Source organism: Apodemus sylvaticus, chromosome 1, assembly GCF_947179515.1.
Source record: "Apodemus sylvaticus chromosome 1, mApoSyl1.1, whole genome shotgun sequence".
NCBI classification, from domain to species: Eukaryota; Metazoa; Chordata; class Mammalia; order Rodentia; family Muridae; genus Apodemus; species Apodemus sylvaticus.
Window position 1 is genome coordinate 164737467 of NC_067472.1, and position 70759 is coordinate 164808225.

At 46.6% G+C, this 70759-nt stretch overlaps 3 protein-coding genes and 2 pseudogenes across 14 annotated transcripts in view; 2 read left to right on the top strand and 3 right to left on the bottom strand.

Moving 5' to 3' along the window:
- Window positions 1–5458: 5458 nt before the first annotated feature.
- On the top strand, window positions 5459–9768 carry Dbx1 (developing brain homeobox 1). Its single transcript, XM_052178580.1, has 4 exons — window positions 5459–5825; window positions 6409–6510; window positions 8506–8708; window positions 9433–9768. The coding sequence occupies exons 1-4, from the start codon at window positions 5459–5461 to the stop codon at window positions 9766–9768; spliced, it is 1008 nt and encodes a 335-aa protein (XP_052034540.1).
- Window positions 9769–17077: 7309 nt separating this feature from the next.
- On the bottom strand, window positions 17078–46951 carry LOC127668369 (natural cytotoxicity triggering receptor 3 ligand 1-like). Of its 10 annotated transcripts, XM_052161932.1 has the most exons (7): window positions 46601–46951; window positions 36058–36396; window positions 34045–34392; window positions 32750–33070; window positions 31834–31962; window positions 30934–31067; window positions 29497–30829 (listed from the first exon to the last, which is right to left on the bottom strand). In XM_052161932.1, exons 2-6 carry the CDS (start codon window positions 36245–36247, stop codon window positions 30964–30966), a joined length of 1092 nt encoding a protein of 363 aa, XP_052017892.1. In that variant the 5' UTR covers window positions 36248–36396; window positions 46601–46951; the 3' UTR covers window positions 29497–30829; window positions 30934–30963. The 10 variants fall into 10 exon arrangements, with proteins under 10 accessions (XP_052017911.1, XP_052017932.1, XP_052017901.1 ...); XM_052161951.1 differs by lacking the exons at window positions 29497–30829; window positions 30934–31067 and adding an exon at window positions 17078–17156; XM_052161972.1 differs by lacking the exons at window positions 29497–30829; window positions 30934–31067 and adding an exon at window positions 21519–22539 and having other exon boundaries at window positions 32953–33070.
- On the bottom strand, window positions 38923–40904 carry LOC127690404 (heterogeneous nuclear ribonucleoprotein A1-like; annotated as a pseudogene).
- Window positions 46952–56677: 9726 nt separating the features above from the next.
- On the top strand, window positions 56678–58779 carry LOC127690499 (uncharacterized; annotated as a pseudogene).
- An 8735-nt stretch (window positions 58780–67514) lies between these two features.
- The window catches only part of Nav2 (neuron navigator 2), a 364636-nt gene continuing 361391 nt past the window's right edge, over window positions 67515–70759 (bottom strand). For all 3 annotated transcript variants that reach the window (XM_052162012.1, XM_052162003.1, XM_052162022.1), the window contains one exon: window positions 67515–70759. This exon is cut by the window's right edge and continues 72 nt beyond it. In XM_052162012.1, coding sequence (XP_052017972.1) covers window positions 70706–70759 — 54 coding nt within the window. In that variant the 3' untranslated portion in view covers window positions 67515–70705.

The following is a 70759-nucleotide window of genomic DNA, read 5'->3' on the forward strand; positions in this document are numbered from 1 at the left end:
TTCTCGCCCAGCCAACTTCACCTTCACCTAAGCTTCTCTGACCAGAATGAGGAAGAGACAGAAAATCAATAGGTCACACTTGGGATGAGAAAGGGGAAGTTGGGGAGGGGGGGGAGTGAGACTTGGAAAGGATGAAGCTGCAGTGTGACTGAAGAACTGAGGCCCATAACAAGGACAATGGTGATGGTGAGGGAGGAGACCCTCCTTTCTTCCACTGGGGTCCAACCAATACCTCCTGGTGGAGGAAGAGCCTAAGAGTAGTTTCAACAGTGCAGAAAGGGTCAGGATAGAACCTGAGGATGTGTTGATCTCTGAGACCTGGGAGCATTGGCCAATTTACAGGGAAGCAGGTTTTGTTTCCCTCTTCCTGAAACACTTCTTTCTGGTACTCATTCTAGGCCCAAAGGCTCAGCCGCTGGGGCCCCAGAGCCAGCTGTGGCAACAGCAGGAGTGTTTTCTATTCCAAGAAGCTCAAGGCAGCGGAAAGGTTTCTAAAAGAGCTCTATGAAGCAACCTTTCATTTCACCCATGGATCCACTGAGGCCCAGGGGAGGAGGACTCTCTTTACAGACACACCATAAGTGAACTGGATGCAAACATAAGTTAAAAAGGCTAGAACTGGGCTGGTGAGATGGCTCAGAGCATAAAGCACTTGCCCCCAAGCCAGATAACCTGAGCTCAATTCTCAGGACCCACCCACCCACCTGGTAGAAGGACAGAACCAACTTCTGTGACCTCTCTCTCTCTCTCTCTCTCTCTCTCACACACACACACACACACCCCACACTTTTTTTGTTTTAATTTAAAAATTAGAAGTAGGTAATCGAGGAAAAGAGAAGGGAGTTTATCTTCTCGACTAAGAGTGTAAACTCTGAACTTCTCAAATAAGGTGGTTGGGAGGGTTAATAGAAAGACACTGAAGCCCCACCAAGGTTTAATTTTGATCATTTCCAATGGGCTCTGAGGTACTGCCTAGCACTCTGGGGCTCTGCATCCTGGGGAGGGAGGAGGACCAGGCGGGGGAGGGAGGAGGATGGGGGGGAGGACTACCAAGCCAGCACTACTGCACTAGGCTGCCCTGCAGAGAGCCTTTTTCTTTGAATTAAAAAAAAAAATTAAAAGGGAAGAGAAAAGAAAACACAAAAAACTCACAAAAAAACACAACACACAGTTAACCACCTGTCAGGGCTGAGGATACAATAAGGGCCTTGGAAAAAGAGCTTTTCATGCATGCGTAATATATTTGTTCAGCTATTCACTTAATGAAACTGATCAATGTGATGGGAGACAATGGTCAAGTTAATCTATTTAGTAAAATGTTTTGAGACTTTCAGGCTACGAGAAGGAGGGGAGCCTTTGGCGACATTTTCATTTAAATAACACTCCTCTCTTTGGCTGCACAAGGGGGTTCGGGCAATCTATGTGAATATAATTTCTTATAAACGTGTCTTTAATGGGTTTAATTCACCCTTGCCAGCTGTTTTGGGAGCTATTTTGTAAGAGCAAAACAAACGTTGCAGGCCTGGAAAGCTAGTTAAAATTAGTTTCGGTCAGCGAGGCCAAGCTATATTTTCTAGAAACCATCTGCTTGATTGGCACAATAGGAGGATTTTCGAGGAAAAAGAGGGGAGCGAGTGTGAAAGGGAGGGGGGCGCTAGAAACGGCTGGGGCCCGCTGGTAGCTCCTTGGGCCTATTCTGAAGGTGAGCCCCTTAGAGTTATCTTAAAGAGGCTGGGGCTGCAGAAAAGCTTGCTGGCTACGCCCAGAGCACTCCAGGCTAGTGTAGTCTAGGCAGCATTCTCATTCTGACCCGGAGAAGCCTGGGGTGAGGACGGTGAACGTCCCGGTAGCGTCCCACCCAGGGAACTGCCTGCCTCTCTCTGAGTGTCCTTTCTCCTTGGTGCGGAGGACCAAAGCCTGTGGTGTCAGCAGCTTGCAAAAGGCAGCTTCAGCATCCCGCATCCAGCAACCCCGAGGCTGCCACCATTTTCTTTGCCAGAGAGCTGTGAAGCTCCTCGCTAGAAGGCCCAAGCTTCCTTAGTCTGGGCACTCCCCGGTCGTAGAAATCTGTTCAGAGCCAGGAGGTCCTCAAAGCCCTTGCCTAACAGAAAGGGGCACTGAGCTTTGCAGGCTAGGGGCTGGGGCTAAATCCACAGCAGCCTGTTGCTGCAAAACAGCATAGGGCCTGCCCCAAGCCCGAGGCCCAACTCGTTTTCCCCTCTTACTTTTTTCTTTGGTTTTGCTTTTTGAGATAGGGCCTTACTTTGCAGACTTGGTCAGCCTGGAACTCACTGCATAGACTAGGTTGGTCTCGAACGCCCAGAGATCCTCTTACCTTTACCAGTCGGGTACTGGGATTAAAGGTATGCATATTCTTCCCTGGAAAGAGAAACAGGGTAAAAAACTCAACTGCGGTTTAAGAATGGGTATGTTTTCTGAGACATAAACTTGAAAGATAACAACGTTACAGTGAGTGTCAGGATTCACAAAACCCCTTGAGCTCAGGTCAAATGGCATTAGTCACAGGACTTAGGCGCGGCCGCCATGCGAGTGGCCCTCCGTGGCCACGAGTTTGAAAAGATGCGTTCACAAATCACTTTAAATTAAGATCCTTTCCTGATTTTTTTTTTCTTCCTTAGGATTTAATTTTGCTCTTTCCATGGCAGCCAGTCTTGCTCTTCCCCACCCCCACCCCACCCCACGACTCTCCACTTTCTCTCTTTGCCACCAGAAGAACTCTTAAGAGGTCTATATGGATCAGGAAAGGGTAGACCTACCTTATAGTGAGTCAGGGTGGCCACGTAAAAGCAGAGCTTTAGTTATGTTTGGATTATGGAGAGGCAAAACTGCCTGAGGTTGAGAAGGGAGCTAACCTGCCAGGGCTGCAAAAAACACACCTCAGCGGACGAAACCTCGGGAAGCGGGACCTGGGAAGACCCAGACTGCTGTCCGGTCCTTTCTTCCTCGGCAGAAACCTAGCGAATTCTAAAGGTAGAGGTTGAACTCCGATCATCCGAAGAGGAGGACGAAGAAGAGGACGTGCCTGAAGGATAGGAATTCCGGCACCTGTAGTCACAAGTATCTTCAGAATTTCTGAGCTGCCTCGGATGTGCAGATGGGGGGAGGGGAGGGGGTAAATGAAAGGGGTAGGAAATAAGAAGGGGGTGGGAGAGAAGGAGGAGAGGAGGAGATTGGAGAGGAAAAACAGGAAATGAAGAAAGCGGGGGGGGGGGGGGGGAGAAGGAGGAGAGGAGAAAAGGGGTTTTGGTCTATTTTGCTGAAGAACTTTTAAAAAGAATTTTCAAAACTCCTCAACAGATCTTGCATGTACCGGATCCTGCCGTGCCGTGTCTATACTTAAATGGCCACTTATTTGATCTGGTCATTCTAGACAGCTTTTCCTCCTGATACAGGAACAGTCCTGGGTCTAGAAACTCCAATCTTCAAGCATGACTTCACCCCCAGAGTCTGGCCCTAAATAACTTTTTAATTTGAATCAAGGGAGAGCATTAGTGAGCTTCGCTTCTGGTTTAATGTGATATAAATCGCAGATGCGCTTTCATGAATGGTTAAAGCAGCGACATGGCCATCAGCAGCACAAAACACCCTGAACAAAACCATCGAGAGAAATAGGCTGGTTAATAAGATTTTTTTTTTTTTTGAGAAAGCTTTGTGTTAAAAAGCAAAAAAGAAAACCAGCTGAAAGTGACAGTTAGTTCATGGCTAATAGGATCAGGGCGGCCTGGCAGGGCTGCACACTTCTCTTTGGGGAGGGCTCAATCGCACTAAAGAAATGAATGGGACATTTAACACATCTGTCATCTCGCGAAGTCAGAAACCAGGCAGTGGAGGCTCAGAGCCACTTCAGCCCCGTCCAGGAAAGCCAAGGAAGACTCACTCTCCAGGATTCCGGTTGCAGATACTAAACTCAGGAGACCCTCCCTTTTCCCTGTGTGAAATTAGTTCTTCCTCCTAGTTTTTACACATTTCTCCCTTGCAGAGAACCCAGAAGCTGGCACAAATAAATGTGCGGGAGTTAAGTGCCTCGAAATACCTCGAAATACCCTGAGTGTGTCTGAACTTTCAAGGGCTCTCTGGCTTAGGGTGGTGAACTTCAATGCTCCTAAAGGTTGGGCAAAAGAGATCCTGACAGGTTTGTACTACCAGAGGAAGAATGCTCTAGAGGGTTTGAGCCTTTCCCAAGTGGACTTCCCAGTCCCATTAGGTTAGGTTCTGGGCTCTGCTAGGCTCCTTCAAGGAATGTCCTTGCACTCTGGGCAGAGTCCCAGAAAAGTCCTGTAAAATATTCTCTCTCTCTCTCTCTCTCTCTCTCTCTCTCTCTCTCTCTCTCTCTCTCTCTCTTTCTCTCTCTCTCTCCTTCCTTCCTCCCCTACCTCTTTCTCCCTCTCCCCTCCCCCCTCTCTCTCCCTTCCCCTCTTTCTCCCTCTCTCCCTTCCCCTCTTCCTCCCTCTCTTCCTCCCTCCCCCTCTGTTCCTCTCTCCCCCTCTCTTTCTTCCTCCCTCTCCCCCTCCCCTGCTCCCTTCCTCCCTCCCCCTCTTCCTCCCACTTTCCAGGTTATTGGGAATTAGAAGTGAATAGTTTTCCCACCAACTTTGGAAATCAACTATTCTCCAAACAAAACAAAACAAAACAACATCCCTCAAATCTTGCCAAACCTGACGGGCTGTCGTCGGATGGCACTGGGGTTTCGGTCTCCAAGTCTCCCTGGGTGTGAGAGAGGGACTTCTAACCCATCCCTCGCATCTGCTCTAGCGTCCCATTGAGGGAGAAATAGCTGGAGACCAGTATGTTTTCATGCTTAAGGGCTTGAAATTTTCCACACGGCCCCTCACACACAAGGGAGAGTTATTTTACCGATAGCCTGGAGATGTAGTTCTATGAATATTTATTGATTTATTTTCTAGGCTCAGCAGGGGGCCGCAAATAAATTTAGTGCATTCTTTAAATAATTCCTTTTCTATGAGGCAAGATGTCATCTGAAACTTCTAAATAGGCATTTAATTAGCCCGGGTGTTGCTTCAGAACAAAAAACTCCAGCAAGAGCTTTGGGGGCTCACTGTATAGTAGAGAGGCCGTCGATGCACAGCGTTGATGCGCGCCGGCCTTTGTTGCCGCCCCATTGTGAGGGCCATGCTTATGAAGACTAATCCAATCATAAATTGCATCTCTGAACCAATCAGAGAGCCGCGAATGAAGCCCGAGTGGAGAACTTTGTTGAACTTCATTGTCAGAGCTGTCAGTTTTCAAAGCACTGGAGCGGGCGGGCCACTATAAAACCATCTCCTGGACCGGAGAGCCACAGAAGACTCAGCAGACGCCCAAGTAGGACCGTTACCAGGATACTGAACCGAAGAGGGCACAGCGGGAGGGGCGGGAAGCCAGGCGCTTGCCCTCCGGCCAAGGGAAAGGGGGCTTCTGCACCAGCCCTGCTCTGACCATGATGTTCCCCGGCCTCCTTGCGCCCCCCGCGGGATACCCTAGCCTCCTGCGACCCACGCCCACCTTAACACTGCCCCAATCCCTTCAATCCGCATTTTCCGGCCACTCTAGTTTTCTAGTAGAAGATTTGATCCGCATCAGCCGGCCTCCCACCTACCTGCCCCGCAGCATAGCCGCCGCCAGCCTGTCACCCCCGAGGCAGGAGGCGCCCACAGCCCTCGCCGACTCGGGGACCTCAGACCTGGGCTCTCCTGGGCCCGGGAGCCGGCGGGGCAGTTCTCCACAGACCGCCCTCTCCCCTGCCAGCGAGCCCACGTTTCTGAAATTTGGGGTGAATGCCATCCTTTCATCGGCGCCCAGAAGAGGTAAGTAACAGCCGTGCCCTCGACGTACGTCCAGCGGCCGGACAGCCACTCAACCCTCACAACCTAGTTCCTCCGCGCTTGTTAGTGCGCAGTTCCACGCAGGAACTCAGACCTCAAGAGCCAGGTCACTGATGATGAAACTTAGGCACTGAGAATTTAGGGGGAAGAAAAGTCTCAGGCCTTAAGGGTATCCTCAAAATGAACTTGAGCCCAGGGACCATTGAGGGCAGTTCCCTAGTTAGGCAGCTTAGCGCACGCGCTTTGGCGTCTGCGTTCCCGCCCCCAAGACTAGGAAAGAGACTTTTTTTTGCTTTAAACTCAACACGTACGTTTATTATATTGGTTTGTACTATTATGGATAGTTCTGTGACACCCCACGCCTCCCTATTTTCCTAAGTCTCAGGAATGGTGATGGGATGGGGACACACAAATGAGACAACGTTATGCAGCTTTATTTTACTCAGTGAATGCGTTTTAAAGATGCCTCTGATATCCGGTGCAGTGTTAATTAGATCGTGTACGTGACGCGCCACGCAGTGATCAAGCACATGACCAAATTCTCTCTCCTCCCTCGCTCTACTAGAAACTTCGCCGGCTTTGCTGCAGAGCCCTCCTCCCAAGACGTTCGCCTTTCCATACTTCGAAGGCTCGTTCCAACCCTTCATCAGATCCTCCTATTTCCCAGGTAAGTCTCTTTCGTGTTTTCCCTCTCAGGGCCGCACGCCGCTCCCTACCCCGAAGTCGTATTTCTCCGTCCACCCCTCGGGGTTACGCTCTGGTTCAGAGGTTGCGAGGCGTACAACATTCACGAATCCGTCGCGCCAATTTGATACCCCATTTAGCACAAGCAGTGACTGCTTGACACTACGCGCCAATTCCCTGCTCTACAAATTAGCAAGAATTGTCATGGTCTGCATTTGAGGCGGTTCCCTTCCCGGCGAGGAGCTGTTGGCATCCCTTCACGCCGCCGTTTCCCACAGAGTTGGTGCACTTGGCCACCATTCGCCACAAAGGTCTCAGCACCGTGACCAATTGGCCAGCTCCTCCGGGCAGCCACACGCAGACCGGCCCTCGCCCCTCCACGCCGCCGAAAAACACCTACCAGCCGCAGCTAATTTCCTGTTAACATTCATTCAGGGCTGCTTTTTTTTTTCCTCCACAAGACCGCATGGGGTGCCCTCTTGTGTGGGATGCTTGGGGTTGCCTAAAGGTAGGAAGCCTGGATCCTCACGTGATCCCAACCTTCTCTTGCCAGTTTGATTTCCCAACTCTATATCTTGCCCGTGGGCTCTTTTTGTAAAAGAAGAAAGAGTTGGCAGAATCCGGCTCTGGGTCCTAATCTACAGGCGAAACACCCCCAAGAGTTTTCATTCTGAGAATTACTAGTGTTCAAACATTGCCTCGAATACTTTACAGCTTTGGCAGAATCCGGCTCTGGGTCCTAATCTACAGGCAAAACACCCCCAAAAGTTTTCATTCTGAGAATTACTAGTGTTCAAACATTGCCTCGAATACTTTACAGCTGCTTAAAAAGCAGGGAAGCCCGCTAAACAAGAAGGGACCAGAGCCTGGGTGCAGTGGGTGGGGGCAGGGCAGGACCAGGACAGCACTCCCAACATCAGCAAAAGAAACTAGCGTCGCTTTTTTTTTTTTTAAGGGAGAGAAGAAACTCCACCACCACCATTCAGGCTTTTGCCCACAATGGAATTTGCTCCTTTCTCCCGCATCTCAATGGTCTAACAAAAACAACCCGAGCTTTATAAATAGCTTTTCGTGTCCATTTAATGTGAAAGATTGGGGGGTAGAGAAGCCTCTGCCATCACAGTTCTCCCAATGGTCTCCGCCTGCAGTTGTGTTTAGCCTGAGTGTAAATCTCTTTTGTCCCCGTAATATATGGCTCTCGCTGCTTGTCCATAGCCTTTTGCGGTTAGTTCATTACTACACAATTACCATTCACGCTTCGTTAGCGTCTCTGTTTCTTTTTGTTTTTCTTTTTCTCTCCCTTAAAGCGAAACTCTCCCCCTTTTCATAGTGCCAATTCCCAGTGGGAAGCGGTCAATGTGCTAATTAGACGCCACTTTCCCTGCATTCAAACCGATTTCTTTACGTGGTGGAGGAGGCAGAAAAATCATATGTAATTTTTAAAACGATGAATGACTGGATTTTTTTTTAAAGCCAAAGCGGATTTTTCCCTGTCTGCCAAGCCAACAAAGTACCTTGTTTTAAAAGGTACGGACGGCATCATGTCCGTGGGTCTTGGAGGGAAAGTAGAGGTGTGCTGAGTGGTCTCTGTGAGATTATTTTTATTTCTATAATTTAATTTATTCTGTTAATATTTAAGCTGGTTGGTGCGGATTGTCTCTCTAAGACCATTGAATGGAAGTTGGGGGGGGGGGGGAGGGAGAGCAACAGGCAGTTGTGGCTGCTGTTTTCGTGGTTTTTTCCTAATCCGGGTTTGCACGGTTGAAAGGAAAAGTTATTTGTGCGGAAAGCGCCTTTCACTCAGACAGGTTGTAGGTTCTCGGTCTATTCTCTACCGGGAGAAAAGGGAGTGCTTTAAAGAGATGAAGGGACCCGAGGGAATAAAGGAGGGAGAAAGCTGGCGAAAATAACCTGGGAGAGGCGGATGCTCGGCTCTGCAGGACACCCGGTTCATTCTTTACCTCCCTCACCCCCGCAGCCTCCTCCAGCGTCGTGCCTATCCCCGGGACCTTCTCCTGGCCCCTGGCCGCTCGGGGCAAGCCTCGCCGGGGTATGCTGCGCAGAGCCGTGTTCTCTGATGTGCAGCGAAAAGCCCTGGAGAAGACGTTCCAGAAACAGAAGTACATCAGCAAGCCAGACCGGAAAAAGCTGGCCTCCAAGCTGGGCTTGAAGGACTCGCAGGTGCGCGCAGCCTCCCCCCCTTCGCCCCCGCCGCCCCACCCTCACGCGACACCCGAGCCCATGCCAATCAATTGCAAGAGCTCTCTGATGCCTCTTAGGCTAACGGAACAGCTGGGGAAACCCAGGCCTAGCGAGGGACTAAGCACGGATGCCACGTTATTTGAGGTTTCCCCAGAGCAGCCTCCTTTTCCACCCCACCCCACCCCTTTCATCTTACTAGGCCCACCCACCCCCTCTCGCCCAGCTGAGTCAGGTGGCGAAGTTCTCGAGAAGAGGATGCATGATGTAAGGGTACATGGGTAGATATATGGAGAGATAGATGTGTACGCATGGATGGGTATGTTTGGAGGTGCATGTGTACATGGATACGGTTGTATGCATACATAGGGGTAGGGGGATGGTACATGAATGGACACATGAATTGGATAGATGAATGAATGGGTGGGCGGGCCATGGCTATGGGGGCAAGTGGATGAATGCACGAATTCGAATTCGATCGAACTTGCCTGCACGGGCAGGTAGGTGGCTGAGAGGAACAGGAGTAAAGAGGGTCGACAGGCTGGTGGGAAACAACTCCGCACAAATCACCATTAAGGCAGGAAAGACAGCGCCCTCCTCCGTGAGTCCCAACCATCAATCACCTTCTCCGCCGCCACCACCTCCACCACCACTACCCCCTCACTGTGAGCAGTCACTAACTGGTTTCCCGGTTCTTCCCTCACAGGTGAAAATCTGGTTCCAGAATCGACGCATGAAGTGGCGGAACTCCAAAGAGCGGGAGCTCCTGTCTAGCGGGGGCTGCCGAGAGCAGACCCTTCCCACCAAACTAAACCCTCATCCAGACCTCAGTGATGTGGGTCAGAAGGGCCCTGGGGATGAGGAGGAAGACAGTCCGGGTGCCCGCCTGGCCTACCACGCGCCCCCGGACTCTCGACACCTGCTAGAAGGGCCACTGCCTGCCTCGCCAGCGCACTCGAGCAGCCCGGGGAAAGCCTCAGACTTCTCTGATTCCGATGAGGATGAGGAGGGAGAGGAGGATGAGGAAATCACCGTGTCCTAGGAGCCCGCCCCCCACCCCAGCGGCTCTGGGGCTGTTGCAATCGGAAACTGGAGAGGGAACGCCCATGTAGCCACCTCTGTACAGGATACTGGATCCTGGATCCTGTCTCTTCTCACAACAGATCCACCATCTTCTCAGGGGTGGTGACACCTTTTCTGGTGTCCCAGAGACATTCCCTTGCTCGGTGCTGCCACCTCTAAACACCTCTAAACGGGGGTGGGGAGTGTGGGTCTTTTCCACAAGGGCAACATTGCATCTATTTATTGCAAATTATTTTAGACACCACGTGCAGGATGTTTGTGTGTGTGTAGAGGGGTGTCTCCAGACCCACTGTCCGTACTTACTGTGAGCCAGGTCCTGTCAGACGCCACACCTCTAACCCCTAACTTCCTGGATGGCCACCTTTCTGCAGTCAGCCATCCTGTCTTCTCAAGGTCAGAGTAGAGAGCACAAGAGATTCCAAAAGAGAATAAGGGCACAGCCTCTGTGCCTAAGGGGAAGGGGAACGCACTAGCTAGCCAGCTTCTCAATCCTTGATGCTCCTTTGTGGGGAGGAAGTGGTTCTCTCTGTAGAAATGAGCACACCTCTATTCCTACACTACTCTGAAACATTTAACCTTTCTCTACACATAGAACATGTGCACCCAGCACTCTGCTGTGTGTCCCTCTGCTACTTCAAGGGGAGCCCTTTGCAGAGCTGCCAGCTCCTGGCCCTGGGGTGTGGACTCCTCTGCCTCTCTGGCATGCTTCACCCAGCTTTGCTGTTTGCATGGCCTTCGTGAGCTGTGCTGTACCGTGTATCTGTATATTGTATGGATATTTTATACTGAGGTTATTGTGAATGACCATAGGGAAGGGCTGCCTGCCTCCCTCTCGTTATTTTTCTCTGCAATGGTCTTTAAAGCTTAAAAGGTAGCTATGTAACTTCATAATTTATAAGGAGATGCTTATTTTGTATTTTTTATCATGTACAGACTTTTTATATATGTATATATGTATCAAATGGACAAATGCCAAATAAAAAGTAGAATGAATTTGATAGCTAAAGGACATCATTAATTCTCCAAAAATGTGATGGCTGAAAGAAATGGGATTGGTCACATTGATACCCAGAAGGCAAATGTCTTAGTTAGGGTTTTATTGCTGTGACCGAGGCAACTCTTAGAAGGGCATCATTTAGTTGGGGCTGGCTTACAGGTTCAGAGGTTCAGTCCAGTATCATCAAGGCGGGAACATGGCAGCATCCAAGCAGGCATAGTGCAGGACGAGTTGAGAGTTCTACATCTTCATCTGAAGGCTGCTAGCAGAATACTGACTTCCAGGCAGCTAGGGTGAGAGTCTTAAAACCCACATCCACAGTGCACACCTACTCCAACAGGGCCACACCTTCTAATAGTGCCACTCCCTGGGCCAAGCATACACAAACCATCACAGCAAACTATAACAGCTGTATATGCTAATTGACAAGTGGCAACTCCAGTAAGAAGATACCAAGAAGCGAGACTCCCAAGTCACCTCCCATTCTCCCAGACCAAAGTGATGGGCTGCAAGGGGCCAGGGCAGGGCACTCTGGTCTTTCAGGCCTGCAGTAACCAGTTTGCATGTTCCCCTGGGAGCTTTTTCTAGCGTTATGGAAGGCTTGGGGGAGTGATCCGGATACTTCTGCAAATGGCCTGATTGTTACTGAAATGTCCAGTCCACAGTCAAAACCAGTGAGTCCAGATGCGAGTTCCAGTCTCCAGAGTCTGCAGGCTTTTTCAAGCTATGGCCCTGATGACTCCGTTTGGCAGCAGTGACTCTTAGCCATTGCCTAAAAAAAACAATCCCAGAGGGGGCTTTTGTGTTCTGTGAGAGACTGGTCTCTGTCCCATGCACCTCACACCTACGGTTCTTTGTGAACTCCTAACTCAAATCCCTATAGTGAGAGAAGTTGCCAAGCTTCAGTGAGGCTGAGGCGGTGTGTTTGGTAATTAAAATGTGAGTCCATTCTCTCTTCCCTTCAATAACACACACCCTTGTGCTGACGTCTCCCAACCTTGTGACCAGGTTAGTTTATACTGAGAACTTGGAGAAAAGAACTCGTGTTTGTTCTAGTAATGATTCTAACTCAAGAAGCCTCCCCAGGTCTCCTCAACATGTGGTCAGTGGTCTACATAAGCTCCTCTGAGGAAGGGATTTCTCTACTGGAACCTACACATTCAGAGAGGAGAGTTTAGCCAAAAGTGGATGACTTCTTCCTCCATGTCAGTTTAGTGGCTGGAATCCAAGGACCCTAGAATACCCCATGCTCACACCACAAAACACAGCAATACTCTAAGGCCAGGGTAGCAGCTCAGGTGCCCATCAGTGCAAGCATTGCTAAACGCCATGTATGGTACATAGAGCGTTGGAATATTACTCACCCTTTAAAAGGGAGTTCTGGCTGGGCAGTGGTGGTGCATGCCTTTAATCCCAGCATTTGGGAGACAGAGGCAGGCAGATCCCTGAGTTCCAGGCCAGCCTGGTCTACAGAGTGAGTTCCAGAATAGCCAGGGCTACACAGAGAAACCCTGTCTCAAAAAAACAGGAGGGGGGGGGAGGGAAGAGGGAGAGGGAAGTGGAGGGGGAGGGGAGCGGGAGAGGAGGGGGAAGGAGAGGGGGAGAGGGAGAGGGAGAGGTGGAGAGGAAGGGAGAGAGAGTTCTGTTAACCTGTTTCAGTACCAATAAACCTCAAGGGCATTATGCTAAATCACAGCTATTACAAAGTAACAGATGCTAGGACTGCATTATATGAGGTTTGCAAAGCAAACCAAATGTAAAAGCTACTGAAAGGGGTACCCTTCAACCAGTCCATCATGGTCCAGTTTCACAACACCAAAAAGCTTTAAAGACCTGTTGCATGTCAATAAGTGTAATTGACACTACTTGATTGTATCCCTAAACTTGGTTGACACAGAGATACAATGATGGCTCAAGCAGTAAGGTACCTGTCCTACAAGCAAGCACCAGGCACTCAGTTTGGGTCTCCAGAACCCACATAAAAGATCAGACATAGGGTGCAAGCCTGCAACCCCAGCCTTGGGCCATGGAGACACTCAGACCCCTGAAGTTCGTTGGCCAGAAACATATCCATGAGCTTTAGGTTTAGTGATAAAGTCTGTCTGAAAAATAAAGCTACTAGGTGACAGTGGTGCCTGCCTTTAATCACAGCACTCAGGAGGCAGAGCAAACAGATGTCTGAGTTCAAGGCCAGCCTGGTCTACAGAGTGAGTTCTGGGACAGCCAGGGCTACTCAGAGAAAACTTGTCTCCAACAAACAAACAAACAAACAAATAAACAGAAAATAAAAGTGAACAGAGATTGAAAAATGACAGACATTGTGACCTCAGGCCTCCATACACATGTGTACACACATATATCTCACAAATGAAAAGAGAGAGAGAAAGGGAAAGGCATGTTTAACATGAAGCATGGCAGCGGGTACGAGGTAGCAACAGTGTAATCCCAGCAGGGAGGAGGCTAAGGCGGGAAGATGGCCAAAGAGAGCCAAAGAGAGCAAGCAGGCAACCAGCAAAACTTTTTTCCGAGTCCTTAGATGGGCTTCAAACAGAAAGTGTGGCCCGCATTAAAAGTGTGTCTTCCAACCTCAAGATCCGAATCAAAGGTGTGTGTGTCTTTCTACCTCAAAGGTCAGGACTGGAAATGGGTGCACCCACTTTAAACCAACCCTTGCCCCCCCCCCCCCCACAAAAACTCTCACAGGTATGTCCTCTAATTTTGGATTGTAGTTCATTTCAGATGTAGCCAAAGAGATAACCAAGAATAGGCATCACAAATGATATCAAAATTATGACTGCAAATAATATTATCACAAGGACACATAGAACTGAAGCAAGAGACATTACAAGAGACAGAATTATTTTTTTAAATATCAACAAATCATACTGTGATCTAAGTGTTAATAATAAGTGCTTTAAAAGTCCAGAAAAGAAAAAGGAAATGCTCCAGAGATCTTATGAACGTGTGGATTCTTCCTGCACGCACAGAGCCCTATTTATTGAGAAATACAAGTGGCTTATTTTATGTTGTTTCAGTGTCTCCAATGACTGAGCATCTCAAGGGAGCAAGCCAGCTTCATACGCCCAACCTGGTGTCATTGATCCCCCCTCATACACACTAGGAACTTGCTATGTGCCCAGTGTGTAAATGGAAATAAAGGGACAGACACACAGGAACCCAAACCTTGGGCCTGGGCATTACAAGGCTTTGAGGTCAGTGGAAGGATTAGTTACGTTAGTAAAGAAAACCGGGAGTTATGGAGATGGCTGGGTGACTCAGAGAGCCCACTCCTCTTGCAGAGGACCCAGATTAGATTCCCAGAATCCAGAAGGCAGCTCACAATGGTATATAACTCCAGTCTCAGGGGATCCTCTGCTCTACCCTCTTCTGGTTCTGAAGGCACCAGGTGCCTATGGTACACATGCAGGCAAAACATTATACAGTAAAACACACGTAAAATAAATCTTAAAAACAAAAAGAATGATAATAAATAAGGGGGAAGGTTTTTTGTTATTTTGTTTTGAGTCAGGGTCTCATTCTATAGGCCAGGCTAGCCTCAATTTCACAAGATGCTTTGCCTTGGCCTCCGGAGTGCTGTGGTTGTTTGTTTTGGAATAAGGTCTCACTGTGTAGCCCGGGCTGGTTTCCACCCTCCTTCCTCTGCCTTCCAGTGCTTGGGTTACAGGTCTTTGCCACAATAGCCATACTTAAGTCAGCTATGTTTTCATGACAAGCATGCATCCCACTAGCTGCTGTCAGAAGACCACACAGAGTCTCTGGGAGACTCCACTGTGTGTATGGGAAAGGATGTTGAGAACTAGCTTCCTGGAGCTCCCATTCCATTGCCCAGGTCTATGTCACTCCTTGGCCAGGGTGCCCAGCCTTAGCCTTGACTCCTGACTCCCTAGTTCCAGTATCTCTTCACAGCCCTTGCTGTCTCTTTCCTTGGGAGTTGTTAGTTAGCAGCCTCCTCTTCTCTCTGGTTTCAGGCAGAACTGGATGTTGATGAGCCACCATCTGCCCACTCAGAGATCTCGCTCCTCAGCCCCAGTCAGAGATAGCCGACAATCTCCTCTGGGCCTCCCCCTAAACTTATCGTCTTTGTTCACCTGACTGGACATCTAGGAGATACACTTCTGAGCCTGTCTAGAGGACACTTCTAGAGAGGACTGACTGAGAGGGGAGATCTGTTCAGAATGTGGGTGGCACCACCGCATGTCTGGGGGAGTCCGGGTTAAGTGAGAAGTTGGAAGGACGAAGCAGAGTGGAGCTCCTCTTGCTATTTGATCTGCTGAGGCAGGAGCTAGCAGCCTCCTATAGCCTGCCTTCTCTGCCACTGCAGCCCTGTGTCCCCCAAGTACGCATCAAAATGAACTTTCCTCCCTCAAGTTGCTTCCTGTGTGACATGCAAGTAACATCTTCTAGTTGCCTCGAGCACTCAAACAAAGCAAAGAGAACTCTCCCTAAAGCTCAGCAATGTGGGTGCCACTCCTGACTCTCACTGGCTGCCAAATGTCTCACTGCCACCAGCCAGCCTCCCTAAGACCTGCCTGTGCTATAAACAATAACCTCATCTTTATAAAGGCCATCTTTAGCCGGGCGGTGGTGGTGCATGCCTATAATCCCAGCACTTGGGAGGCAGAGGCAGGTGGATTTCTGAGTTCAAGGCCAGCCTGGTCTACAAAGTGAGTTCAGGACAGCCAGGGCTACACAGAGAAACCCTGTCTCGAAAAACAAAACAAAACAAACAAACAAACAAACAAAAAAGGCCATCTTTATTGATTCCTCGTCCTTCCCAATCTCACACCCCACAGCCACAAAGAAAAGCTGCCATTATTATTTGTGTGTAAAAACATAGTTCAGGCACAACGCACTGGTCAGTGTCTCTCACACGCCATTTACTGCGATTCACACTCTGGCTATCTTCAGTCCCATTTTACAGATGAGAAGTTGAGTTTGTAGATCAGTCTGGTTTTCTCTGGCTCACCCATCTCCCTTCCGCAGAATAATGAGATCAGCGAGAAAGACCTTGCGGAGCAATTGCCGAAGACGAGGAATGCTGTTCTGAGACTGAGAAAAGCGCGCGCTTCCGGGTGTGCGCGCGGTGGTGTCCTAGATGCTTTTACTAGTGGATCGACTGCAGACTGGAACAAAGAGGTTCTACCTAAGACGTTTCTAAATGATGCTTCTCTCGGATGTGAACTATAATCTACCGTTTATCATAATCTTTCAGGACAGCTGCGGAGTCGGAGTGCACCACAGCACCACCCTGTGGTGTTAATGCCTCGGTGCAGGGCACTGGTCACAGCTGATTCTGAGTCACTTGGCAGCTAACCTCTACCGCTCCAGCTGTGGCACCTCGGAATAGGCAACCGAGGCTGACTGGCTTTCCCCAGCACCCCAAAAATGCGATGGCTGCCTTTTTTAAGGCTCTCTTTTTTAAGGGTAAAGGAACTAGAAAGCGCAACCCCCCATCCACTTGCCAACCTCAGATCGTCACAGGGATTCCTTTGGTACACATCTGTTCTCTCTGTAAAAAGCGCCTTCAGGAGCCAGCAAGATGGATCCCAAGGTGAAAGTGCTTGCCATCAAATCTCACTATCAAAGTTTAGTCCCTGGGCCCCACGTGGTGGAAGGCGAGAACTGACTCCTGCAAGCTGTCCTCTGGCCTCCATATGTGCTTCACGGTGCCTCACCCGTCACATGAATGATTGTTTTAAAGGAAGGGGTGGGAATCCTATGTTCCTATAATATCTCCTTTAAAAACAAACAAACAAACAAGCTTCTTTAGTGCAAATGTGGAAAGTCAATATTAATTAAATATGGAAATAGATTTCCTGGCAGAGACTGCACAGGTTTGCAACTTTACAACCTCTCAAAGGAGAAGGGTTGCCTTGAGTTTAAATTGACGGCTTTATTTTAAAAGGAAGGGATAAAAAAACTCTTTCTTTTGTCACAAGCATCTTTTTTTAGGACTCTGTTTCGACTGTGATTAAAAGGGAATTATTTACAGCTAACCCCCTTCCCGTGTGAACAGCCAGGATGCCCTGTACCCCACATGAACGCCCAGGACACCTCTATACTTTACCTACCTTTCCTACCAATCCCACACTAACATTCACCGGCTCACTCAGCAGAGTGCATCCTGGGACAGCAGAGTGCATCCTGGGACAGCAGAGTGCATCCTGGGACAGCAGAGTGCATCCTGGGACAGCAGAGTGCATCCTGGGACGGCAGAGCCGGGCTCTGACTGTGGTGAGCAAACTTCCATTTCTTCTTCTCCATGCACTGCACCACCCATTCTCAAGCCAGAGGGGTCTGATGACGTCAGTCATGCTGAGGATTGTATGCTAAAAATAAGTAAATAAATAAAATAAACTCTCAAGCCACAGTTACTGAAGAGATCAAAAGGTACGGCCTCAGCACAGAGATTATTATCATTTGCCATCTTTCTTTTAGACAGGGTTCTTTTATGTAGCCCAGGCTAACCCAGAACTATCTGTGTAGCCAAGGCTGGCCTCAAACTCATAATCTTCTTACCTTAGCCTCCTCCATGCTGAGATTTCAGGTGTGAGTGAGCACATTCAGTTAGCTCACGTGTAGGAGAGCAGGTCTCCTGCACATGGGTGAGTAGAGTCCTGTACATTTTCCTTGCCTCAATAGAAGATTAATAATCTCTTAGTACTTGGGAGTAGTTTTTTAAAACCTTTTTATTGATTCTTTGTGAATTTCACATCATGTACCCCAATCCCACTCATCTCCCTGTCCCTTCATATCTGCCCTCTGTCCTTGCAACCTCCCCAGCAAAAGAAAAAAAAAAAAACAGAAAAAAAATCTTGTATTGGAAGCTGCAGTATGTCACAGTGAGTCCCACGTGCATAGACTTCTGTTCATACATCGTCACATGCAAATGTTCATTTCAGTGAGTCACTGGTCTGGTTGGAAGTCTCTGTCTTCTGCTACACTGTCAATACTCGATCCTCACCAGGACTCCTCTCAGACCTCCTGTTGTCATGGAGATCGGACCTGTAGGACCAGCCTCCTCACATGCTCCGCAGGTCGGCAATGGGGTAGAGGCTGAGGTTAGCCAACTCAAAGGCCGGATCTGGGTCTGTGTGGTAGCTGAGCTGGCCAGTCTGCCAGTTCTCCTGCACCCACCCCACCAGGGAGAGCTCTCCTGCCCCGCTCTGCAAGCTCACCCAGTGCTGCAGCAGGCTGCAGGCATGTATTTTTCACAGCCTATTTTTAATAAGGTTCTTAAATGCTTTAACCTCCCTTCTAGCCCACCACCCACCAGAGGTAGTGGAAAAGAAAGGTTATCAGGACACAGGAGAAGTGGACCTGTTTAGAAATAGTTCTTTGGGGGGGGAGGCTGGAGAGGTGGCTCAGCAGTTAAGAGCACTGACTGCTCTTTCAAAGGTCCTGAAAGAGGTCTATGGTGGGTAACAACCATCCATATTGAGATCTGATGCCCTCTTCTGGAGTGTCTGAAGACAGCTACAGTGTGCTTGCATATAATGAATAAATAAATCATTGAAAATAACAATATTTAAAGGTCAAAAAAGAAAAGAAATAGTTCTTTGGGAGAGAGTCGAATCTTTGTTGTCAGGATATCAGCAGTTCAGTCCAGTAGCCATCATGAAATATGAATCAGTAGCTGCAGCCCAGTCCTCTCAACAGGCACACGCCACACCCAAACCAGCAGCTGGAGTCCAGTCCGTGTGACAGTCACCACACAAGAGCCAGCAAAGGAAGTTCAGTCCTGAAGAAACCGAAAGGCTCACCAACTAGCCAGAGGCCATGTAAGTGACAAAAAGCCACAGGATCTCACGAGCTGACGAGGACCTCACAAAACTCTGGTGAGTTTCTCTCGATGGCATCAGAGAACAAGCAGAGCCCAGCAACAGAATGTAAGATGAACCAAAAACGTGTGTCTTCAATGAAGAATAGCAAGGTGGAGCAAAGCAATACCCGAGCTCCCACTGTCTGTGGGGTCATATTTATACTCCTTCTGATCAAGTGTCCTTTCATGTGTCTGCACTAGCAAAACATCCCTTCACCTGTGTCTGCTTCAGGAAAACACCCTTTCATGTGTCTGCACTAGCAAAACATCCCTTCACCTGTACGCCCCAGCAAAAACGTCATTTGACATAACTGACCTTCCAAAGAAACCAGAAGTTTCCACTTCAGCAGGAGAGGGGCAGGGCCGGCTCTCCTGTTCTCAGGCCCTCCGAGCCAGCTCACCCTCACCCGTGACAGCATGGCCACCTCTGTTGTGCTGCCCAGGCACAGTGCAGGAGAGGGGGAGGCTCTTTTGAGTGCTGCAGTCAATTTTGTGCGACCTTCAACGTGGTTCCGGGCTGTAGTCCAGACCAGGGACTTCCATATGACTTTTGGAGGTAACATGGGCCACAGACATTGACACAGATCCCTGCTGCTGTGTGGCACCAGACCCAGATAGGGGCCTCAGTGGCAACACAGGCCAGGACTTCACCAGGGCCTCACATCGGGCTGTTCCTCTCCACCCTTGAGTCTCCAGTTCCACCTCTCATCATAGTGCTCCCACTGCTCCTCTCCTTTCCCATCTCACCATCACACACTTGTACATCAGAATACCTCCCGCTGCAGGCAGGCCACGAGGCAGCTGGTCTCTAGGTGTCTTCCTCCCGTGTTCTGTGCATCACATTTCGTTATTATAATCACCATTGTCATCATCGTCATCATTATCATTATTACAACTTCATGGGATAATCAGAGCAGACCTCAGTGGCCATGTTCCAGACGGGCTCAGATAGGTGGATCAATAGCACAGCCTGCCGGCAGCTGAAGGAACTTCAACACACTAAGCCAGTGTGTCTCTCACTGAGCAGTTATTTCAAGGTGCCGGAAAAGGAGAGGGTCCCCCAAGGTTACCAGCAGCCATGCAGACAGTGAGCCTGCAGCTCAGCGTGGGAGAAACAGAACAGCCATGTATGTGAACACATGATATTGAGCAAGTGATATGGGGTTTAAGAGTGGAGAAGGGTTAAAAGGGAAACGCAGTGCGCAGGGGCAGTTGGGAAGTGTCTTTGGGAAGAGGAAATGTTATTCAGTAGCATTTGCAGGTGCCGAATCTGCAAAGGGTGAGAGATGCTGGGAATGCACCAGGAGACAGGATGAGTGACAGCCAGGCTCCAGGAGAGTCCAAGTCACAGACCTGGGAGGAGCCTGGGGTTTGTTCTGTGTAAGTAACGGGAAAGTGCTTCAGGTCTCCAAGGTGACGACTTGTAGGGGACATCAGAGGTGAATGGCCATCGACACCGGTTAGAAATGATGGGGACACGGGCAGGGATGTGGGGGAAACTCGAGGCGTCAAAAACTGAATCGGTGGGTGTCGGACCGAATGCAGGAGGCAAGGGAGGGTGAAGGCGTCAGCAAACAGCAAACACAAAACACCTGGGCTTTTTGGTGAAAGAGCCCAGGATGCACAGGCCAAGTTGAGTAAATCCTGGATCTGAGTGGAAGAAAAGCCCCAATTAACGCTTGCGAAGGTCTGCCCACCTCTGTTCTGAATGAAGAACAGCATCGGGGTGGTGGCCTCAAGGCATCATGGGATGTCTCGGGCCTCTTCCTAGCCCACAGTTCCCAGCTGCCACGCCCGTGGTCTTTGATGACTACCTTCTTCCAGCCAATGCACAGTGGGAGCAGGAAGGAGGGAAGGGACATCCGCTTCTCAGCCAGGAGCCGCAAGTGGACATCCGCTTCTCAGCCAGGAGCCGGGATGCTCAGGGGTGTGAGCAGAGCTGCAGGGAGGGACGTGGACGCCTGCACAGAGGAGGAAAGAGGACCACAGAGGGACTCTTGGCTGTCCTCGGCAGCAGAGCTGGGCACACAGGCTCCCTCAAGAACTGTGACTTAGTTTACTTATCTGTGTATCATTTACACAGTTCTTAAAGACGGAGAAAACGGGCATGGAAGCACCTGGCCTGGGCAGGGCAGAGAAGATGTCAACAGAAGGGATAGGAGGGCATACACGTTACCTGTCCCACGGCTGTCACAAATGCCTCATAAAAATAGCTGAAGGAGGGAAGGTTAGTTTGGCTCTTGGTTTGAGAAATCGGCCACCATAGCAGGGAAGGCATGGGGAAGGAGGAGGAAGCTGCTAGCATTGAGTCTGCAGTCGGGAGGCATGGAGACCAGTGCTAGGTAGGGCTCAGCTCTCTCTCTCTCTCTCTCTCTCTCTCTCTCTCTCTCTCTCTCTCTCTCTCTCTCTCTCTCTCTCTCTCTCTCTCTCTCTCTCCCCGGGTTTTACTCTGTGAACAGACACCATGACCGAGGCAACTCTTTATCTATTTGTTTGTTTGTTTGTTTGTTTGTTTAAGTGTATGAGTACACTGTTGCTCTCTTCAGACACACCAGAAGAGGGCATCAGGTCCCATTACAGATGGTTGTGATCCACCATGTGGATGCTGGGAATTGAACTCAGGAACTCTGGAAGAGCAGTCAGTGCTCTTAACCACTGAGCCATCTCTCCAGCCCATAACCAGGGCTTATACATCAGTCCAGTCGGCAGGGTCCAGTGCAGATGAAAGTGTTAAAACAGGCTGCCCGCACTCTCCCCACCCCACTCTCCCACCCCACTCTCCCACCCCTCTTCCACCCCACTCTCCCACCCCACTCTTCCACCCCACTCTCCCACCCCACTCTCCCAACCCAGGACTTCTTTTATTTGTCAAAGAGAAGGAGGAAGGATGCTAACTATGCGACCCAGTGCCAAGGCTGCTATGGAAGCTGGCACCTGCCAAGCTCCTCCGCTGCCATGGCAACACAGCAGGACCAGGATTCACTTAGGGAGACAGAGCAAGGACCAGTCAAGGATGCTGTGAGAGGCCAGTCATGAAAGAGTTCTCACCTCAGGCTGCCAGTGTTTCACTCTAAATTTCCTGACCCCACCGCAGAGTCTCTGAAGGTCACAATCGCGTCTATAACCGCGTCTTGTCTAGAACCCACACCTCCAGCGATGACATCATTATAAAGCCCATGGATTTCCAGCCTGGAAGATCTCAGCAGCATTTTTATCTTTGAAACTAACTCTTATGCAGTCCTCGGTGGCCTCAAACTCACTATTTAGCCCACAATGGCCTTGAACTTGTGATCCATCTGCCTCTACTTCCTAAATCCTGGGATTAGAGGTATGCACCACAATGTCCCGTTTTATGGGTGCTTTGGATCAAAGCCAAGCTTTGTGTGAGTTGCATAAGCCCATGTCCCATCCTGTCAGCAACCCTTAGATACAAAAGAGATCGTGACCACCGCTAAAACCTGCAAGCCTCTCACACGGCATACACTACTGTCGGAGAGTCACACCTTGGGTCAGATCTATAAGAAACAGTCCTCTCACTGCGTAGGGTGGTGTGACACCCAGAGGGTAGCCTCTGAAATGTTAAGTGACTTATCCATATGCCCACATGCTTAGTACCAAGCTGACCTAGGGTTTAAGCCCTGGTAACTGGCTGTAAGTCCCAGGTTTTACAAGTCACAGCCAGCGCACACTCACTACCTTGCCTGGCTGTAGTCACCAGCCTTGGCTGTGGCCTCTGTGGTCTACAGGAAAGCCAATGGTTCCCATTGGTCCCCGGCTTATTTCACACTGGGTGCTGCCACCAGTAAAATTCAAGGAGTCTCCATGGTGACATCTTGCTCAGATAGAGGAACCAGCTCGGGTGGAGTCCTAGTAGGATGGATATTCTTTCCCTAGAAATCCAAAGGAAGGTAGTGATCCCGTGACCGACGTCAGCCAATCAGGGTGAGCGAGTGTCACAGCCCCTCCCCATCCGTCCTCCTGGTCCAGACACCTTGCGGGTGATGTCAAGATGGCAGACTAGGTCTAGGGTCATCGCTGAGAGGGGTGGACTCCTGCACACAATCAAGCTGTGTGCTTGAAAGTGGGACGGTGGGAGCTGCAGGGGGCACGTATAGCATCTACTGGAGGAGCCCGCTTCTCCTGACCTTACTAAAGAGCTAGCTGAGGCTCCTGGAGCAGCGGCGTCTGCCCAGGGACTCAGCCTGCAAGCAGCAGAGCTGGGGGCCAGCACTTCTGTAGCCTCTGCACCTAAGTGTACCCACGGGTCCTCTGGACACCCGGGATCTTGTCTTGCCTCGGGACTTGCTGGTATAATTTTCTTCCCTCTTTAGTGTCATAATGCCTCCGGTCTCAACTGCTCAAAGGGGCCCTAGCAACGAGTACCGCCGCTGCTAGGGTGTGGTTTGACATGAGAGTCAGACACTGGGTTTTTGAAACCACAACATCATAGCCCCAGGAACAAATTCTTTCTCTAGTCCTGCCCAGGAACACCTTGCCAACAACGTCCTTTCTTACTCATTCTCAAGGTCATGTCAGCCTCACCTTACTGCCACCACAGAGGACAGGGTGTGGCTGAAGATGCCAAGCGCCCATTAGTTCATCTCATGTTCTCTATATGTCACTGCTACGTTCCCCTGGTGGGGATATGAGGAAGCACATAGCAAGGGGAGACCCATGGACAGAGCCTGGAGAGAGAAAAGAGAAGAGCGAGGGCACCGAGAAACTCGAGAAACTCGCAGAGAGGAAAGACAGGGTTGGGGGGACGACAGAGAGAAGAATTCAGAAGGAGGGGGGAGGGGGAAGAGAGGGAGGGAGGAAAAGAGCCTTTGCAGACTGGATTAACTTTGTTTAGGCTTTGCTGCCCTCTGCTGGTCACTAGGAGGTAGTAGACAGGGCGGCCCCTAATTGGCAGTTTCAAAATACTCTGGCTGGGAGACCTGGACCCCTTCTCTAGCATGCTTTTTGTTTTTTGTTTCCTTGCTTGTTTGCTTGTTTGCTTGTTTGTTTGTTTGCTTGTTTGCCTCCACTCCCATCCCCTCCCATACACACGATCTCTATGCATCCCAGGCTGGACTGGGCTAGACTGGGCCTCACTCCCACTCCTCCTCTCCTAAGTACAGGCATTTGCTACCATTCCTGTTTCTCCCAGAGCATTCTAGTTCATCCCTGGGCTGAAGGCTGGGACTCTGCCCTGTTTCCTAGGCCAGTGGCGACCAACCAGACCAACCAGGAATGACGGAGCTAGTGGGCTCTGGTTAGAGACACCCGGAGATGACAGTGGGAGGAGACTGCGTGCCTCTAAAGAGCAAGCAGCGCAGGGGCCAGCAATGCAAGCTCATTCTTGGCCCTCTAACCTCACCCCGCCTGATAAGCCAAGCTTCAGAGAAGCCAGGATCAACCTGCCAGTCACAGCATGGCTATATCAGCCGCTACCTTGTCAGAGGTTTTCCAGCTCTTGCATGGACCCCAGCGCAATGCAGTATAGCCCATTTCTGCCGCCTTCAAGCCACACCCCTCAAACACACCCGTCTGCATCCTTTCCTATGAGGCCCAACTTGGCCCTTAGAGTTCCTGTAAGGTGACATCCTGGGACACCTACAGAGACTATATAGGCCAAGGAATCAGAGTCACGAGGACAAGAAAGACGGAGGGAGGATGTCGGGGTCCTCAAGGCTGTGACACAGATGTACTTAGCTCTGCCATAATTGAAGGTGAGGCTTAAGGGAGTGGCATGGAGTTATCGCTTACACTTTGTGCTTATCCAGAAGATTGGCCCAGATCTTTGTTCTGGAAGGGCCTAAGTGACTTCTCCTGCCGCTGCCCCTGCCCCCCCCCCCCGCCACGCCCCCACCCTGCCCCCACCCCCGCCCCTGCCCCTGGCTCTATGGGGCTGTGATCCTCCCAAAGTTCCATTCACAGCCATCAGCAAACATGGACAGCCAAGCAGAGTCCATGTTCACGACATCCTGCTCCCAGCCCCACCTCCTCCCACCACCACCCCCCACCACCCCACCCCCGTGTGCAGCAGCTGCACCACCTTGTCATAACCAGGATCATTGGCCCTGCAAACTTATGACTCTTTGCAGCAGTCCTGTGCGGTGGCAGGTGAGGCTTTAAAGTCAGTGGAGAAGCTTGGCATAGCCTCTTCTGTCTCCTCTACTGTGCCACACAAATCCCAGGGGCCATCACTGTGACCTTTGCAGAGCCTTGAGCACCCAGTGCCCCAGGTGGGTACTGCCGTGGTGGAGGGCGTGCTTGTTCCTTCTACTCTTCTGTCCCCCCATGCACTTATATTCTGGCTGTTGGGCACAAGTCAATGACTAAAGGCTGATGGCTGACAACGGCCCAGGAGGGAGCCTCAGTATAGGAAGTCCTCCTAAGCTGGTGAAAGCACTGAGCCTTTAAAGAGGACAGGCCAACTTCAGGCTTTACAAAGGGAGCCCGCGGCTGTCATCAGCATTGTCCTTGGCTGTATCTTTTTCTCCTCAGGTCCTGACAGTACTTACAGTTCCACACGACAAAGAGAGCACGTGCTGGTCTCGTTGGGATTGTCTATTCTAATCTTCCAGTCCTTAGAATTATTTGCTCTTGTTTTATTTTGTTTTGTTTTTGGAATTTGAGAAAGGGTTTCTCTGTATAGCCCTGGCTGTCCTGGAACTAATTCTGTAGACTAGGCCAGCCTCAAACTCAGAGATCTACCTACCTCTGCCTCCTAAGTGAATGTGCCACCATTCCCAACCATGTGCCCACTCTAGCACCAATGATAAGACATTGTCTTGATGACCTTACTATCGGACAAGAACATTCTTCTACTCTTTGTTTTCCTCAACTTTTGAAGAGTCCTGGGAGTCTTGGGACTGCTTCATTCACTCTACAAAACCACACTGCCAGCCGGGCGGTGGTAGCACACGCCTTTAATCCCAGCACTTGGGAGGCAGAGTCAGGTGATTTCTGAGTTCGAGGCCAGCCTGGTCTACAGAGTGAGTTCCAGAACAGCCAGGGTGACACAGAGAAACCCTGTCTTGAAAAACAAAGCAAAACAACAAATATAAATAAAAAAACACACACTGCCTGGGATTGCATCAGATCGGGAGTTTTACTTGCAGAAAAATTTAAACTTGGCTGGGCAGTGATGACACAAGCCTTTAATCCCAGCACTTGGGAGAGAGAGAGGCAGGAAGAAGTCTGAGTTCAAGGCCAGCTGGTGTACGGATGAGTTCCAGGACAGCCAAGAGCACACGGAGAAACACTGTCTCAAAAACCAAAACCAAACAAGCAATTGCTTTCCTCTGCTTCTTTGGGTTTTCACTAGTTTCTTAGTGTGTGTTTTATAGACCTCTTGAAAACCCCTTGTTCATCTTCCCTTGCATTTATTTCTAAGGCTTTAACATATTTCATCTTCAAATTGATCTTTTAAAAATTAGACTACAGACATGTTTTTTTTTTCTGATGCTGGGATTAATTTCCTGAAGGAAAGAAGACTGAGGAAAGATTTCAGACCATGGAGAGCTGGCACCACTGTGACAGTCCTGGAAGGGCACCAAGGGTGATGGAGCCTGAGGAAGGTCAGCTCACAACATGGTGGCCTGGAGGTAAACACGGAACATGAGGGGCCAGGATAAGCCCTTCAAAGAGACACCCTCATTGAGACACTCTCCCTCCAATCAGACCCCACCCCCCGAACAGTTTGAATGAAACAGTGGATTGATCTGTCAATTAAGTCAGAGCCTTCATGGTCCAACTGCTTCCTAGAGCCCCGACATGGCCTTCAGGACCAACCCTTCCACACAGGAATCTTCAGGAGCATTTTACATCCCCAAATGTATTAAACATATTTCTAATAATTTACCTGTGAATTTTGTTGGAGTATTTGAGTACATGGGTGATCTGTGAGTAAACAATCCCCCCCACGCCCTCCTCCACAGTCTCTTTTCTTATGTCTTTCTGAGTCAACTAGTGTGATGGTTTGTATATGCTTGACCCAGGAAGTAGCACTATTGGGAGGTGTGACAGCCTTGTTGGAATAGGTGTGCCATTGTGGGCATGGGCTTTAAGACCCTCATCCCAGCTGCCTGGAAGACAGTCTTCTGCCTGCTCCCTTCTCAACAAGAGGTGGAATTCTCAGCTCCTCCAGTCCCACATCTGCCTGGGCGCTGCCATGCTCCTGCCTTGATGATAATGGACTGAACCTCTGACCTGTAAGCCAGCCCCAATTAAATGTTGTCCTAATAAGAAGTTTCTGTTCACAGCAGTAAAACCCTAAGACAACTACAATCTGTCTACCCTGCCACATGGACAGGAGGCATTTTTAAAGGTCCCGTACTCTGAAAGTGAAACATTCAATATTTGACCATTTAACACGATACTACCTACAGTTCTTACTTTTAAGTATTCCTCATATATTTAAGACATGCAGACGTCAGCCTGGTGGAACAGAGCACACAACCTTGGCTGGGGCATTCTATTCCCTCACAGGAAGGAAAATGGGTTTTTATTTTAATACTCCCTCCTATTCCTGCTATTGACGGACCCAGCACTGAAGTGCCTTGAGGACCAGGCTACCTAGACTTGGCACCCTGAGTCCAGGATGTGATGGTGTGCCTTTCCCCTGACCTTGAGTCTTCCTAAGACCTGTAATAAACAGGATGCTTTATCACAGGCCAAGCTCTGCCCAGTTCAGCTTCCCATCCCCCACCACCATAGCTTTGTGCCTCTATAATTCCCCCCTGCTACAGAGATTTGACAAGTGAGCTGCTGTGATGCCTTCATTCATATTCCCATAAAGAAGTATGCCAGGCTCCCTGAGGCCAAGGGCTGTAGGTGAGCCCTTTATCCCACATAAAGGACACTCATTATACAAATCCATCCTCAACAATCAGCAACCAGAGACAACCGACCTGCAACAACATCCTTTGGGTCAAGTGTGTGACATGGGACCTTGCTCCTTTCACTGTAAGAGAAAACCCCACTTTGTCTCTTCATAGTCCCGACCAGGCTGTCTGTCTATGGCCTCAATAGCAAGTCCATTCCTGCACTGGCACAGAGGATTCAAGTGTATATTGAAGACCAATGCAGACATCCAGCCTCATGGACTCTTAGAACTTCCATTCATAGGCAGCCATTGTTGGATTAGCTGGAGCACATATAGCCTGTAAGGCATTCTCAGAAATACCTTCTGTCCCCACCCCCACACCCGTGTATGTGTGTGTGTGTGTGTGTGTGTGTGTGTGTGTGTGCTCCCCATTCACACTGTTAGGAGCTCCACAACATCACCAAGCTATACAACCATAATGTATATGCAGGCTCCTTGCTCAAACCCATACAGGGTCCATGATTGTCACTTCAGTCTCTGTGATCTCCCATGAACCCTGCTTAGCTGATTTTGTGGCTCCAGTTCTCATGGTGTCCTCAAATCCTCTGGCTCCTAGAATCTTTCCTCCCCCTTTGCATGGAGTTCCCCTGGTTTTGCCTGGTGTTCTGCTGTGAGTCAGGTGACTGTCTGCTCGCATCAGTTGTTAAATGATGCCTGTCTGATGACAATTGGGCTAAGCACCAATTTCTGAGTGTGGCAGAATCATTTGACTCTTTTTTTCCTTTTTCTTTTTTCCTTCCCCTTGCCCCCAGCCATATTTGGTTCTACCATGGGCCTCTCTGAGCAGCCCAAGCTCTGGTTCCTGGCTCCTTCTCCTGGTGTGGGCCTCAAGGTGCATCAGTCATTGGTTGGCCACTCCCACAAGTTCTGTGTCACCACGACCCCAACACATCCTACAGACATCCTGTAGTGCATCTTTAAATCAGGGATCATGGTTTTCTTATCATAGAGGATTGTTTTAGCTATCTTGGGGTGTTGTTTTTCCACCTGAAGCAGGCACTGTAGGTTCTCTCTGATCAATGACCATTGTTACTGTTGTCTGGAGAGAACTCCCATGCTGTCACTCCAGTCAGAGTGTATCACTCTTCTTCTGGGTTATTAAAGGGATGGAACTCTGAGAGAACAACACCTACAGCTGTCTTCCTTGCTGAAGCAGTGAAAAGCCTTCTACTCCATGAGCAGTGCATGTTTTATTAGGCTTCTCCTTGAGCCAGACTAGCATGATGTGGACACACACTGCACAAACCTCCATGCCTAGGGCTGGAGGGAACACTGCCCCTTACCTTCTGGGTCTCTATGTTTGGGAGTTTACAGGATCAGGTGTTGGTGAATGGCTATGTTGCTGCTTCATGAGGTTAGGATGTCTGGGTCAATGAAGGCTTGTTTCTCCTCAATGGGGAGGGCAAACCATGTGAAGTGAGGAGGTCAGAGGGCAACTATACAAAATTGCCTCTCAGCCAGGTGGTGGTCGCACAGGACTTATGAGTTCCAGGACAGTCAGAGCTGTTACACTATCCCTTCCTGTGGGACCTACTTATTCAGGGAGTCGAGGTGGCCCAGCTTGTAAGAGAAACGGGCGGGAAAGAAAAGCAAGATCAAGCAACAGGGGTTCTTGTCAAGGTCTGTTTATTGATGGGAAGAAGGCCTGGTTATAAGTCCACCATAAGGGTAGATAAGGAGGGGCTGAAGGAGAATGATTTAGGGCACAGAAGAAAGGGAGGACATCTGGTGCAGATGCTGGTGACAGGCTGGTGGGCTTGAGGCATCTTATGGCTTTTCTGGAATGCTGGTTCTTCTCTAACAACCGCAGGTGTTTATCTAAGATAAGAGCCAGTTAGTTCCCACAATCATCCTTGTAAAGGAAGCTTCTTACAAAGAGTCAGCAAAAGGTATTCTCAAAGTGGGAGCTGTTGAAAGTCTGGTTTCCTACAATTTGGACTCCCACATTACACAGAGAAACTCTGTCTGAGAAATGAAAAAAAAAAAATAAACAACAACAAAAAATAAAGTAGGCTCTCTCCTTCCACATTCACTTATGCTATGGGGATGGAACTCAGGTGCCCAGGCTAAGCCATCTAGTTGGTCCAGATAGACCTTCCAGTGCCTCAATTACACATAAAGAGACACACAAACACACGGACAGACACTGACACACAGAGAGGCAGACAGACAGGCAGGCAAGCAGGCAGACAGGAAGGCAGGCAGACAGACAATATATAAACAGAGACATATAGATAATTGTTCACTTCTCTCCTCACATTCTCCTAGCTAAGATTCCCAGAAGTTTAATGAAGAGTGTGGAGAAAGTAGACATGCCGTGCTTGTCTTCTGTCTGACTTTACTGAAAACATGGTGATTTTCTTTAGGACATCCACATCCTCAGGTACGCTCAGACACACAATATATAAACAAATGAATAGATGTATGTTAAAGAGACAACAAAAAAAGAGTCTTTTCCTTTCTTTTTTGTCTTCATGCAGTTGTGTCATGACCGTAATGCCTTTTGTAGGGAAGAGAGATTGGCAGTGTTCTTCAGAATGGCTGTGTTAGCACCTTACTGAAGATCTGGTCCACGTCACCATCAGGGCCTCAGTACTGCTTCATTTGAGACCCTGCTGTTGCTGCTGCTATTGCTGTTGTTACACCAACAACAATGCTCCTCGTAGATCTCTTTAAATTATCTCATCTGGGTTTAATTCAGGGATACCAAGAAATTCATCGAATCCTCTAAAAGTTTCCAATTAGGAGAATATCTTTTTTCCTTTCAGAACATCCTAATAACTGCCCAGCTTCCAAATGGCTCCTTTCTCACCTCTGACTTATTGAGGTGAGGCTTTGCTCTCTGCCAGACAGTCTGAGAAAGGATTTGTGGATCCACTTTACGAGGATTCCTTGGAATCTTTAATGTGTTTTTGCATCCCCATTTGATTAATCTCTGCCCTGATCTTAATTCTTTCCAAATACTGGTTTGGGTTTGGCTTGAGCTTGGGTTTCCAAGGTCCCATGGTGCATCATTAAGTTATTTATTGGAAACATCTCCTGCAGACTGTCCTCAATGGAAGTTTTGACTCACTGTGTTTTCATGATTAAATATCTCATGTAGAAAATAATTCAAAAATAATTATAGTCTGAGTTTTCTTAGCAAAGAACATGTCAGTTTAGCCTCAAACCAAGGGGCTGCCAGCTTGGAAGTCCACAGAGTCACCAAGACCAGATGTGAAAGATGAAGTGAAGCAGAAAAACAACCATACCAGGATCCAGGCCCAGCCCTTCTTCAGTTAAGTGATCCTGCAGGATGGCCACAGCACCTGTATCAGATCCAGAGAAAGGCAGGAAGAATGCCAACATCGGTGTCGCAGAAATCACTTCCACACAACATTATGCATAGGTTTCTCATTTTCTCAGCACTAACCAGGAAGATGAGTTCCATTAATCAGTTGGTCTATGCTGGATCAGCACTCATCTTCTTCTTCTTCTCCTTCTCCTTCTCCTCCTCTCTCCTACTCCTCTTTCCTCCTCCTCCTCCTCCTGCTTCTCCTCTTCCTTCTGAAAACAGGCTTACTTCTGTATTGTCCTTATGTGATTGTGTGCATGTTCACATGAGTGTGCGTATGGGCTTGTGTAGCTGAGACGATCTCAAGGGGTTGTGAGCCAGCGTGTGGGGGAACTGAACCTGACTCCTGTACAAGAGCATCCAGTGCTCTTACCCACTGAGCCATCTCTGCAGCCCCAGCAGTCCCTGTGTCCTTCACTGTCACACTCCTCCTGATGTAGTGCAATGAGAAGCATTAGCCTCACACAGATTCTACTTTGGTAGGCCCCAAAAGAACTAAGATCCGGGATACTTCTAACTTAACCAACACATTTACAATGGTTTCATGAGCCTCTAAAGCTGCTCCACTATTTTCATTGATTGTTTGGGTGAGAACCCAAAGTTTAATTTACAAACATATTGGAGATACAATTAGAAAATCTCAGTCACTCACTGAAACCTTTACGCTTAGTGGGCTCAGTGAAGTGTTAGCAAAATATGAGCAGCTCAGGAACTGACTCCCCAGCTGAGAGCTTTGCGTGTCACAGAACAGTACTGTTCATGTCATAGGTCAAAGACCTGGTCTCAACTAATGAGGTCTGATGCAATTTACAGTGAGAGTGTTATTCCATGGACAGGAAGAGGCTCCACAGTTCTTCTCCACAGAGTCCAGGTTGAACTCCATAAGAGACCAGATGGGGAAAGTCTCTCCTAAAACAACACCCAAAAACCAGGACCCATCCCCAGGACTCCCTGACACTGGTGACTGTGATCACATACCTGAAGCCAACACAGGCTCTGTAATGTGTGTTGGAAGTCTTTTCCATTTCCAAAGGCCACACGCTATCACTGAAAACAGTACAATACAGGAGCCAATGATGGTAACATACATCATCACAGATCCTGGCTCTAGAGAGAGAAAGAGAGAAACAGAGAGGATTTAATGATTAACATTGTCAATTTGACCAACTTGACAGGACTGAGAGGCACATACAAGACAATCCTCTGCATACATCTATAAAGGATGATCTATCTACATTTGGTTAGCTGACATAGGAGGACCCACTTTAGATCTAGAAGGCACTGTTCCATGAGTGACATCCTAAACTGAACGTGAAGGAGAAAGCAAGCTGAGCACTAAGTCTCTGTGACCTGACCACACACACACTGTGACCACTGCACACACTCTGACCACCACATACACTGTGGACACCCTCTGTGGTCTCCAACTCTTGGCACACACTCCATAAGACAGAACTACTGATAGGATTTAAACTGTGAACACCCTCTGAAGGGAAGTATTGCCTGACTGCAGAGGGTGCTGGCTCATGTGGCATAGCTGGCCCCTGGATGACATCCTCTTATCCTCAGAGAAAGGTGCTAGTCCTGGGCTCCAAGGAGCTGGCAATCTCCCCACTCCCTGCCACAGGAATATCCAGACTCTAAAGCTGTTCTGAGCAGACACACAGCCCAGATGACCCTATATAGCACCATGGGCATCTGCCTCTGGGCCATCAGCACAGGACCTAACTCTGCCTAAGGACTGCCAACTCTGGTGTGAGCTCAATGGAACCCCAACTTGTTTTGCTTCAGCCTCCAATTTCCTCTCTTTCCCTAGCAAATATCTGAAACTTTTCAAAACTCCAATCCCCCAGCCACATATTCACAAATGGGGTGAGCATAGGAGGAAACTCACTATTCTCAAAAATTGTGATATTGAGACTCTGTGGGATGAGCCAGGATCTGTGTGACACCACACACTGGTATATATGGTCTTCCAGAGCTGGCTTCAGGACCAAGGAGCTGTTTACACTGAAGGTGTCATCAACATTCTTCACAGTGGGACCGGTGACTATGCCCTCAGTAATCTCTTGGAAGTGGGAATCCTTCAGGGCACACCTCATCCACTTTATGTCAAAGGCTTCTGGGTAGAATCCTTCCAGCTGGCAGATAATGAGTTTCTCTTTACCATTTCTTGCGGTAGCTAGTTTCTCAAACAAACACATGTCAGGGTGAGCTGCGAGAGAAGAGAACTACAGTTCAGCCAGAGCCAACCACCTGTTTCTCTCCTCACACCACAGTGGCTTCTACCTCAGCAATGGCCTAGGAGATCCCTTACTTTACCACAGCAGTCCGAGGGCTCCATGAGGTAGTCAAAGGAGCTCTTCTCACCACGTCTAACCCCTGAGGAGAGATCAGGGAAGGTGAGCAAACACATTGGGACTCTACTTAATTAACATGCTTGGGACATGCTGGCAGGGCCAGCAGAGTGCTGACATGCAGTAGCCCCCATCTGCACAGAAATTTTGTCAAGCAAGCTTCATGAAATTATCATCAGACATTTTTTTTTAAGATTCTAAAAAAGCAGTGAGCCCAGTTCTAGTGGACAGCACTATATGGCTCTTAGCATGCTTGCTGTGGAAATGAGCTGCCAGGCTAAAGAGATGTTGTAGGGAGGTGGGGCCATCCTGGGTCAATTCAGAAGTGTCAGGAGCACTTTCAGCAGGTATCATTTAGGAAAGCTACTGTGATACTGATAATACAAGACACAAATAAGGCCTGCTGTGGAGGCACCAGCTGCAACTTCAACACTCAGGAGAAGGAGACAGGAAGAAGAGAATTTCAGGCCATCTGCTGCTACACAGCAAGTCCTAGCCATCCTAGGCTACCTGAAACCATTTTCCAAAAGGCCAAATTAGTAAATAATGTTAGAGCATGAACTATGAAGAAAATAATAGTAAGTAAGGATTACCAAAACAATTTAAAAATCAACCCCTCTATGTAGAAATGACAAATAAAAAGATAAGCAAGATTCCCCCTGCCTCATCCTCTTCATTGTTTGCCTATGGACTTGGGTTGCAATGGACAGAGCTGAAACTGTCTCCTAATTCCTTCACCCATGTTCTAACCCTCTGCTCTGTGTGGCCATCCACTCACCCACCACTAACTCCAGCAGCATCAAATCACAGGGCACCACCACGGAGGACTCACCTACAACTTCCAGCCTGGTTGTCCCTTCTGCCTTTTCAGGGGTGACCACAACCTTACATCTGTACTCTCCTGCTTCCCATAGCTCTATCCTGGGCAGATGGAGTGAGGCATTTCCATGTTCTAGCCCCAACAAGGACACATCTGCTCCAGGTCGGACTGCCTCTCGTTGATCTCCATAAAACTCAAACACCTGGACCTCAGATTCATCTCTGTCCTTCTTCAAAGACCAGATGACTCCCACAGTATTGAGGTCCAGCTTTGGGGAGCCAGGGATTTTGCAGGGTATGGTGACATCTTCATGGAGGAATACCATCTGAGTCTTCCCTGCCATCTCCACTTCCAGTCCACCTATGGCAATATGAGAACTCAGTTATAGGAGGTTCATGGCAACCAGTCATGGGGAAGTGATGAATAGCTCTTATTATATAGCCTTGAACAGCTCAGAAAAACTCTTACTTTGTTATCCCAGATAGATCCCCTAGCCATGTCACAATTTACACAATTGCTTTGGCTGTTAGGGGTCTATGCGAGCATTTTAGAATCAGATAATGAAATATTTAACTACTAATTTACATTTACATTTATTGATTATGTTAGTGTGTGGAAGGAGAGAGAGAGAGAGAGACAGAGACAGAGACAGAGAGACAGAGAGCACATGTGCCTGCAACATCTCTGTAGAGGCTGGGGACGCTTGTGGAAATAAGATCTTTCCTAGAAACATTAGGGCTCCAGGGATCAGTGTCAGGTTATCACGTTTAATTTGTCAAGTCACCTCAGCAGCTCCAACTTAACAATTTGAACAAAGAAGTGTCAGGAGTCATAATAAAACAAGCTAATAACTAGCAGGTGATCTTCCTGGTCTACTTCAGAGTATAATATAATCTGTGACAGATTCGCCCTTACAGGCAAGGACCTAAGGGAATTTATTTTAGGAAATATTCCTGCTATTAATATGCTTTTCCTGTTATTATTAAGCATATATAACAATCACCAGATATTAGCCCACCCTTTTGAGTGGATCTCTGCAGATCTACAAAGATGTACTGTCTTGTAGTGATACTATATAGACAAATAGATGACTTAATTCTTGATGATCCTATAAGAATTCCTAAAATTTTATCAGCAATTATTAAGCTCTTGATAGTCAAAACTGCAATGAGAACTCAGTCTCCCATGTGTCACCAGTTAATTGCCCTTAGATAGTAACCAGACTTTCTTCTACACAGAGCACACATTCCAAGAAGTTGTAAAACAATTAACTGAAGGTCATAAAAAGGGAACTAACAATTTATTATAGGTGCTAGTACAGAAGATAAAATATTGACTGGGTTTATCGATACAAAACTTCACTAATAACTTAGTTATGGTTTTAAGCCTTCAGTGAACCTGTGGAGCGGTAAAAGGTGATGGATGTTAAGCCAGATAATTACGCCTAGTAGATATGTATATAAACATTCTCTGCTGTAAACGTCTATTTAAATTTATGAATTGATTTTTTTGTGTGAATTTGCGATGAACTCTTTAACATGCGATCATGTATTCTGAAATATGTTTAAGTGCTGAGGGCAAAGAGAAGAATCAGAACTGAGCAGAAAGGGAACTAAGCTGAGAACTTTTTAGACAGAACACTTTTTAGACATAACTGAACTCAAGAAGAACTAAGTCCTTTAGAATGTTTCCATGAGATGAAAACTGTCACTCATGCCTCCTGGGGGGGAACACATTGATACAAATGCCTGGATGACATGAAGGTAGTTTTTCTCCAACCTTCCCCCAAGTTCTCACATCACGGGTGAAGTAGCAGGGCACTGAAAGGTCTACAATCAAGGCGAATGGCACACTGTAGGTCTTCAAAGCCTGATTGTGCAATCACTCAGTATTCTGCTCTATGCACAAGACCACTCATTGCAGGTGGGGTGAAGGAGCCACAACCATTGTAAGTGGGAACCCCCCAGGGATGGCAGGAGCTATAGCAGCCTCTCCCTCTTCCTTCCCATTCCATCTGCATCCTACCTGCCAAGGGCAGGCACAACAAAAGCCACAATAATAAACTCCACAAGTCAGCTGGCCACTCTGAGCTAGACTGGACTAGCTTGCTCAACCCTCCACACTTCCTGGGTGGTCTTAGGCTGCTGCTATGTAGTGAAGAGCCAGGGTTGCACAAAAAGCAGAGAGCAGTACAGCAAGACTCCTTGGGATCCATGTTCACACACTCAGAACACCTCTGTCAGCTCTGTGAAGCCATCTTGTTATGAGTAGCTGGAAATGCAATTCCAGCAGTAGAGCAGTGAAGCTGTGGAGGTCTTCTCAGAGCACGGTGGGCCACACACAGATGCACCTGGTCCCTGAAATCTGTCACAGAAAACAAGTTCAGAAGCAGTCAATGAGTTTATTAAACCGAAAGACAAAAGACACTTTGAAGAGAAGTACATCAGTTATGTCTGTGATGGGACTTTGAAGGTGTTTAATGAGGAATTAACTTTGGGCTTTCAAAAAAAGATTGGATAACATATTCCTGTGCCTTCTCTTCAATGTGCATCTTAAGGAGGACTGAGCACAGTTGGGAGTGCTTACTTAGTGAGTAGTTCCATGTACCAGGTGATGCATATGTCTCTTTTGTTCAAGGATTCAAGGGAAGCTATAGGGGATTGGTAGCACAGTCACTTCCCAGAGTAAAGGTAGCTAAAGCAAAGAATTACACTCAACAGCCTTGTTGTTCTCTCTCCAAAGCTTGATGAACTCCCTTCTCCTCCCTTGCATCTTCATTTTCCTCCAGGGACCCAATAGTCATGCATGTAACTTCCACCCTGCAATTGACCCATGGCTTTCTTTACTGACAGATCAAGAACCAATTGGGGAACAGGACCTTATTATACAGACTGCCCCTAAATCTCACATTTTCCATCCAATAAAAATTTAAAAAACTCTTCTCTCGAACATAAATTGAACAAAATCACAACAATCATGTAAATATCAAAGTATGGTATACAAATGACATCTAGTCCATAATATTTGTCAATTAGATAACTCAAAGAATTATGACCCTATCCCTGGATTATTTTTTGATTTTAGCCTGTAATGCCATCTGGAAACCATGTCTTCCACTCTATAACCCCTCTCTCAATGTTAAACAACTTGAGTTTGATTATGAGAGTGACATTAGTCTTCAAGCCCATCAAAAGCCTGAGAATGATATAAATATTATCTGGATATATAGGAAGCAGCAAATACAGCTTCTCAAATTTAAACAATTGCAGAGACAGATGACTATCTGAACAGTGCCATAATTCCTCAAAACCTTTGAGCATCAGTCTTCAGCCCTCAAGCCCAGGATCATCTGACAGACCCCTGCAAACAGAATTATTATTAAGTACTGCTTACCCTTTTGGAGTAGAGTGAACAGTCACTATTCTGCACAATGTGTCCTTTTCCTGACCAGTATTTTTCTCTGCAGATAAAATAGGCAATTTCTGTACTGTCACTACCTTGCCAATGATAAGCAACCTCACCTGGAGTTGAAGATGCTTAATTTCTTCATTGCACCAAAAGGGATGCTGTCAGGAATTAAATGTCACATCCTTTGGGTTATATATATATATAAACCTTGACTGCTCTCAGCCGTTTCTAATTGAAATGTACTGAAAACACGCTTTTAATCAGAATCTAACAATTATTTTGTTATCTGGCCCTTAACTCATATTGCTTAATCATCTAAAAACAGTTCATAATAGCAGTTATTAGAAGGACTGTGTCTATTCTATGCCACAGTGGTCCATACCCAAATACACCAGGAGAGAGCCGATCTCCAAGGAGTGCTGACAAGTCTGTGAGCACAGAGAAGGCCACCACTTCTGCTCAAACCCCTGGCTCCAGAGGGATCCACCCAGAGCCATCTGGACACAGAAACCAAGGAACAGCCAAGGACATGATCCTTCTGATTTCCATCTGCACCCCAGAGCTGACCCTGTGCCATAGCCATCCATACCCAAATTCCTCCTGGAGAGAACTGGTCCCCCAGGAGTTCTGACACACAGGCTTGCAGGAGGGAAAAGCCACAGTCAGAGACATCAAGACCAGCTAACACCAGAAATAAATAGAAGGTGAGAGGCAAGGGCAAGAACATAAGAAACAGAAACCAAGGCTACTTGGCATTGTCAGAATCCAGTTCTTCCACCACAGCAAGACTCTGATTTAAAATCACATCTCATGATGATGATAGAGGACTGTAAGGAGGACATAAATAACTCCCTTAAAGAAATACAGGAGAACACAGGTAAATAGCTAGAAGCCTTTAAAGAGGAAATACAAAAATCCCTTAAAGAATTACAAGAAAACACAGCCAAACAGGTGAAGGAATTGAACAAAACCATTCAGGATCTAAAAATGGAAATAGAAACAATAAAGAAATCACAAAGGGAGACAACCCTGGAGTTAGAAAATCTAGGAAAAAGATCAGGAACCATAGATGCAAGTATCACAAACAGAATACAAGAGAAAGAATAGAAAATCTCAGGTGCAGAAGATACCATAGAAAACATTGACACAGCAGTCAAAGAAAATGCAAAATGCAAAAAGCTCCTAACCAAAAACATCCAGGAAATCCAGGACACAATGATAAGACCAAAACCTAAGGATAATAGGTATAGAACAGAGGGAAGATTCACAACTTAAAGGGCCAGTAAATAACTTCAGCAAAATTATAGAAGAAAACTTCCCTAACCAAAAGAAAGAGATGCCCATAAACATTAAAAAAAAAAAAAAAAAAAAAAAAAAAAGCCTACAAAACACCAAATAGATTGAACCAGAAAAGAAATTCCTCTCCTCATATAACAGGCAAAATACCAAATGCACAAAACAAAGAAAAAATATTAAGAGCAGTAAGGGGAAAATGTCAAGTAACATATAAAGGCAGACCTATCAGAATTGCACCAGACTTCTCAACAGAGACTATGAAAGCTAGAAGATCCTGGACAGATCTCATACAGACCCTAAGAGAACATAAATGTCAGCCTAGGTTACTATATCCAGCAAAACTCTCAATTACCATAGATGGAGAAACCAAGATATTCCATGACAAAATCAAATTTACACAGCATCTTTCCATGAATCCAGTCCTACAGAGGAAAGTAATCTTTCAACAAACCCAAAAGAAGATAGCCACACAACCATAATTCCATCTCTAACAACAAAAATAACAGAAAGCAACAATCACTATTCCTTAACATCAATGGACCAAATTCCCCATTAAAAAGACATAGGCTGACAGACTGGATACATAAGACCCAACATTTTGCTGCATACAGGAAATGCATCTCAGTGTCAAAGACAGACACTACCTCAGGGTAAAAGTCTAGAAACCCATAGTCATAAAAGAAACTTTACTAAAGCTCAAAGCACACACTGCACCTCATACAATAATAGTGGGAGACTTCAACACCCCACTCTCAACAATGGACAGATCACGGAAATGCAAACTAAACAGAGACACAGTGAAACTAACAGAAGTTATGGACCAAATGGATTTTTTTCAAGAGAATGAAATCCTTTATTGAGTACACATGATAATGGATGATATACAAGCTTCATTCCCATCTGTTATTTTATCTGATACCATTATCCAATTTTGATATTGCATAGGGTGTGCCAACAACCATTTTATAACCAAATTGTGACCTTGCTTGAATGACTCTTTCAATGGTGAAACGCATTAAAAATTAAAAGTTACGACAGTAACCGGCAGTTTAACAAGACCAAGGTTTTAAGACAATGACTACTCCATGAAAGCAATCATAAATAAATTCCAAATGGAACTTGCTACCACCCTGAAGGAAAGAATTCTAATTTCACACTGTTGGGGAAGTTTACAAATATGGTTTCAGAGTAGACTAACTTTACACAGCACAGTAAAAACACACACACACACACACACATTTATTCAGCATCATGATCAGACTATTACATTTAGCAATCAACAGCATAGGTGAAAAAAAATCTACAGTAAAACCTTTTGTTGGAATGCTTTACACTTTCCACAGAACAGAAACTAAAATAACCTGCTATACAATTAGTCACAAATACAGTCCTGGAGTTTTTGCCCACACAAGAGTATTGTCTAGCACATGTCTTCTTTGTAGCAGCTAGGCCCTGCCACCACTGTGTTTGGCTGAGTTCACAAATCTGTTGCAACCTGTAGCTTCCCTGTCACTCCTCTCCTGCTAAGCTTTGTCTCCTGGCTGTATGTAATTAGAACCTCCTGCCACTGCCATAGCTACTGCTGCTGCTGGAACCTGCACTAGACACCTTGGTTTCATGGTTTAGCACAGTACTGGCCTCCACCACCATAAGGGCCAGAGCACCTGCCTCCAAAGATTCCTCCCTTTATCACTCCAAAATTTGAAGACTGATTTTTGTAATTGCCAAAATCATTGTAATTTCCACCACCATCATTGCTCCCATCATTGCCAAATCCATTATAGGCATCCCCACTGCCACCATATCCAACACCACCGGGGCTGCCACCAAAATCACCATGATCATTGAAGTTCCCTCCTCAAACAAAGTTGCCATTGCCACCAAAACTGCCTCCACGACCACCACCAAAGTTTCCAGAACAACTGCGACCTCTCTGGCTGAATGAAGCACTGGCCATCTCTTGCTTTGACAGGGCCTTTCTTACTTCACAGTTGTGGACATTCGCAGTATGGTATTTCTAAATGGCAATCTTATCCACAGAATCATGGTCATCAAAGATGACAAAAGCCCCTCCTTTTTCCACTGCCTCTGTCAGTCATAATCACTACCACTTTAATCTTCCCATACTGCTCAAAATAATCTCATAGGTGATATTCGTCAGCAGCAGGAAATAATCAAACTCAGGGCTGAAATCAACCAGGTAAGAACTATACAAAGAATCAACAAAACCAGGAACTGGTTCTTTGAGAAAATCAACAAGATAGATAAACCCTTAGCCTGACTAACCAGAGGGCACAGAGACAGTACCCAAATTAACAAAATCAGAAATTAAAAGGGAGATATAACAACAGAAACAGGAAATTAAAAAACACCAGATCCTACTACAAAAGCCTACAGTCAACAAAACTGAAATATCTGGATGAAATGGACAATTTTCTAGACAGATACCAAATATCAAAGTTAAATCAGGATCAGATAAACCATCTAAACAGTCCTATAACCCCTAAAGAAATAGACGCAGTCATTGAAAGTCTCCCAATCAAAAAAGAAAAACCCAGGACCAGATGGGTTTAGTGTAGAATTCTATCAGACCTTCAAAGAAGACCTAATACCAACACTCTTCAAACTATTCCTCAAAATGGAAACGGAAGGAACACTTCCCAATTCATTCTGTGAAGCCACAGTTACACTGATACCAGAACCACATGAAGACCCACTAAATAAAGAGAACTTCAGACCAATTTCCCCTATGAATACCAATGCAAAAATACTCAATAAAGTTCTTGAATACTAAATCCAAGAACACATCAAAATGATCATTCACCACTGTTGTGATCATAAAAAGAGAAAGAGGCAAGAGAATATGTTTTGCGGTGGTATGGGGGAAGGGGGTACCTCATCAGGCCAATGCCAAGTTGGCCTATTCCTGTGTATTGTGCCCTTCCCTGTGAGGGACCAGACACATGCCAGTATAGTATAGAATAGTTTATTCAGGGCTTCGGGAAGGGAGTTAAGGGGGTAGTAGAAGCATAAAAAGGCAGAGAAGGGGAGAGAGTAGAGAAGCAGATGCCGGCCATGATCATGTGGAGAGAGGGGGGAGTGGAGGGGAGCCCAAGAGGGAGCAAGAGAGAATCTGGGAGAGTGTGAGAACAAGAGAGGCAAGACAGGTAAGAGAGAGAGGAGGGGCAGGAAGCTCCTATTATAGTAGGCCAGGCCTACCTGGCTATTACCAGATAACTGTGGGGAGGGGCATACCTGGATGTTGCCAGGTAACTGTGGGGTGGAGCTTAGACAGAATCCTAACATTCCCCAGTTTTGGTCTAATTTAAAAAAGAAAAAAAGAAAAAGAATTAAAAAGAGGTGATGGCAAAGCAGGAATAGGGTCGCTGTGGTATCTGGCTACTTCATGCTGACATTGGGGCTGACATGTCTCTGGGGAACCTAAAGAAATGGGTATGGGGGATGTTTGTCCAGTCTCAGAAGAATTGGCTGCTTCCTTGCTGTCCAGGGTCTGTAGAGCCATCTGAGGATAGGTCAGAAGAACAGGTCCATTAGAAGCTGTCTGTGTCCAGAGAAGCTGAGAGAAGATTGGAGCATCTGAAGGTTACTTCTCTGGAGCTGTCCTGGATGTAGCAAGGGCCTGGACTTGGCAAGATGTTGAAACACATTAGTATAGGTAGGAAAAAGATTAAGTACATTTTGGAGAAAGAAAAAAAATTAAGATGTCCAATTGGAACCCAGAGGAATCCCACTCTTTGGAATAGGTAGTAAGTGGGAAGTTTGGGCAGATGTACTTATCTGGATGGAGCCTATTTGGCCCATGAGAAGTAGATTTGGTAGGTTTCCTTTGGCTAACAAGTTTACTAAACAACAATTTAGCAGTTATATAGTTCTAGCTAGAGCAATTAGACAACAAAGGGGGATCAAAGGGATACAAATTGGAAAGGAAGAAGTCAAAATGTAGAGAGCCTTATTGAGGTGCCATGCCACCTGGCAGGAACTTGGCATCAACCAATGTGAAGTTCCTCTCCCAGCCTTTGAGCCAGAACTTCTGTGTCAGCCATAATCCCCTCCACCTAGAGTGGAGCACTCAGACCAAGGTGAAGCCCATTGTTCTTCAAGGACCTGTGGTTTCCTGAGAGACACTAGCCACCTGCGGAGCAACTGAGCTGGTTCTGTGGAGAAGCTTCCAGTCTTTGGGAGAAGGGGTTTCCCCTGCCTATATATTTAGAGTCTTCCATTAAACTTTGAGCTTCGAATGGCAGGTGTTATCTTGGTTTCCAACTCTTTTTTCCACTTTCCCATACATCCCCAGCTTCCCTTCCAGGTAACCTGATCAATGTAACTGGGGGCAGTTACAGATCGGTGCCCGAACACATGGTTGGATACGGGAAGGTCTCCTGAGTTGACCCTGTCTTGGCGAAGCGTCCCAGAAAATGGAAAAAGATGGTATTTTGCATGGTGAGCAACTACAGGAGTTAAATACTAGCCCTAGTCTAAAATTTCATCTTTTTGAAGCTGTTGTAAGGTACAAAAGGATACAGGCTAGGTGGGACTCTCTTGGGGGTTGACAGTGGGAAATGGGACAGGAAACTTCTAAACAGGCATTTGCCTGCAGCTTTCAAGAGCTGCTTCAGGCAAAAGGAGAAAGGGGTGAAAAACAATGGTTAGTTAGAAGGTTTTTTAGATCAGATACATTCTTGTTGCCCACGGTTCCGAGAAAAAAAGAACTTTAGATAAGAGAACCTGGGGGAAAAAATTGGAAAAGCATTAAGAGCCACCAAGGCAGATAATACTAAGTTCCTCTGCCTCTGGATGCTTATAAAAGATGCTATTGATGAAGAGACCTCAAAGGCATCAGATAGCACGCTGGGAGAACTTGAGGAATCTCAAGAAGGAAGCCTGTCAGAGAGGACTTTCTCAGAAAAGGGTCCTCTCAACCCTAAGTTAGAAAGATATAGAGATACTACTGATGAGCTAACATTAGAGGAAAAAGCCCATTCAGACGAAGGAGCTGCCAAATATGGTGAGGACTGGCCTCCTAGCGCACCTTCTGCTCCGCCTATGGCCTCTACTGTATGAGATGATACCCAGATGAATATGCAACTACATAAACTGGAGTATGAAATTAAGTTGCAGAAATTGGCTAATAAGCTACAGGAGCTAAAATAGGTATCAAGTGCAGATGTAGCAGTGATCCTAAGATGCACCAATTGGCGCTAGAAAGGGCTGTAAATCAGGCTCACAGGGAAGGACAGGATACATCTGACCTGTTGGCTTTCCCTGTCATTGAGATCACAGACCAGCAGAATAGAGTTAGACAATATAAGACCTTGGAGCTCAAAGTGATAAAGGAATTAAAGGCAGCTGTGGCACAGTATGGCCCTACAGCTCATTTTACACAAGCCTTATTGGATACTGTGATGGAGTCAAATTTAACCCCACAAGATTGGAAGATTCTATGTAAGGCTACTTTGTTAGGAGATTTCTTGCTTTGGAGTTCTGAATGGCGTGAGGCTAGTAAGAGAACTGTTGTGATGAATGCTCGGGCAGGTAATCCAGATTGGAATACTAGCATGCTACTAGGAGGAGGTCAATATGAAGGCAATGCTAATTACATTGGGTTGCCTGTTGGAGTGTATGCGCAGGTTGCAATGGCTGCCCGCCACATGTGGAGTCAATTACCCACTAAAGGGGATCTCAGTGGAAGCTTAGCTAGCTTTAGACAGGTTCCTGATGAACTTTTTCAGGATTTTGTGGATAGACTACTGAAATCAGTTAATAGAATTTTTGGAAATTCTTAAGCAGAAAATCCATTTGTCACACAATTTGCTTATGAGAAAGTTAATGCAGCTTGTCGCACTGCCATTAGAACTTACAAGGGACAGACAGGCTTAGCTGGGTACATTCGCCTTTGTGAGGAGATTGGGCCTTCGAACAATCAAGGCTTAGCCATGACTGCAGCTTTGCAAGGAACCACTGTGCAAATAATATTTTAACAGAGGGAGGGAATAAAACATGTTTTAAGTGTGGTGGTTTGGGTCATTTAAAAATGATTGCCCTAAGAACAGAGGCAGTGTAAGTGGGCAATCAAGTGATGCCCTGAGAGTTTGTCCTAGATGCAGGAAAAGTAATCACTGGGCTAGGGATTGTAAATCTAAGATTCAGGGCCATCCTGTGTCAGGAAACAGGCAGAGTGGCCAGGCTCAGGCCCCCAAACACACAGCAAGCAACTTAGGGGGCTATGAAGCTGCTGCCAGGCCAGGAAAATCCATTTTTGAGCTTATCAGGGCAACACCAGGAAGTGCAGGGTGGGACATCTATTCTACTTCCCTTGCAGTATTAATCCCAGAAATGGGAGTTCAGACTCTGCCTACAGTTTTTGGACCTGTGCCTGCAGAAACTGGAGGATTGCTTCTAGGATAAAGTGAGAGACCCCCAACTCAATGTTTTTAGACCTCTAAACAACTAGCCCAGCACAGAGTAAGTTGTTTTTCTGCTTTCACCCTGTTCTAGTTCCAATGTTTAACTAAACAATGCCCCAAGGACGCTTGCTCCAGATAATCTCTAACCTTCCTTACTTCCTCATTCTGTACTTCTCCATTCCATGCTTGTTTTGTCCTCCACCCCTTGCCTTGTGAATTGTGTCCTCCTACCCTTGCCTTGTGATTTTTCCCCTTTAAATACCCTTGACTTCAGTTGCACGGGGTCCTCAGTCCTCTACCCCTGTGTGGTGTATGGCTGTGGAACCCAGAATTCTGGAATAAAGAAATCCTCATGTTATTGCATCGAGACCATTTCTCATGAGTAATTTGGGTGTCGCCTTCCGAGGCATGGGGTGCTAGGGCACCCTTGGTTTTGGGGGGGTCTTACAAAAGCAGTACTATTGTAAAAGGACTTCAGATTTATCCAGATGTCATAGAAATGATTATGAGGGAGAATTTAAATTATGGCTGCTTCCCTTCATGGTGTTATAACTGTACCTGTTAACCAAAGAATTGCTCAACTTAATCTTAGTTCCTTTACATCTGCTACCTTTCAGATTTGTTAAGAGTAAGAGAGGACAGAGTGGTTTTGGTTCCTCTGATGTGTATTAGGTTCAATCTATTACTAGTAAGAGACCCAACTTTAAATTAACAATTGAGGGGAAAAGCTTTGAAGGATTAATAGATACTGGAGCTGATGTGACATTTATTAGAGGACAAGATTGGCCTTCAACTTGGCCCTTGTCAGATATGCTCACTCACCTCCAAGGTATCAGTTATGCCAATAATCCAAAGCAAAGTGCTAAACTTCTAACTTGGAAAGATGAAGAGGACAATTCAGGACAGATTCAGCCTTATGTTATGCCAAATTTGCCTACTATCCTTTGGGGGAAGAAATCTCTTGTTACAGATGGATCTTATAATGTGCAGTCCTAATAAGCTAGGCCTATGCAAATACTAGTCCTAATAAGCTAGGCCTATGCAAATACTAGAACAAGGATTTTTGCCTGGTCAGGGGCTAGGAAAAGGAAAAAGTGTAGGATTGGACTACTATAAAATGGGATGCTCGCCCCCTCCTTTTTCTCTGTCTCTTGCTCTCTTACTCCTGTTTCCTGCTTGCTGCAAATGAGAGGGGAAATGGAAAAATAACAGATTGACCCAAAGTTGAGACATGTGAGGTTAACCAGGCCAGGCCAGGCCTGGAATTCTGAGCTTCAAGAAAGACAGGAAATCTCCAAGGGAAAAAGCTCTAAAATGAAAGTCAGTGAGAAAGTCAATGTTTCCCAGCCTTAAGGACAACACAGGGGTAGCTCCAAACTCAAGAAATACCTAGGACCATGCAGACAGTCGCTCTGACCAGAGGGGGATGGGGTGCTTACCAGATCGCGGCTAGTGAGCGTGGTTGCAGTTGAGCGTGAACTTGTCTGACAGAGGCTGTGAGCTGCTTGTGGCCATGCAGCACCACCCCACAGACTGGAGCTGAGGGAGAGGAGCACCAACTGTCTGTCCAGCATGCAAACCTGCAGAGTTTCTGAATCCGAGTCACAGGCACCAATGTTGTGATCATAAAAAGAAGAAAAGGAGCCTGGCAGTGGTAGCACGTGGGAGGCAGAGGTTCAGAGTGGCTCTCTGCAGGGAAAACCGTTTGCCTCTGAGGCTAGTGAAGACACAAGCTGCTTCAACTCAGCTTGGAAGACCAAACCTGCCTTCCCCTGGATCTGCCCCTGGTATCCTGCTACTAAGAATGGCTGTGACCTCACTATGCAAGGAAGGATGTCCTTCATTTCCGGATTCCTCCTGTGCTCCTTCAAAAGTGGCTTAAAATCTGTTTGCTCCAATATTGTCTTTTAAATCCATTTGCTTCCTTGGTTTGTCTTTGAAAAATTAATTCCATTACCTTCCATAAGCCACCTGCCCATATTTCAACCCAGCTGGCTAGAAATAAATAGTTAAAACTATTGATAGTGAATATTAATTTTACAACCTTCAGTTACCACAAGGAATTCATATAAAGGCATTGAGCAGTTTTTTTTTTTTTTTTTCACTCTGTGGTGGAGTTTCCAAGTTTTTAAAAGAGACTTAAAAAGAGGCTTTTCTATCTTGCTCATGAGAACTTACCAAATCTACTTGCTTGGTCACAGAGTGGAAGCCACCAATGCCCCTGTAGCCAAAGGAGAGGTCTCAGCAGGATTTCAGTGGGTGTCCATGGAAGTTAAAGTGCCACCTCCCCCATGCCACCCATGTCTCTGCATTTCCTTTACCCCGCTGGAGCACGAGCCTTCCACCCAGTGTGTTCTAGGTTGCTCTGGATTTCATAATAGGAACAGATTTCAGAAATACTGTTTTTTAATAATATGATTATTTTATTATTGTATGTGGTTTACTCCTTTGTCTTCATGTAAGTCTGTGTACCATGTAACCATGTGAATCAAGTGCCTATAGCAGCCAGAAGAAGGGGTCAGATATCCTGGAACTTCAGTTCTCTACAGTGCTGAGCCACCATGCAGGTCTGGGAAATCAGACCCAGGTCCTCTGCAAGAGCAGCCAGTGTTCTTAACTGCTGAGCCCCATTCTTTAATAATACTTTTTTATGGGGCTGGAGAGATGACTCAGTGGTTAAGAGCACTGACTGCTCTACCAGAAGTCCTGAGTTTAAATACCAGCAACCACATGGTGGCTCACAACCATCTGTAATGAGGTCGGATGGCTTCTTCTGGAGTGTCTGAAGATAACTACAGTGTACTTACATATAAATAAATAAATCTTTAAAAAAATACTTTTTTATTTGTGAAAATTTATTTAATAATTTATTGTTTAGTAACAGTTGTAGTCATTGACTCCTTTTTATAAATCCTTTTTTAACTCTATGTTGATTGGACTTAAATTTCTTTTGGCTTAATAATGTGTGTAGGTTGATAAAATATTATTTGAATTAAAAAAAAAAAGACAGACTGACAGCCCAAGCTGCTGTGGAGACCACAGAGAACTGCTGGCTAATGGAATCCGTCATTTTTTAAATAAATAACTGCTAAATTATTATTTATTCCTCAGACTTCTGACTTCATTGACAGCTAGACAGTTATCTCCTTACCTAAACTCTGTTTCCATTAAATGCCTCACATTTCCTCTTCTTGCTCTGTCACTGTCCTTACATTATCTGGGTTCCTATAAATTTGCCTAACTCTAATAATAAATATTTCACTATATGATCCAACTGTTTAATCTTGTTCATTCTACTCCACAAAAGGCTCATCTTAAAGACTGTTCATGTAGTTAACTCATGTTGTTATCTCTTTAGTAAACTTGTTAGCTACAGAAAACTTACCCAGACCTATCTCTCATGGACCAGAAGTCTCCATCTAGATAAGTACATCTGCCCAAAGTTCCCACTTACTACCTATTCCAAAGGGTGGGATTCCTCTGGGTTTCAATTATACATCTTAAGAAATTTTTTTCTTTCTCCCAAATATACTTAATCTTATTCCCTACTTATACTAATGTGGATCGTGTGGGGCTCTGCCGCGGGGGAACCAGGGTTCCTTGGTCCAGGAAGACACAGGTCCAGCGGAAACATGACAAACTGACATGACCACAGAGGTAGTTTAAAATCTGAGTGTATTTCTCAGGTATCTCTCAAAGTCCAGTCCAGTCAACATCTCGAATTAAGCATCATATACATCTGTAAAAGGCTAGCTAGGCTTTCTTGGGCAATACAGGGTGTTTGCCCAAAGTCCAGGGCCCATGCGGCCAAACTGCTTCTTCGTCTTGGTCTCGGTGTTGCGCTGGCCCGGGAGCTGAAGAAGGATGGTTCTCGTGCTTAGCCTCCTGGTGAAAATGGCGACAATTGTAGAACTTGAGAAGCTGTCTCGCTTGCGCTGTCTTTTAAGAGTCCTTTTGCCTAGTCTGCTGGTTGCATTCTTCTCTGTGCCATGCTTGGGGGCATCGTGGGCCCTGGACGATCAGCTCTAATGATTAGCTCTGGTAGCAGTCTCTAGCCTGGTAAAACTAACTGGCTGCAGCTTGATGAATTAACTAACTCATTTCTCCACTGAGTGTGTCTCTCTTAGGTAGAGAGAATCTATTGCCTCTCTGTAAATCAAAAGTATCTACTGTCTCTCTGCCTCTCTGACACTCTCTGCCTCTCTCTCTCTCTCTCTCTTTCTCTCTCTCTCCCTGTAACTCAATTTAGTCTCTCTGAGTTAGTAAGTATAAACTGTATCCTGAATCCCTGAATCACACCTGGTTAAGCTAAGAAAAGTTGTTTTCCTTAAGGGCTCCCTGCGTGAGGCCTGTAACACAAAAGGCCAATTCCTCATAAAGCTTCCCTTGCTATTCAGGTGGGCCTGAGATAGCCTGTCTGCAAGCAAAATCAATAGTCAATAGGAGGAACTAGATTAACTTGTGGGGGGAGGTAGCTAGGGACCAACTCAAATGCAAATTCTTTCTACCTTGCCCAATACTCAACTGTAAGCAGGGACCTCATAAGATTGTACAGATGTAAATATCCTTAGTCTGGGCTATTATTTGAAAAACCATCTGCCCTGAAAGGTAGTAGACTAGAACCTGTGACTGGAATTTCTGGAATGCCTTTTCTACCATAATAACATAAATGGTTGAAGCAAAGCAAAGTAGAATTTCTTGTTATAAGATACATTCTAACATATCTATATTTGCTTGGTTAGACCATGTCTCAGCTATAAGCAAATAAGAGAGTTTAAGAAATTGCCAAGTGAGATTTATCTGCTTCTAAATATATGGGGAGGTCCATTATTCCCAGGAGACATTTTTTCTTTCGCCTCTGTCTGTAAAATATCATGTTTACAGACTTTCACCGGGCCACTATTCTCAATGGCTCCACAGACCCTGGACAGCACGGAGGCACAACTCCTGAGACTGCACAAACATCACCACATCCATTTCTTTAGAGTCCCTAGAGACATGTCATCTCCAATGTCAGCATGAAGCAGCCAGATAACACAGTGACCCTATTCCTGCTTCACCACTACCTCTTTTTAATTTTTTCTTTTTCTTTCTTTTTTTGTTTTTTTGTTTTTGTTAATTAAACCAAACCTGGAGAATGTTAGGATTCTGTCTAAGCTCCACTCCACAGTTGCCAGGTAGGCCTGCCCACTATAATAGGAGATGCTCAGCCCCTCCTCTCTCTCGCTTATATCTCTTGCCTCTCTTATTCTCACACTCTCCTAGCCTCTCTCTCTTGCCCCTTCTTGGGCTCTCCTCTCCTCCCCCATCTCTCCACCTGGACATGGCTGGCCTCTGCTTCTCTACTCTTTCCCTCTCTCTGCCTCTTCTACCCCCTTAACTCCCCTCCCATGCCCTGAATAAACTTTATTCTATGATATACAGTCATGTATCTGGTCCCTCAGGGGAAGGGATGCCTTGGCATGGGTCTGCTGAGGCACCCCTTCCCCCACACCGCTGTAGAACATATTCTCACATTTCTTTCTCTTTTTATGATCACAACAGCCACCTTCATATTCAGAACCTGCAAGGTTCCTGTCTTTGTCTTTCTGTGTTAAACAGTATTTCTCCTTGTTCACTGTGAAATGGCCTGTGTCTACAGGGGTATATAAAGTACAATACAATGTCCTACGCTCATTTTCATCATGTGAGACATCCCAGGTTCAAGCCCTGGCTCTTCATCTAAAAGCACACCTGTGGGCCATGCATTCAGCACGGGCAGGAAGATCAGAATTTAAAGGCTTTTGCTACACAGTGAGCTTGTGACAAGATGTAGAGCTGAGCTCCTTCTCCAGCACCACCGCTGCCTGCCACCATGCCCTCTGCTCCAAAGACAATGGACTAACCTCTAAAACCACAGGCAAGCCCCAGTCAAAAATCATTCTTTTATAGAGTTGCCATTGTCATGGTGTCTCTGCACAGCAAGAGAATGGTGGCTAAGGCAGACACCCATCATTCTGTGAGAAGTGCCGGGTGCAGAACCTGTCTTACCCTTGAAGGCCTCACAAGCTAACTAGTTTCCTTGACTATCTCTCCTTCAAGGCCCTTGGGTTCAGGGACTGTGCCTTGGGTTCAGGCTTTCTATTTGCAACTGCTCTAACAGAAAAAGCAACTAAAAATGCTATGTCTATTTTCTATGCTTGCATAGTCATTGCCTCCATTATTGTCTATGCTTGGTGTTCCAACTTAGATTAAAACAGATAATGGAACTGGCTATTTATTACAGTCATCAAACATTTGATATATTTTGACATCAATTTAACAATAATTTAATTCTTTATAATTCTCAAGGATGAGATGTGACACTTTAAAACAATATCTTCTTAAAAAATAAAAAGGGAGGAATTATATCCCTGTGCATATTACTTAAATCATGCTTTTATATTTTTAAGAAAATTTTAAAATTTGGATGCCAGAGAACTCCTTGCTGAGTGTCTTCAGCATCCTACAACTAGGCATACTCATGCCTAGGTGAGATGGAAGGATCCACTTATTGGCATATGGCATGATCCTGATCAGGTATTTAATATGGGGAAGAAGGCATGTTTGTGTTTTTTCCACAGAATGCTGCAGAAGCATGCTAGCTGCCAGAGTGATTAGAGTGGCATGCTAAAGATGCCAACTGTGGGTTTGCTGACAATGGTGTGCCCTGTGTGCCCTGACAATGGCGATGAAAGGATAGAAAATAATACAGCCTAACTCTAATGACCCCAAGAAGTCAGAAGTTTAAAATGCTATCTAGCTTTGTTAGAAACTAGGTAAAAGGTCACATTCCAGAGCCCGCCCTTTGTTTAGAGCTAGCAGAAAGGCCTTGAATAGGTGATCCTGGCCCCATAAGGTAACTGGAAATGGGCTAAGCTTATCTTGCTTCTGTAAACTTATGCCATTACCCCTGTGCAGGAGTTCACGCAGCTATAGACATTCAAGAAAATAGGAAACTAATTGGTTCACTGAGCGCGGGCTCTGATAATTTAAACTGATTGGCCTAAAAACTATGAAGTGGTACAAATCGATTGGCTCGCATTTCGAGGGCTCTCCATGCTAAGAAATGATTGGTTTGTGATTCACGGGGCTTTGTCGTAAACTTATAAAAGCTGTCCCAATTCAGCACTCGTGATCCACAGTCCTCTAACCCTGTGCGGTGTAGGACTGTGGAACCCAGAATTCTGGAATAAAGAAATCCTATGTTATTGCATCGAGACCGTTTCTCTCGAGTGATTTGGGCGTCGCCTTCCGGGGCGTGCGGTGCTGGGGCACCCTCGGTTTTGGGGGAGGTCTTACAGTGACAGGAAAGCTGTATTGGGTGTATGTTCTTGACCCTCCTTTACTTGCCTTTGTCCCAGATTAGATAAACTGCCTTGCTTCAAGCTTTTAGACCTTGTGGGACAGAGAACATGGAGACTGTTAAAACTGACTTAGAAAAATTAATCTAAAGGAGGAGTTATAATGACTCTTCTCTTTCCTTTAATGTGATCAGTTATTCTGACTCAAGCATGGAATGGTCTCAAAATAAATCCAATATTGGAGTTTCCAATTATGAAGATGGCTAATAATCTTTATCAACTAGTTGAGTTAATTTAGAATATAGTCTCCACTCTCTGAGAAGTAACAGCTTCTCTGTTGATTCACTTTTTAAAAAATATTTATTTATTTATTTATTTATTATATGTGAGTACACGGTAGCTATCTTCAGACACACCAGAAGAGAGCATTATATCCCATTACAGATGGTTGTGAGCCACCATGTGGTTGCTAGGATTTGAACTCAGGACCTTTGGAAGAACAGTCAGTGCTCTTAACCACTGAGCCATCTTTCCAGCCCTCTGTTGATTCCCAAAGCTAAGTCCCACATCCCAGAGGCTACTCTTTGTATTGAAAAGTTGCTAATTTGCAACTGAATTGGATACCTTGGGCCTTCCAAAGACAAAGTGATCCTGTTTTGCTTCTAACTTTTGACCTTGTATTTTAGGCAGACTGGTTATCTCCACCTAGGCTCACCTCGATTGAAAACTGGCCTGTCTGTTAAAGACACTTGAAGGGTGTTTGGCAACAAATCAACTCCCTGGCATCAAAACCTATACAAGTATAGTAGATATACTATGTGAGCTACATAGAGCTCAGATCTATGTATGTCCACTTACAAGCAGGCAAGGGCACCAGTGGGAGGTACAAGGCAAAGCACTACAAGGGGAGGACCATGTTTTCTGCCTCTGTGAAACAAACCTGGTTGCATAGAGGTTGGTATCCCTTAGAATAACAAACAAGGAAGCCTAGACCCTCTCCTCCACAAAAGATGCCATAAAGTACTTAGGAGGACCAGGTCAATCTTCCCCTCCCTGGTTAATGCCCACCATCCTTTGATGGATGACTGTCCCCTTGGTTGTTACCTTCTCATCTTAAAACTAATAAAAAAGGGAGAAACTGTGCCCTACCCCCCAGCCTTTGAGAGGGAATTTCAGACCTCAAGGCTAGCCACTACTTCCCATCTAGGGTGGAGCTCTTGCCCATTGTACTTCAAGGACCTGCAGTTTCCTGAGAAGCACTTGCCACCTGCTGAGCAACGACCAGTTCTGCAGATGAGTTTCAAGCCTTTGGGGGAAGGGTTTTCCCCGGCCTACATAGTTGAAGACCCCCATTAAACTTTGAGCCTTGATCAGAAAACTTGTCTTCACTCCTCATTTCTCTCGCAAGCCTGTTCTATTTCATCCTCAGCTTTCCTTCCAGGTAACTGTGTACATGTTCACACACCACACACACACACACACACACACACACACACACACACTCACACTCTGGCTTGGGGCTGGTTGTTTCAGCAAAAGCAGCATAGCTGCCCATGACAGATAATACTCATACACTGAAATGGAAGTTGGAATGATAATTTCTCACAAGAGCTAAGATCAGACTTGAAGATAGGTATCATGGCTCTCACCCATAATTTCAGCTTTCAGAAAGCTGAGGCAAAAGTATGCCCAAGAGTCAGAAGCCAGCCAAGGAGACATAGTGAGTTCCAGGCCAACATAGGCTACAGACCGAGACTCTTATCTCCAACAAAGAAAGAAAAAAGTTGAGGTAAGAGTCAAATGACCCTGAGTTCTAGTCTTGGTGATGGTGCTGACCATTTTCAGGAATGTACTTAAATAGTCTAATACTCTGCTTCCTCTATTTTGAGAATGGAATGAGAAACTCGGTGAAGCCCTTAGCATCCATATAGATAAGACAGGCTCAGTCATGGTTCAGGAGATCCTGAAGTGACTTTCCTGACTCATCTAATAGTCTGAGGTATTTGCCTTGGCAGGACTAAGCTTTACTTCTGATGCCTTCCAGACAGAGCATTAAGCAGACATTGCCCCAAACCTGGATGTCTTTTCCACAACCCATCACCTGAGTGCAAAATTAATTTTTATTCAACAAATGTAATTATCGGCTTTCTGCTGAATAAGTGTCAAAAGCCATCTTGACACTATAGAAAGACTATGGCAAGTGAGTTCTGGAGATGGCCCACCGTTTGTTATGGCAATAATAGGAGCACTCTGAGAGGCAAGGTCCCCAGAGACTTCATCCCAGAATGGCTTCTTGCTTGCTATAATTATTACATAGCCTAATGATTTCTGGGCACCAGCCCACCCTACTGGGCAAATTTCCTGCAGATCAATAAGATGTAATATTTCGACAAATCCTATTTAGACAAATTGATGATTTCATAATTCCAGAGAATGATTTTATAGAACTTCTAAATTGATAAAAGTAATCTCAAACCTCCTATAGAGTAAAAACTTCAAACAGAACTCTGTAAACTTTCATTTGTCACAGGCTAACTGCACTAGGAAAAGAAAACAGGCTTGGAACAAATTTACTATTGTGGGGAATATTTTAAAGGGCACCATCCTGCACTAGCACCAGCTACTCTCTGGCCCCAGCAACCTCACTACCTCCATGGCTAACCCCATGCAGAAACCACCCATGTTACAATTCTCTTGGTGAGGATTCTGCTCACATTCCAAGCCCCGGTAAAATCAAAACTCTAGAGGCTTATAATTTATCAGTCAGATTTATATAAGTAAATTCTCAACCCACAAAATGCCCACACAATGAACTCAAACTCAATTAAAATAAGCACAAGCTACACACATCCAGATGGGGCAGACACACTCTACTTATTTAATCATTTAAGACACCCCAAATAATATTTTAGTACTGTGGTTCTGGCTCTTCCCCTGTAAGTTCCATCTAGCTCTTTCTCTCCTCTCCTTCTTCTCCCTCTCTATCCCTCTATTACTATCTCTAAAATTCTCAGCCCACCTTCCTTTTTCACTGCCCAATCACAGGCTCTCACCTAATCTGGTATCTACTCCTCACCTGCATATAGACAGCAATACTCATTCCTTCTGGATTAGGAATGAGGGCACTACCTGGTAACTAAAGGACATAAACTGGGAATGAACAATTTATTGTAGGTAAAAACGACAGAAAATAAATGATAGATAAACTAGTTTTGAGAGACCCCAACTGGAGATTTTTAGAACCCTAGCAATTAGCCTAAACACAGAGCAAATTGTTTTTACTGCTCTCAGCCTGGAAAATCATTAACCTTAAGATAGCGCTCCCTCCCTGCTCCAAGAACTCCTGACGCTCCCTCCCTGCTCCAAGAACTCCTAGCACTCCCTCCCTGCTCCAAGAACTCACCGCTCCAAGAACTTCCCACTCCAAGAACTAGCTTCCACATTCCCGAGACATCTGGCGCTTTGTTCAAAGTAACTATGTTTGCCCAAGATAACCTGTAACCTTCCGCTGAGCCATGAATTGCCGCTTGATCTCCCCATTCCTTATGACATAGATCACTGCCTGAACCTCCCCATTTCTTGGTAGTTTTCTTCCTTAAAAACCTCTGACTGCAGCTGCGCAGGGCTGAACGCCTCTGCCCCTGCACACCTGACACGAGCTCGGCTCCAGTGCACTGGATAAATAAACCATGTGTGTTTGCATCAAGAACAGTCTCTTATGAATTTTTGGGGCTTCACCTTATCCTGAGACTTGAGTGAGGGTCTCTCGGGATTTGGGAGTCTTTCATTTGGAGGCTCGTCTGGGATTTGCGACCCCTCCCTCTTGGAGGTAAGATTCTATCCTTGTCTATGTATATTCTATCTAGTATTTCTGGTTTGCAGTCGTCCACACTCGTGAGAGCAATGAACTCCCAGTCTGGGAAGGAGGGGAGGGTTATCGACAGATGTGTCAAGAGATAACCTACTGTCACCCTGGGAGATGTCCCAGGAGGTCTAGGGGAGGTCCAAGGACGCTCGGAGATTCCCCATCTGGGTGCTGACTCGGAACCCGAATCTCTCCTAGAGAGGAGAGATTTTGCATCTTCTTGGCCGTCTGATTCTGTTTCCTGCTGTTGGAAGTTCCGCAAGAGGTGGGCTCTAGTCTCGACTTTTGTGATCTTTCCGAGTGTTCTGCTTGTGGTTTGTGTGACTTGGATGGTGGGACAGACTGTTAGCACTCCTCTAGGTCAAACTCTCGACCACTGGACTGAAATTAGAAATAGGGCACGCAATCTGTTTGTAGAAGTTAAGAAGGGACTTTGGAGAACGTTTTATTCTTCAGAATGACCAACGTGCGATGTTGGCTGGCCTCTGGAGGGTACACTTCACCTGACTGTGATTTCTGCCATCAAAGACATTGTTTTTCATAAGGGATCAGGGTCTCACCCTGACCTGGTACCTTATATTTTTATTTGGGAGAATTTAGCTCAGGATCCTCCTCCCTGGCTAAAGCCTTGGTCTCAGAAAAATAAGCCAGGCTCCCGAGTCCTGGTCCTCTGCGACTCAGCAGAAAATGAAAGCAAAAACAGCAAGCCCAAAATGGTGGAGGCGGAGCCCGAGCCGCTACACAAAACAGCAGAGTCCGAACCAGCAAGCAGAACCCAACCCTCGGCTCCCCCTAAGATTTATCCCGACACTGAGGAGCCCCCAGAGTGGCCTGGTACCGCACCTCCCTATCCCCTCCCTACACCCCTCCGAATCCTCAACAGGGTGCCATTGGAGGAGCAGCAGAAGGACCAGCCACTGGGAACCAAAGCAGACATGCTCAGATCCCCGGGGAACGAGAATCAAATACGGTGTTGCCTCTGCGCGAATACGGCCCTCCTCCGGCAAACCCTGAAAAATTGCAACCCCTTCAATACTGGCCATTCTCATCGGCCGACCTCTATAATTGGAGGACAAATCATGCCCCTTTCTCAGAAAATCCCTCTAGCCTTACAGGTCTGATAAAACCCCTCATGTTCTCCCATCAGCTCACTTGGGATGACTGTCAACATCTTTTACAGGTCCTTTTTACCACCGAGGAGAAGAAAAGAATCCTGCTAGAGGCACGAAAGAACATGCCAGGAACCAATGGTCAACCGAATCGTCCTGACTGGGACTACAACACCTCAGAAGGTGGAGGGCGGCTGATGGTATATCACCAGGCTCTAGTGGCAGGTCTCAAAGGGGCAGGCAGGCGCCCCACCAATTTGGCCAAGGTAAGAGAAGTTCTTGAGGGGGAAAAGGAACCCCCTTCTGTGTTTTTAGAATGGCTTTTGGAGGCTTACAGGCAATACACGCCTTTTGACCCTACCTCCGAGGGTCAACAGGCAGCAGTAGCCATGGTTTTATTGGACAATCTGCCTCTGATATTAGAAGATTGCAGTGCCTGGAGGGTCTGCAAATGCTATCCTTGCAGGACCTAGTTAAGGAAGCAGAGGAAGTGTACCGTAAGAGAGAGACTGAGGAAGAGAGGAGAGAGAGAGAAAAAAGGAAGCAGAAGAAAGAGAAAATAGACGAGATAAAAGGCAGGAAAGGATTTTGACAAGGATTTTGGCCACAGTAGTAGGTGACAGGGATGCTTATAGAACAGATCAAGGGGACAGACAGACAGTGTACCTGGGCAATGCAGGGCCAAGAAAGCCCCGGAACTCTGGAGGACTGTTATGACAACCTTTAGCCAAGGACCAATGTATATATTGCAAGGAGAAGGGACATTGGGCAAGGGACTGCCCCAAGAAGAAACCGGGTGCCAAAACACCCAAGGTCCTCACTCTAGAAGATAATGTTTAGGGGGGATGGGGCTCAGACCCCCTCCCCGAGCCTAGGGTAACCCTAACTGTGGAGGGGACCCCTACAGACTTCCTTGTTGACACTGGAGCAGAATTTTCAGTTTTAAAAAAACCATTGGGAGAATTAAAAAAAATAAAAAATACATAGTGATTGGGGCCACTGAACAGAAACCATACTCTTGGACCACCGACAGGAAAGTTGATCTGGGAAAGGGTCAAGTAACTCACTCTTTCCTCGTCATTCCTGAGGGCCCCATGCCATTATTGGGGAGAGATTTTCTGTCAAAATTAAAAGCTCAAATAAGTTTTTCCTCAAAAGGAGCTATAGTCAATTCGCAGACCCCCCCCCCAACTTCTATGATTTTAGCTTTAAAACTAGAGGAAGAATACAGATCGCACGAGCCTCCGGCCTCATCAGCCAAGACCAGAACATGGCTGGAGAGGTTCCCCAGAGCATGGGCAGAGATGGGGGTGGTGGGGTAGAGAGGGTGGGGGGTGGAGGGGGTGGGAGGTGGGGTGGGATGGAATGGGAGAGGCCAAACGAGTGCTCCCCCATCATCATAAGTCTAAAGACTGATGCAATCCCCATTGGGGTACGACAATATCCCATGAGCAGAGAGGCCCAAGAGAGCATCAGACCACACATCCAAAGACTCCTGCGATTAGGCATTCTGGTTCCTTGTCAGTCTTCCTGGAACACTCCATTGCTGGCAATTAGGAAGCCAGGCACTGATTACCGGCCAGTACAAGATCTAAGAGAAGTTAATAAAAGAGTGCAGGATATCCACCCCACTGTCCCTAACCCCTACAACCTGCTCAGTTTTCTCCCTCCTGATAGATGTTGGTATACGGTTCTAAACTTAAAAGACGCATTCTTTTGCCTGAGACTACATCCTACCAGCCAGGCGATCTTTGCTTTCGAATGGAGAGACCCAGATTTGGGACAGGCTGGACAACTGACTTGGACGCGTCTGCCCCAGGGATTCAAAAACTCCCCTACTCTTTTTGGTGAAGACCTCCATCGGGATTTGGCTCTGTTCAGGTCAGAAAATCCTAAAATTTCCCTGCTTCAATATGTTGATGATTTACTCTTAGCTGCTATCACCGAGCAAGAATGCAGACTTGGGACTGAGAGAATACTGACTGAGCTGGGTGAATTGGGGTACAGGGCTTCAGCAAAGAAAGCCCAGGTTTTCCAGACAGAAGTAACCTATTTGGGCTACACTCTTAAGAAGGGGAAACAATGGCTGACAGAAGCTAGGAAAAAGACTGTGACACAAATCCCTATGCCTACAACCCCAAAGCAAGTAAGAGAGTTCCTGGGCACTGCGGGGTTTTGTAGACTCTGGATACCAGGATTTGCCACCTTGGCAGCCACACTCTACCCTCTCATTAAAGAAACGGGGGTTTTCTCATGGACCCTCTCCCCCGAACACCAGAAAGCTTTAAAAGAAATTAAATGGGCTTTACTCAGTGCACCAGCTTTGGCCCTACCAGACTTAACTAAACCTTTCATCCTCTATGTGGATGAAAGAGCAGGAGTGGCATGAGGGTTCCTGACTCAGGCTGTGGGGCCATGGAAGTGACCCGTAGCTTACCTATCAAAGAAACTCGATCCTGTAGCCAGCAGATAGCCATCTTGCCTGAAAGTCATTGCTACTGTAGCGCTACTCCTCAAGGGTGCTGACAAACTGATCTTGGGACAACAGACTATTGTAGTAGTCCCCCACGCCCTAGAAAGTATCATCAGACACAGCCTCCTGACCGCTGGATGACGAACACCTGCATGACTCATTACCAGAGCTGCCTGCTGACTGAACAAGTGATCTCCCCACCCCCACCCTGTATCCTCAACCCTGCCACCCTACTGCCTGAGACAGATGATTCTCTGCCAATACACCAGTGTGTAGACATCCTGGCAGAAGAAACCAGAACATGGAAGGACCTCACCGACCAGCCTTTTCCAGGGTGCCCTAATTGGTACACGGATGGCAGCAGCTTCGTGGTTGAAGGTAAGTGGAGAGCCGGGGCAGCAGTGGTGGATGAGAAGCAAACCATCTGGGCTAGCAGCTTGCCTGAAGGAATGTCAGCTCAAAAAGCGGAACTGATTGCACTCACTCAAGCCTTGCAGCTGGCAGAAGGGAAGACTATCAACTTCTACACGGACAGCAGGTACACTTTCGCCACCACTCACATACATGGGGCAATCTATAAACAGAGGGGCTACTCATGTCTGCTGGAAAGGACATTAAGAACAAAGAAGAAATCTTAAGTCTCCTAGAAGTCATACAATTGCCAAAAAAAACCCCCAAACAACTGGCCATTATGCACTGTCCCTGCCATCAAAAGGGCCAAGATGCCATTGCCAAAGGAAATCAAATGACTGACATGGCAGCCAAACAAGCAGCCCAAGGAGCCATGATTCTTATATTCAACGAGGGGATTAAAAAGTCTAGGCTATTACGACATCGGAGAGACCAGTTTCAGGTACACCCCCGTGGCAGAAGTGGGAAGGATACTTGACCCTGAAGCCTCTTTCTCCCAACCCCTGATAGCTCACTTAAAGGCTCTTGAACTGGTCAGAAAGGACACCTGGGAACAGGTCAAGGGGGCATATGAACCAGGAACCACAGCCGTGCCACATAAGTTCCAAGTGGGAGACTCCAACCTGGTCCAGCTTCATCAATCCAGCAATCTCGAGCCCAGATGGAAAGGACCTTACCTGGTACTTCTAACTAGTCCCACCGCCATCAAGGTTGATGGTATACCGGCTTGGATCCATGCATCTCATGTCAAAGTGACAACCTCCCTCTCCCCTTCCCCCCCCACCCCCCCGCAGCCCAAGATGACTCCTGGAAGCTGAAGTGGTGGCCCTCTTTATTTCCTAAGATCTGTGCCCTAATAGCCAGATTAGACTCATGGGACATTCCTGAGCTAACCCATAAAGATGTGCACTGCCTACAGAAACGTTATATGGTCAGAAGTCCTCATTCCCCATACCATATGTCCCCAAAATGATATGAGTCAGCTTATACCGGCTGTAAGAGCTTACCCATCAGGAGAAAACTTCAACAAACCCCTTTTTATGTATGCCCCAGAGACAGCAGGTCTACACCGGAAACCCACAGATGCGGGGGCCTGGGACAATTCTACTGTGGACAATGGGGATGTGAGACTACTGGAGATACTTTCTGGCATCCCACATCCTCATGGGACTTGATCACTGTCTCCCGGAAAAATGATTCCCTTAATATCGCCTTTACAGATCCAGGAAAACAGTTTACTGATTGACCCAAGGGATGAACCTGGGGTCTTAGGTTCTATATGTCAGGATGGAACAACAGGTTCACATTTCAGATTAGATTGAAGATTGAAAGCCCTCCAACACTTCCCATGGGGCCTGATAAAGTGCTTGCAGAACAGGGACCCCCCTAAGCCACTAGACAAAGGAATCATTCCAAAGCCCCCTCCCCCTGTCGTAACTGAGGCTCCCACTAACGCTCCCACCTCAACTCTAGTCACTCTGCCCCCCACCACTGGAGACAAGTTTACTATACCTAATTCAGGGGGAATTCCAAGCTCTAAATACTACAAACCCCAATGCAGCTACTACATCCTGCTGGCTCTGTCTGGCAGTAGGTCCTCCTTATTATGAAGAAACAGCAGTCACTGGCACCATCTATGCTACCACAGACTCCAGCCACTGTCCCTGGGGGTCCCAAAGTAAACTAACTCTGACTGAGGTATCAGGGACAGGTTCATGTATAGGCTATGTGCCCTCGACCCACCAACATCTTTGCAATAATATTCTGGTTATTAACACCACTGGATCCAACCAATAGCTGCTTCCTAATAATAATAATTAGTGGGCACACAGCACTGGCCTCACTCCTTGTGTGTCTACTACTATCTTAATCAAAGCAGAGATTTCTGTGTTATGATTAGATTAGTTCCCAGAATCTATTACCATGCAGAAGAAGCAGTTATAGAAGCCTATGAGAGCAAGCATCGGCACGAGGAAAGGGAACCAGTCTCTCTTACTTTAGCAGTTATGCTAGGACTAGGATTAGTGGCAGGAATAGGGACTGGAACTACTGCCCTTATCAAGGGACCCGCAGATCTTCAGCACAAACTATTCTTCAAACGGCCATGAACCAAGATCTAAGAGCTTTAGAAAAATCTCTCAGTCAACTAGAAGGGTCCCTCACATCTTTGTCTGAGGTGGTGCTGCAGAACAGGAGAGGATTAGACTTACTGTTTCTTAAGGGGGCTTACGAGCCACTCTAAAAGAAGAATGTTGCTTTTATGTAGATCACTCAGGAGCCATTAGGGACTCTCCATGAGCAAGCTCAGAGAGAGGCTAGAAAAATCCCAACGGGACAGAGAGGCCACTCAAAACTGGTACGAGGGTTGGTTCAGCAAATCACCATGGATGACAACTTTGCTTTTGGCCCTGACAGGTCCCTTACGGATTTTGCTCTTTCTACTAACTATAGGATCTTGCATAATTAATAAGTTAATTGCTTTTGTTAGACAAAGAATTAGTGACATACAGATTCTTATGTTGCGCCAGCAGTATCAAAAGTTAGAAAAAGACAATGTACGATATGTAGAATCAGAAATTTAATTCTCTAGTTCTAAGATTAGAACTACTCATTAGAAGGAGTGGGAAATGAGAGACCCCAACCCAAGATTTTTAGACCCCTTGCAATTAGCCTAAACACAGAGCAACTTGTTTTTTTTTTTTTTTGCTCTCAGCCTGGAAAATCATTAACCTTAAGATAGCGCTCCCTCCTTGCTCCAAGAACTCCCAGCGTTCCCTCCCTGCTCCAAGAACTCCCCGCTCCATGAACTAGCTCCCACATTCCTGAGACATCTGGCGCTTTGTTCAAAGTAACTATGTTTGCCCAAGATAACCTGTAACCTTCCGCTGAGCCATGAATTGCAGCTTGATCTCCCCATTCTTTATGACATAGATCACTGCCTGAACCTCCCCATTTCTTTGTAGTTTTCTTCCTTAAAAACCTCTGACTGCAGCTGCGCAGGGCTGAACTCCTCTGCCCCTGCACACCTGACACGAGCTCGGCTCCAGTGCACTGGATAAATAAACCTTGTGTGTTTGCATCAAGAACGGTCTCTCAACAATTTTGGGGCTTCACCTTATCCTGAGACTTGAGTGAGCGTCTCCTGGGATTCAGGAATCTTTCAGTTTATCTATACAAGACTTCAAAGTAATAAAACACAAGGCAGATGATTTGTCTTTGGACAAAACCATGCTAATTAGTGACATAAAAACTATTGCTTAAGAATAATGAACTAGCCAGGTGGTGGTGGCACACGCCTGTAATCCCAGCACTCTGGGAGGCAGAGGCAGGTGGATTTCTGAGTTCGAGGCCAGCCTGGTCTACAGAGAGAGTTCCAGGACAGCCAGGGCTATACAGAGAAACCCTGTCTCAAAAAAACCAAATCCAAAAAACCAAAAACCAAACCAAACCAAACAAACAAACAAACAAACAGAATAATGAACTTGTAGAGCTAGAAGATAGACAGTGAATGTTTAGTTAGGCACTAGTCTTAATGGAAAGACATATAAACAATTTAACAATTTTGCTGTAATTCCTTAATCCTTATCAATCTGTGACATGAACTATTGGCTCAAACTTACTATAATTTGTAGAATGTAAAAGTGCTTAGAAAATCATGTAATCAATTATCCTGAGAAGGTACAGAAACTAAGAACAACAATAAAGTGATAGTATAGCCCTTTTCTGCTTCATCCAGTGTGTGTGTGTGTGTGTGTGTGTGTGTGTGTGTGTGTGTGTGCCTGACTTAGTTTCTTTGCTTCTTTTTTTTTCTTTTCTCTCTGGCTCACAAGGAGTTAATGAATTCCAAGCAAATTGCCTGGCCAGGAGAGATCCCTGAGTCAGAGTAATGAGCCCAAGTGACTATGTTTTAATGTCTTAATCCTTTGCTGCTATCAGCAGGAGTTAATTGTCAGAAAACATCAACTTTTGGCCCCAGCATACCAAGTGAGAGTTAAATAGCCAAAATGTCTCAGCTTTTGGCCCCAGGAGACACCACACCTCAAGGCCTTCCCCAGTTTACCTGGATGCCAAGCTGATCCTTGGCAAATAAGATCACACTTTCTAGGTCTTTCTGAACTCTGGCTGGCTGGTTCCACTCACCTGTTCCAGATCAAACTTCTTTCCAAGCTTGTGCCCTCCCCCCAGCCTTTTAGCAGGATTTTCAGACCTCAAGGCTAGCCACTACTTCACACCTAGAGTAGACCTCTAGCCCATTGTTCTTCTAGGACCTGCAGTTTCCTGAGAGTCACTAGCCATCAGCTGAGCAACTGAACCGATTCTGTGGACCAATTTCCAGCCTTTGGGGGAAGGGTTTTCCCCCACCTTTATATTTGGAGCCCCCCATTAAAACTTTGAGCCTTGGTCAGAAAACTTGTCTTGGCTCCGCATTTCTCTCGCAAGTCCATTCTATTTCATCCCCAGCTTCCCTTCCAGGTAACCTGTTTGATATAACTTTAGGCAAGTTACAAGCTGACTGGTTCAATCTGGCTTCTCTCAGCTTCTCAGTGAATTGCTCTGTTTAGTCTCAAAGTAACTCGAAGTATCAATTTGTTCTAATTTTCTAGCACCTTCTTATTCTCTGGCTTCAACTGCCTCAGCTGACCTGCACTGAACTGTATGAACTAATGAAATCAACTGCCTTCACTGCCCTCACTGCATTGACTCCCAACTGACTGACTCTCCCTAAGCGGCTCTTAAAGAGCTTTCCTTTCCTGCGCCGTTCTCCTGAGAGTTGGGGATATCCTATCTATGACTCAGTCTGTCAAATCTTTCTCTGATTCATCACTTTGTCTGCTCCTCAATTAGACATCACTTTCAAAGATGGCTGCTTTCCTCCACAAATTAATTTTACCTTAAATGTACATATTAATCATGCGTCTACATTTCAGTCAGAGGAATTAAAAGGTATTTGTCATGTCTTCATTCTAGCCAGATCACATGGTGTCTTTGGATGTGATTCCTTGCCAGAGTAGCCTTGTTGCTGGATTAAAATTCCTTTATATCTGTGTAGCAGTGGTCTGGCCTGAGCAAACCCTAGCAGGGGCTAGCTTTCCACTAGGTGGGCTTACGAGTAGCCAGTTGCAGATGACTAAATATCCTTCACATCTTAATGACAGAACAAGGTCCAGAGACCAGGTTGACCACCACTCAGGCAGTCTTTCCTACGAGAAGGCTCCACCCACATCACTGATGCAAGTTAGACTGGATTGTACAAAAAAGCCACAGAGCAACAGACATGGCAGTGAACTGTGTGCCCAGACAGAACATTCCTCAGTCCAGATGACACCTCTGGCAGGCTGTCACTTTCCTTGGGATGCTCTGAGTGTGTTCACACTAAATATCCAATGTCCCCAGTGTCCGTCCATATGGTAAGTACAATGTCTTTATGATCTGGCCTAAGAAATAGCTATCCTCACCTCTCTAACATTCTACTGGTCACAGGGGCCATGCACATCCTTGGATGTTGTGATGGCTATTCCTGGTTGTCAGCTTGGCTGCATTTTGGATGAACTACAATCCAGAAGTAGAAAGCATATCTGTGATCCAGATCTTGAGGCTGGAAGACTCAGGCTTCTGACCTGAATCTTGACATGGAGATCTTGAGGCATAGTGGCCCAGGCAGGGTAGTACATGCCACCTTTAATCCCAGGAGACTGAGGCATGGAGATCTCTGAGTCCAAGGTCAGCCTGGGACAAAGCAAGTCCCAGATCCAGATGTGGTGGGACACACCTTTAATCTGGGTCACTCCTTCTGCTGGAGGCCTACATAAAGACATTGGAAGAAGGAAGACTCACTCTTCTTCACCTGCTTGCACTTACTTGCCAGCATATCTGTTGGAACCTACTTCTTCAGAAGACCAGCTGAAACAACTAGCCTTGTGGGACTGAGCAACTACTAGATTCTTGGACTTCCCATTCATAGCCGACCATTGTTGGGTTAGTTGGATACAGACTTTAAGTCATTGCAATAAATTCCCTCAATATAGAGACATTCCATGAGTTCTGTGACTCTAGAGAACCCTGACTAATACAGTGGCTAAGAGCACTTGCTGCCCTACTCCCCTTCCGGGGAGGGGGGAGGGGGGGCGTACCCCCTCAGGATGCTGATGGCACTGCTTGCATATGCTGCACAGATCATATATGCTGATAAACATACATTATATAAAATAAGCAAAAACTATGACCAAATATAGGATCTAGAAATCCCACTACTAGGTGTATGTCAGAAGGAATTAACTTAAATCAATCTATCAGAGATATGCATGACTCATGTTACCTGGTGTTCTCAGTAGCTATGCTAGGGAGTCAACTAAGATGCTAGCTAATAGGCGAGTAAAGGGATATGGATTACCCGAGGCTGGTGGGTGCTAGAGAGGAGAACTAGAGAAGGGTCTGGTGGCAGGTACTGAGTGAGCCCTAGCATTGCACAACACAGCACAGTGACAGAGGCTTCCAAGGGAAGCCACATTTCGGAAAGCAACTTGGATTTGCAGTGCCTGAGGGGAGAAGACCTTGATTTGTTCTCTGCATCCATGCCTGTAATGATCTGCTATGACTGTCAAGAATGCATAGTGAGAAAAAACAAAACACAAACTTGCAGGTGGGGCTCTAGGCAAGCATGTTTGCATAGCATGGAGGAAGCCCGGGGTTCCATCCAGGATCAGGTATGGCCATGCATACTGGCATACATGCATAAATGCATAACTGTGGCATTCAGGAGAATGCAGGCTGGAGCATCAGAAGGTCAAGGTTCCCCTGGCTAAGTAGTAAATCTGAGACAGCATGAGATATGTAAGACCATATCTCAAAACAAACAAGCAAACAAAACAAAATACCCCACAAAATCCAAAAGGCTCATGAAATCTTGACCAACAGAGACTAAGAGTATTTGGAGAGCCAGGTGGGCATGTGAGCGCAGCATTTGTGGACATTTAGGTCCTCCTAGTCCTAAAAGGTGGCAGAGTGGTGGCTGCGTCTCCAACAAGCTTCAGTGAGCAGCGGTGACTTCCATGAGAAATGGACAGAGGTGCTCCTGACAACTTCCCAGCAAGGGTGGATCTGAGACAGGTCATCCTCCTGGCGTGAACTCGACAAGAGACGGGTCTCGTAAGAATGGAGAAACCAACCCACCAATCTGAATAAATAAGCATTAAGTTTATTGACTCATGAATAATTTAAGACTGGTACAATCATCAGCTTTATTCTCTGTGACATGGGGCAGATCTCCAGCGGATTGTTCTCAAACCCAAAAACCTGATGACAAATGAGAATTAAATAGGGAGGGGAGGGGGATGGAGGAGTGATGGGAACATACCGTACACAAAATACTCAATTCCTAGTTTTCTCTTTAAAAATGGCTAGAAAAAGGTCATCAAAATGCAGCAGTTTCATCGATTATTTACAATTTCTATGTTACAATGAAAAAAAAATGTACATCTTATAGAACATGTTTCATAAACCGCTCGGCTCCAGACAAGCAGGTCAAAACAGCAAACCTCCCATTCAGTTCGATATCTGCAAAGATGGATTGTTTTGCTTTTGAAGTAGATTTGCCATGGTCAGATTTGAGCACACAGAATTTTAAAAGTCGAGCATTTAAACAATAAAATTTAAAATGTCTCCAAGGCCAGAGGAAGATCTGGGCAAGTCTTGCCTTTGTCACACTCCCACCCCATCCCCAACCTTAAGTTAAAAGGACTTCTGTAGAATTCTTGGCCTCCTGGGAAGAAAACTTTTGGCTCCCACTGGTACCTCAGCATTGCATAGGATTTCTTACATTTCAAAATTAGCCTATCTATAGAAAAAGGCAAAATGGAAGCATTTCAGACAGAGATCTAAATGAGTACAAAGTCACTTTGTCCAAGGTCAGGGGAATAGGAAAGGAAATCATGACCCAGTCAGAAATGTGCCTTTCAGACAGCCCCACTTCCCAGTGCTTCAGGAAGGTGGCTGAGCCAGGAGGCACTCAGGGGTTACAGAACCAAGTCAGGCAGCAATGGGGGAGACACAGCTTGCCCTTGCGAGTCTGGGTGTAGAGAGTGGGGAGAGGGTGTCATTAAGGAAACAGTTCTAAGCAATGTTGGTGAGGTGTACTCCTAAGGTGACTGAGAAAACTATGTCAAGGAGGGGCTCGATTTTCCTTCCTCCCAAATTCACAGTATGAGAGTGTACGGCCGTTGCTGGGGGATAAGACTGAGAAGGGCTACCCTCCAGGGGCACTGGAAGGCTCAGGGTCTCGCCCTGATCACAGGCTAGACATGTGGTTTAAGATTTTTATTACAAACAAAATTGAAGACACGCTCACATCCAAACTAGTAGCAAAGGCAGGCTGGGTCTGGGGTTACAGCAGGGAGTGGATATGATTCTATTTACCAGTTACCAGGACACATTATCGTTCCTTTTAAAGAGGAAGAAAACCAGTGCCATTCCGACTGAGCAGTTTTGGGTTCTTGGGCTAAGGAAAAAACAAACAAACAAACAAACAACAACAAAAAGAACCCAAGAGGCAAACGTTCAAGAATAGAAGAGTAAAGATTCTATTCTTTGAGATTAAAAACCCTGATCGTTAACAGAGACACCCTCAGTGGGGCCAGGAAAGTTCTATAAAACACAAAGAGCTCAAAGACATCCATACAGCGAAGACACCAGTGTGCTGAAGCCACAGCACACTGGGGGATGCCTCTGAGAGTACCAGTCTGCAAGGTTGCATGGACTTGTGGGGTCACTGTCCAGTGAGTGTGTTAGCTGGAGACTGATAGCCTAAAAAGCATCTCTCTCTCTCTCTCTCTCTCTCTCTCTCTCTCTCTCTCTCCAAAATCATACATCCACACTAAAGACTCTTTCAGATGAGAAGTCGGCAACTTGTGTTCTCTTCATGGATAGATGACTTATAGCCCTGTTTACTTCGATGGGGAACACACACACACACACACACACACACACAAAACCCCAGGCAGGCACACACTCATGTGAATGGACACGGTCATTACAAAACCAGTAAGGCATTGCATGGGGGCGGTCAGCACCGAAGAGGTCAGGCAAGGCTCATCAGGACGGAGGCACGGCCGGGATTCTGGGAAGGGTGGCCGCCCCTCCCTGGCTAAGCTGTGTCATGTTGGATCTGAGGAAAATGCCAGTGTTTGGTGAGGGGGCATCGTCAACTCCTCCTGCTACTGGGGTCTGGGGTGCCTGAGGTGATGATGTGGGGTTCTCAGCGCTTAGAGATGAGGAAAGGCGAACTTATGGCTCACCCACAGGAGAACTGGTCCTCATCTATATGCAAGGATACAGATGCCCACACAGCCCTGGAAGGAAGTATCAAGGACCCAGAACTGTGACAATGGACACTGAAAACCCAAGCTGAGGGAGGAGGCAAATTCTACTTAGCTCTTGCTCTCACCGAAGGACTAATTCTGGTCAAGAGAGTTGGGGTGGGGTGGGGGGAGGGGGAGGGGCCTTCACAATCGACCAGGAAGAAAGGCAGACACAGGCAGGGGTTGATAGCTCTCCAAAGAACTACCCGTACAGTACACAGTGTTTGCGGACAGAAACCTGACCATTTAGACAGACGAAGGAAACAGGCGTGCTTTTCCGTGCTGCTACCCCATCCGCTCACTCACATTCTTGCATCTCCACTTGCTCTCACGGATCATTGGGGATGATGGACCAGAAACGGGGGGAAGGGGTGTACAGGAACAGACAGAATACCTCTCGGGAAGGAGAGCACCATGTGGAAAACAGAGACATGTGATGTATTGGCGTCCCTGGGTGGCGGCGCTCCAAGCAGGCGCCCTCATTAGCACCAATTCTTCCACGGAGGGTGGGTGGGTGGCATGGCTTTGGGGTGCTGGTGGCCAGACCCAAGCTGGCAGGTCTGTGTTGGAGTAAGCCTTGCTGTCTGTGTTTCCATGTTGGGTTTAGTCTTTTCTGTCTGGGGGTAGTATGTGGAGGGATGCTGTTGGGTTTCAGGGCACCAAGCGGAATCTTACATTTAAAATTTCCCATTTAAACTCTTTATATTTCAACGGTGAGGATCCTTTCCCATGAAGTATTTTCAGTGTCTCACGGAGGTCACGGCAACAAGGCAAAAAACCGAGGATGAGGGTAGGACAGAGAGACTAACTAGTACAGTTGTCACTGTCGCAGGAAGAGGTCCCGGGCTGCTCGTGCAAGGGCAGAGAGCAAGGGCTGAGGGTCTCCTGCTCCTGCTACTCTGCTCTGGCTTCAAGGCTGTGGCAGCCAGGACTGGCTCAGGAAGTCATCTTCAGAATGAAGTGGAGGATGTGGGTGGGATGGAGCGAGGGAAATTGGGGGGGGGGGGGCAGTCACAAGGTGGACTCCAGGGACGAGTCCAGGATGTCGTCATGGTGGCTGTTGCT

Coding starts and splice junctions, on each gene's coding strand:
- Dbx1 (XM_052178580.1), top strand. CDS start 5,459: ATGATGTTCCCCGGCCTCCTTGCGCCCCCCGCGGGATACCCTAGCCTC. Junction 5,826..6,408: donor TTCATCGGCGCCCAGAAGAG/GTAAGTAACAGC, acceptor TCGCTCTACTAG/AAACTTCGCCGGCTTTGCTG. Junction 6,511..8,505: donor CAGATCCTCCTATTTCCCAG/GTAAGTCTCTTT, acceptor TCACCCCCGCAG/CCTCCTCCAGCGTCGTGCCT.
- LOC127668369 (XM_052161913.1), bottom strand. CDS start 36,247: ATGGATCCCAAGGAGTCTTGCTGTACTGCTCTCTGCTTTTTGTGCAAC. Junction 34,393..36,057: donor GTTGTGCCTGCCCTTGGCAG/GTAGGATGCAGA, acceptor ATATTGCCATAG/GTGGACTGGAAGTGGAGATG. Junction 31,963..32,749: donor TATCACAATTTTTGAGAATA/GTGAGTTTCCTC, acceptor TTCTCTCTCTAG/AGCCAGGATCTGTGATGATG.